Source organism: Vigna angularis, chromosome 4 (genome assembly GCF_016808095.1).
Source record: "Vigna angularis cultivar LongXiaoDou No.4 chromosome 4, ASM1680809v1, whole genome shotgun sequence".
NCBI lineage: Eukaryota > Viridiplantae > Streptophyta > Magnoliopsida > Fabales > Fabaceae > Vigna > Vigna angularis.
Genome location: NC_068973.1, coordinates 3,109,640 through 3,181,728, shown reverse-complemented (window position 1 = coordinate 3,181,728; position 72,089 = coordinate 3,109,640). Strand labels below are relative to the sequence as shown.

At 30.3% G+C, this 72,089-nt stretch overlaps 6 protein-coding genes across 7 annotated transcripts in view; 2 read left to right on the top strand and 4 right to left on the bottom strand.

Moving 5' to 3' along the window:
• The window catches only part of LOC108330145 (putative serine/threonine-protein kinase), a 3,925-nt gene extending 3,841 nt beyond the window's left edge, over positions 1 to 84 (top strand). For both annotated transcript variants that reach the window (XM_052876203.1, XM_017564655.2), the window contains exon 8: positions 1 to 84. This exon is cut by the window's left edge and continues 379 nt beyond it. The gene's annotated coding sequence lies outside the window, so the exon portion shown is untranslated.
• Positions 85 to 10,321: 10,237 nt separating this feature from the next.
• LOC108331180 (homeobox-leucine zipper protein HAT22) lies at positions 10,322 to 11,818 on the bottom strand. Its single transcript, XM_017565823.2, has 3 exons — positions 11,295 to 11,818; positions 11,013 to 11,092; positions 10,322 to 10,825 (listed from the first exon to the last, which is right to left on the bottom strand). The coding sequence occupies exons 1-3, from the start codon at positions 11,631 to 11,633 to the stop codon at positions 10,540 to 10,542; spliced, it is 705 nt and encodes a 234-aa protein (XP_017421312.1). The 5' UTR covers positions 11,634 to 11,818; the 3' UTR covers positions 10,322 to 10,539.
• A 14,918-nt stretch (positions 11,819 to 26,736) lies between these two features.
• Positions 26,737 to 28,827, bottom strand: LOC108330905 (glutaredoxin-C4). Its single transcript, XM_017565499.2, has 4 exons — positions 28,597 to 28,827; positions 27,576 to 27,649; positions 27,101 to 27,199; positions 26,737 to 26,980 (listed from the first exon to the last, which is right to left on the bottom strand). Exons 1-4 carry the CDS (start codon positions 28,755 to 28,757, stop codon positions 26,904 to 26,906), a joined length of 411 nt encoding a protein of 136 aa, XP_017420988.1. The 5' UTR covers positions 28,758 to 28,827; the 3' UTR covers positions 26,737 to 26,903.
• An 8,700-nt stretch (positions 28,828 to 37,527) lies between these two features.
• LOC108331021 (uncharacterized) lies at positions 37,528 to 38,453 on the bottom strand. The gene is made up of 2 exons (XM_017565633.2): positions 38,042 to 38,453; positions 37,528 to 37,843 (listed from the first exon to the last, which is right to left on the bottom strand). Exons 1-2 carry the CDS (start codon positions 38,226 to 38,228, stop codon positions 37,722 to 37,724), a joined length of 309 nt encoding a protein of 102 aa, XP_017421122.1. The 5' UTR covers positions 38,229 to 38,453; the 3' UTR covers positions 37,528 to 37,721.
• Positions 38,454 to 43,795: 5,342 nt separating this feature from the next.
• LOC108330116 (putative disease resistance protein At1g50180) lies at positions 43,796 to 47,555 on the top strand. The gene is made up of 2 exons (XM_017564627.2): positions 43,796 to 45,034; positions 45,676 to 47,555. Exons 1-2 carry the CDS (start codon positions 43,987 to 43,989, stop codon positions 47,385 to 47,387), a joined length of 2,760 nt encoding a protein of 919 aa, XP_017420116.1. The 5' UTR covers positions 43,796 to 43,986; the 3' UTR covers positions 47,388 to 47,555.
• Positions 47,556 to 68,686: 21,131 nt separating this feature from the next.
• Positions 68,687 to 70,247, bottom strand: LOC108330707 (WRKY transcription factor WRKY51). The gene is made up of 3 exons (XM_017565218.2): positions 69,501 to 70,247; positions 69,290 to 69,415; positions 68,687 to 69,060 (listed from the first exon to the last, which is right to left on the bottom strand). The coding sequence occupies exons 1-3, from the start codon at positions 70,082 to 70,084 to the stop codon at positions 68,904 to 68,906; spliced, it is 867 nt and encodes a 288-aa protein (XP_017420707.1). The 5' UTR covers positions 70,085 to 70,247; the 3' UTR covers positions 68,687 to 68,903.
• Between the last annotated feature and the right edge of the window lie 1,842 nt (positions 70,248 to 72,089).

Here is a 72,089-nt window from a genome sequence, read left to right as displayed (position 1 = left end):
TATATGAGCTCTTCATAACTATAAAATATGTAATTTACTTTTACTACTGCAATGAATTCAACAGTAGTTGAGTTTCATTATGTATCCGGCTTAATAACTCTTGTTTATTTAGAAATGGTCTTATAATGAATAATTATTTAGGCTTTTTATTAATATTTTTTATTTTTTAGTATATATATAAATACTTATAAATTATTTTAAAATTATTATAAATATTGATACATATTTAAATATTTTCATATTATAGGCTTATAATATTTTTGAAACATTATCGTATTATTATGAATTTCATTAATAATAATAATATATTTTGATAAATACCTTAATTTAGTGTAATGATTATAAAATACTAAATTTAAACTATAGGAAAGTTTTTTTTATTAATAATGAAAGTTTAGTATATAATTCATTTACATTTCTTAAAAGAAAAATATAATTTTCACTGACACAATCTCATAGTAATTACAAAAAATTTATCAATAATTCAAGTTTACCTATAATAACAATTATAAAAAATTTATTGGTAAAATGGTTATCGATAAATTTTATTAAAAATCATAAATCCATTGATAAAATTGGTAAAGTTTGGTCGTAGATAAACATCATAATTAAATCCACCCCTTTTGAGTTGTGTTGTCATCATTATCATTAGTTTTGATTTCTCCTTCTATTCTTTCTCATCCTCCTCCTCCTCTTCTTTTCTTCCTCTTCTCACTTGTCTTTTCTTAATATTCTTTTTCTCATTTTGCTTACAAACTCATTAATGAAATTTTTTTATCGATAATAAAAATTATAAATTATATAAAAAAATTTACAATAAAATTTATTATCAAATATATTACCAATAGAAATATATATCGATAATAAAAATTTTAATTTATCAATCGATCTTACTGATGAATTCGTTACCAATAAAAAAATTCATCGATAATTGAAACTCTAAATTTGTTAATAAATTTAGTTTTAAAAGAATTTATTTTTGTCTATAACTACAAAAACTTTTGTAGTGTGTTTATCATACATAAATATTTTTTTTTTTAAAATACAATAAGGATTTTACACCAATTATATTTGCAAAAGCAAAAATAACATTAATATTGCATGTCCATAATAAGAATCCAATATTGTGAAATCATTGGCAAATCATTTACTTTGATGATTAAAGAGATTTGTCTTAAAATTTTTCTAGAATATCTTTACAAACAACTTAGGAAAATATTGTGAGTGATAGAAAGAGACTATGGACATTTGAGTTTTTATAATGGCTTATTTCTAACCTATGTCACGTTTAGTTCTTTAATGCATTGTAGAGGATTTCTTTAAACAATTAAATGTGTATAATTATTTTTTATTATCATTTATAACTTATAAAGTACACAAAGTCTTACATAATGTTGTTTCAAACTAATTACACAAAATCTTTCAAAAACTATGCAATAACTAATAAAGTTATTTAAGGCCTCACACTCAACTGAATATGAAATACAATTGGTCTTTGTTTGGAATAATTTGGCACAAATACAAACGACATAGCACACTCTTTTACAAGTTGACCAACATATAAGAAGTTTTTCAAATACTAATTAAAAAGCTTTAAATAATGAAAAAATAAGAGCTTATGAACATAATTTTTCTTCATTATTTTTTCAAGTCTTTATTTATAGGTATCACAAAAGAACCCATGATGATCCAATACTTATGTGTTACATTGAAATTACAGTTTTTTAAAAGATATGTTTGACTTTCAGCTTACATTTCACCACATTACACTAATTTTATTAAGGAAAAAGAAATTTTTATCTCCATAATTATTTTGATTCAATGATCACCATGAAATAAACGTTCATGAGTCAAAGAGTAGGTTGTATATTAAGATCTTTTTTTGGAGTTTGTGTGCTTATTCCTTTAAAACATACACAATATTTTTAAACATCCAATATACCACTAAAGTCATCAATTGAGATTTTAATTGTCTAACACTTCAGGGTTTTTTTTTAAATCTTTTTAATGGTTTGTCAAAAAATATTTCACGATAATTGAACTAAATCATAGAACAGTTACTCGTGAGACTTATTTCCCTATGTTTGCTTGTAAGCATAGATAATTGCTTGTAAGATATATAAAAAAGAAATACATTATAAAATTAATCCCATAAATTTATACTTTGAACTTGTAAGCACTTCTACAAATTCATGATTAAGTAATAGTTTTCAAATTTATTATAATTACAGGGGAAGGGTTAAATGGAAAAGTCTTAGGAAGGAAATGATCTATTTTTTTATAATTAATTAACTTTAACATATAACTCTCAATCAGTAAACCATCCAATATATTTTATATTGTGGGAAATAATTTAAACAATTTAAAAACCCTTTTCCTTAATAATATTCGTTGTTACATAAAGTAATCCTTTTATATAATATAATTTTTTTTTGTGTGTGTTGATTTATTTTAACGCTCCTTTTAATATTTTCTATTTGATTTAAATATAAACTAAAACTATCACTAGAATAGGAAAAATCATCGACCCTAAAAAACCCTAAGACCGTGATAACAAAAATATTCATTAAATATTAAAATTTTTGAAATCAATACAATAATATTTTGATTAATGAGTTTTAACCCGAAGTTTTAAACTTTTTATATTCAAATAAAAAAAAAAATCAATTTCACATCCCTAGCAATTAATCATTTATCTAAAAGCCTAATTACTCAGACACAATAAACAGTTTTAATAGACAAATTCAAGCAAAGGGTTGATAACCTTCCTCTTTCTTCAACTTGTGAAAGGTGGTCCATTAATCAATTAACTTTCTTAATTACATAGTAATCATATATATGTATATATATTTGACCTTGCTCATTTATCAGTTTTATAATAGCACTTGTAATCATAGAGGAAATGTTAAAGAGTGAAGGTTAAACTTTTCAACATAATATTAATTATTTAAAGGAAACTTATTCCACCACCCAATGTGATCACGTGGTTAGAATTTAACAAGTTGTGTTCACATGTAAAGTTAAAGAAAATACCAAAACTATAAATCAGTACTAAAAATGTACTTATCTAAAACTTGATTAGTAACTAATACGACCCATGTGTTTGAAGAATTGGAAATTAGTGACACTAACTCGTGTGATTCAGTCTTGTATCAAATTTACTTGACTTGGTAACATGATTATATGTATGAAGTTTATTGAATGAGTCCGAGTTTAGATCATTTCTTCATTCAACATTAATAAGAGAGAAAATATCAATCAGTTGAACTATTTGTAATTTATTCTAAATGTTTTATACTAGGGTTTGATTCTTATATAGCAAAATGATAAAAATAAATAAAAAAATGTTATTTAAAAAATAAAAGGTTTCAGAGTAATTTTTTTTTAAATTTTAATAAATATCCAACTAGTAATAGATATCCAACTAATAATATTAAAAACCCACTAAGTTAGATATTTTTTGTGTTGCATGAGTGTATTTTGTGTGCAGGTGTAAATTTTAAGGAAAGATATGTCTGCAAGAAGTACAGATCTCTTACTGTGGAGGAGAGTCACAATCAACGTCAATGGAAGGCTTGGGACAAAGTTGTACAACATCAAACCTACCTAAATTAAAGAAAGGAAGAAAACATGAGTGTTAAACAGAGCATTTCCTGAAAAGATGGATATAAAAACACAATATATATGAACAACCTTTGCATTTAGAAATACAATCTTAAAAGAAATTTGAACTAAAACAAGTGCATGTTTGCTGTGTTGGTCAAACTGTCAAACTTGAAGAAAAATTAAATGATAATCTGAATTGATATTTTAATTATATCTGTGTTGGGATAAAAACAAGTTGGGAGGATATGATTGTATCCCTAAACCAATGCTAATGTGTAACGTCCCAAAAATATACGTCATGCATATATAGAAAGGACGTCATCATGCATAATATGTGAAAGCAGTTAAGAGTATTAAGAATTACAGTCATCTTCAAATTAGCTACAGAATTTTAAACTTAAACGTAGCAGAGTATTTTAACGTACTAATGACAAATAGAACTCCTAAAACGACTAAGCGGCAACGTCAAACATCGTCACTGGATCAAACGACATTCCTTCATCTACTCCCGTATAACGAATTATACGATCATCGCACATACACAAACACAAACAAGTAGGGTGAGCTAACATGCAACAAATCATGTATAATTACTTCGTTACAAACATCATATAAATTATGTCAGACACCCTCATACCATCATACCACAATTCCTATTAGACACTCGTCCCATAATACCTAATAAACATCACAATACCTAATAGACACTCATCCCACAATACCCAATAGACACTCATCCCACAATACCCAATAGACACTCATCCCACAATACCCAAATAAACACTCATTCCACAATACCCAATAGGCACTTATCCCCACGATATTCAATAGGCACTTATCCCAACGATATGTTGATGAGCGATACAACGGAAGGTTTTTCACTTGTGATGTCATTCTTAGTCCCCTCACTATGTCCAAAACCGGCACATAGACCAGGACATTCTGCCCTCCATACCATTCATAAGGTTAGTCCCCTCACTATGTCCTAAACCGACACATAGACCAGGACATTCCGCCCTCCATACCATTCACAAGGTTAGTCCCATCACTATGTCCTAAACCGGCACATAGACCAGGACCTCCTGCCCCTCTCACCACATAATTCATCATTCTCTACTTGAGACTGAATGATTATTAGAGTATCAGGATAACCTCCAACTTCATGACCCTCAACATCAACATATACGCACATACCATGTCATTACAGAATCTCTCCACGAAACTCATACAATGCTCACATTCCTTAACTCATATTATACCATTACGAAATCTACCCATAATCCTCATACACATACCATGACATTACAGAATCTCTCCGCGAGACTCATACCATACTCACATTCCTCGACTCATATTATACCCTTACGACATTTCCCCATAATACTCATACATGTTCAGATGCATAAATTCAAATCAAATAAACTTCAATCATTTCAGAAATCATACAAACTGAATATATTCCAACAAGATATATTACATGATAATTTAACAGTACATAATCTGTACACAAGATTTAAGTTAAAAACCTGTCGAGTAGACTTCCAGGAAAGAGAGGTGCGTCACAATGGACAACTTAAGTACCAAGTCTTTCCTTAGCCAAAGTGTTCCTCAACTAGTTTTTAACAAATTTCTTATCAACAGATTCAAAACAACAGTATATAATATTTACACCGAATATCAATATAGATAAACATACAGTAAGCATTAACAATATTCATACATAATTTCAAGACATGAATAGTAATAAAACAGTACTAAATCATAATATAAAAGCTTAGATAAGTTAACTCCCCTACCTCTATTCCAGATTCCTCTTGATCTGAATTTATTTCCCCGAAACCCTTCAGAACCTCTACTCTTCTTGCAACTAAAAATTTCTCCCTAGCTCTTTCTTCTCTATTTCTCAAGCTCTCACTTGATTCCTCTTTTCTTGGTGCAAAATACCCTTCCCTCCCATGGCTATTTATAGGTAAAAAAATTTACTATTCATTAATATTTTAATATTATTTATTATTTTAATATTATTTAAAAAATAATATTTTAACCATTTACTCACCAAATCTGATCCTAGTTTCTACCTACTACTTTCTTCCATGCTAAGAAATCCTCATGCTGAAAATTTATTTTTACTATTCACTTTTTACTATTTACTATTCACTTTTTACTATTCAATTTAAAAAAATTTACTAAATAAGTTACCAAAAATTTGAACCTCTCCTTCTAAAATTTCTATAATTTTATATCCAAAATTTACATTTTTCTATCCATTAAAATTATTATTACTAATAAAATGCTAAAATTTACTATTATAAATATTTTTCATGAGTCTTACAAATTAAGCTACCAAAATTTCTTATTAATCTTTCCACATTTTATAAACTTATTATATTTTCCATTCACAAAGAAATTTATTACTATTAAGGTAAATATTTTTTTATGGATCTTACATAATGCATCTTGTATATATATCTTATTAATATTTATTTATTTTGATGGAAAAAAAATGCCCTAATCAATTTGCTAAGAAAATACTTATGCAGTTGGAGAAAAGACTATATAAAAAACTTCAAAAATAACATAATAATTATTTTTTATGTGTATTTGTGTGTAATTTATGTATTGGTTATAATATTATAAGTGTTTCCTATTATTTTTTTAATAAAAAATATATCATAAAAAGTCATAGTCTTAATCAACAATAGGTAATATTGTGTTTAGACGGATAATTTGAAAGAGTAATTCATTTATTAAAATTCATCGATGATCACTTTACTGATAAATTTTTTACTGTTAGCAATCTATCAATAAATTCGAATTACACACAAATTGTGTTATTATTTATGAATTGTATCGATGCACAATTTAACATTCATATATCAATCTCAACCTGACTTTATATTTTTTTGTAATGCAGGTTTATAAAAGTATTATTTTAATGAACTGTTTAAACATAGCTAATCACTAAAAAATTGGACAACAAAAACTTTTGTTATGGGAGGTGTGGAACATCAAAGATTATTTTCATAAACAAAGAAATAAAACACATGAAAATCATTTTTGAATCATTTTCATAAGTATTTAAGATATTGTAGTTAGTGGTCATTTCGTGTCATCAATGAAAATTTATTAGAAATCTATTGGTAGCTAAAGACATCATTGAAAATAAATACGCACACAACAATGTGAAATATATATGCTTCTTTGGTTAAGAAGACTTTTAGATGGCTTCTTATTTTTAGGGAATTGAGTTATTTAGAGATCTTCAGTCGGAGAAACAGGTTGATGTGCTACCTAAGATGTCTCTACTTCCATGTTGACATTTTCTAACTGATGTGAGACATATCGATGTTGTGACATAGTGATACTTTGATGTTTATGGTCTTCATACGTAATCTACGTATAAGAGAAGGAAAATGTCCAAACGTCATTCCATAAAACACAAAAACAAAATTATGTAAGAAAATTATATTTATTTATTTTAACTTAACAAATACATATCCATTCACAGGCATGAGATCGACATAAGATATAACATTAGATTTGTTTTGATACAATAAATGTCCTCATCCTAAAATTCGTAATAATTTTAAAGTATAATAAAACATACAATTTTATATATTATGCTCTCAATTCCTAATTCAATATGACCCAAGCACATACATAGCCAAAATACTAATAAAGATAATAGAAAATTAATCGTCTTGGAAACACTCATGATCATAACAGCATCAATAAACACACAAAAAAACAAAATACAATGACAAGTTAACTATATATATATATATATATATATATATATATATATATATATATATATATATATATATATATATATATATATATATATATATATATATATATATATATATATATATATATATATATTCAATTAAACATATATTATTAGCATCAATATGTGTATAATCACGTCAACCAAAGCTATTCATCTTATCAAACTTCTAGAAAATTAGTATGAAGTCACATATAGCTTGAACAACAAACTTTTGTTTGAGCAACAAGTTATATTGTTCAAGTATCATCATGTTGCTTATAAAAAAAAATAGTTGTAATGCTTCTCTTTTTTTTTTCTCGCTCCAAACTAATATTTCTCCAAATATTTTAAATTTCTAAATATTTTTTCTTCTAAATTAAGATACTTTGTCTACTAATTTAGTATTAGGTGGTGATTTTTTTCCTTACGTATGATACCAGATCCGAAAAAAAAAGTAGCAAGGGAGATTTAGAGTTTATTCCTTTACAAATCCAACAATTACTTTCTTTATAATTTTTATTTTAGACATTATAATGTTTTATATGAAAATATTCAAAGTGAGTAGTGTAGTATTGAAACTTAACATTTTATCTTCCACCTATTATTATAAATTAAATCCTCGTAATTTTTATATTATAGTGAGTCCGTAGTTTTACAATTTTTAACTTTTTCTGAAGCAAAACAATGGAAAAATCCGAGTATCCAGACAAACTGAAAAATTAGGTTTTCCTTTATTTTATTTTATTTTTCACATGAACAATTATATATGTTATTTCAAAAGTCATTTCAGATGTTTCTTTGAAGATACTAACAAAATATATGGAAGAACAGATATACAATGTTACTTCAAATATTGTTTATAATATTTTTTTTTTTTCAGAATTTGAGATAATTAAAAAAGTACTTTATTTCATATATTTAATTTGGTATTATCTCATTTTGTCTAAATATCTACTTACATAGCTCATATATATATATATTCTAATTTCTTTTCACTTTTTTAATTGAGCAGATTTCCCAGGAAAAAGAACATACCGTCAAAGACCCAATTAAGAACTACAAATTTGGGCGTTCCTAGTCAAATTTTTTAATTACTATTGCATTTAAGAAAAGGTCAAAAAGAAAAGTTATTGCTTCAGTTCCTCAAGCATAACAGTTAAAAAATTAAAAGTAATTTTTTTTATCAATTAATGCTCATTTTTCACAATTTAAACTAATATAATGTTTTCTCTCGATGTTATTTCCATTAAAATGTTCTTGTTATCGGTTATTCACAAACCATTAAAATCCCCTAAAAAAAGACAAAGCTAAAGATAAACGTCTCTTATTAGTGACTTTGTTTTCTGTTACTCATTAATATTTAACAAGTGAATAATAACTTCTTGACTTAATTGGTTTTTAAGTTCAAATAAAGAAATATATAACAATATATAATTATTTATTCTCAAAATTATTGTTATGTATATTTTTTGTGCAATCCCTCCATTCCAATCTTATTTTTTAATCTCTTGCATTAACTAAATAAAAAATAAAAAAATATTTTAGAGAATTTATTTGTTTTTGTAAAATTATAATTGTAATATTTAGTAATGATTAAAATTTGGATAATACTATGTGTTTGAAAGTATTCTCTTAATGATATGCAAAAGATTGACATGGAAAAAGATAAGGTGGGAAGGTTCATTATAAGGAGTTTCTAGGAAGATGGTGAAGTCTGTGTCTTCCTCTTTGCTTGTCAAAGACCTTGCTTTTTCCACCAATGGCCATTGCCATATTGTGATTAAATTGAGACCATTTTGTTTTGTGGATTAGTCCATTGACCATAAAATTAATTAAACCAAACCATGAAAGAGACATAGATAAATCAAAACTGATCTTGCTAGTTCACACACAAAACTTTTCCAAGACAATTGACTAGTTCGAACTAATATTCTATGATATACATTATAATCATTACACATAATAATTAATACTTAATCATAATCTCTCTAACATTCTTTCTTTCTTCTTTTTTTAATTCTCATTTCGGTTACTATAACACGTTTTCTTAACGCCCAATTTGTGTTAGTTTTTTTTCTTTTAATTATAATTACTACAGTGTATGGGAAGTTATACATATTTTATATATATATATATATATATATAAAATATTATGGATTAATATTTAATATATCATATAATGTTCTTTATCAACGTGTTTTCTTGGGAAAGAAGGTTTAAGAAAACAATATTGAATTTGCTAGTGAGTCATTCAACGAAGAATTTGAACGTCAATGCCCATCTTTCACGTCATGGAAAACACAAGCATAATTTTCTTCTTATGAAATCAACTACCCACAATTTTTTTATTTTAAAATTATTATTATCATTAAAATTATCAATCTTCTAAAAGTATTCTAATTAAATTCACCGTCCAAATATAGTTTTTCCTCTCTGGCAATATTTTGCTAGTATTATTTAATGATTACTTTTAAGTTCTTTAAAAAGAAATAGCTTTTTATATATATATATATAGCTTTATATATATATATATATACACTAACATTTCCAACATTTCACATTTATCTAGAGTTTAATTTTACCGATGCTATTTTCTCTATTATTAAAGTATTATATCTAAAATTTATAAAAACAGCGTCTAAACTAAAAACAAACAAGATTATTTAAAAAAGGTAGAACTGAACTTAAAAAAAACGTATTTATTCTTTTTGTATTTCTTTTTTTTTTTTGAAGTTTTAAACACAATGATTTACCAAAGAAATTTTAAAGAAAAATATTTGGACAACCATATAAATTTTTCTCGTTTTTTTATATTAATAACATTTTTACGTATTGTTTTAAAAGATGAAATTCAGGAAAAAAAATAGAAACTTTTCATCAATCAGATAGAAAATAATAACAGTTCATCATTTTAGAATAAAGGAAATTAGATTGTTTGTTAATTTTGATGAATTTGAAGTATTTGAATGAATAGAAAGAGACGGAAAGTTAACTTAACTATGGAGCTAGCTGGCCTATACCACACGCAGTCCTACACGGCTATACATATTATTCGATGTGGGGACTGAGGATGTGTACTTTCCTTCTTTCCTGATTAATCATCAATATTTGATTCTGACATTCCAATTATCTTTCATCAAATTATGAGTTCCTTATACCCTCTAAATGCCCTTTACCCCTACGCTGTTCTGCAATTTTTGGCTGCTGTTTCGGACCACATCGGAAATGCCTCCTTTCTTCCCTTCATTAGGCTTCAATTCTTTCTCGCACGATGAACAAATGCTCAAGGTTGTGGCCTTCGACAGTTGAATGTACAATGGTTTTGGTCCAATCTTTTGTGCACGCAGCTCTTGCAATTCCTTCTTCAGTCTCAGATTCTCATCCGTTAGTTTCTCACAACATTTCTTCAGGAACTCGCAATCCACCTCTGTTTGCTTCAACTTGGTCCTGAAAAGTCAATAAAACACAGTTTAATACACAGTCAAGTCAACAAGAAAAGGTTTAAAAAAATCCCATGGTAAACTTGACAGAGAAGAGAGAAATGTTAAGGCTACAATGAGATAAAACCAAAACTCCAGAGATTGAAACTCATTTTTAAGGTTCATAAAAGCCATATATGATCTATACACCATACCTTGCTCTTCTGTTCTGAAACCAAACTTCAACCTGTCTATGCTTTAAATTCAATTGATCAGCAAGTGCCTGCTTCTGTGCCTGCATGTGAAGCCAAAACCAACCCATAAATAATTCCCCTTTGATTAATCATCTCCTCTGAAAGATTCTAATAAAAACCAACAACACAATCTATTGTGCGATAATTCAACATGCAGTTTAATTAGCTTCCATGAAATAAAAAGAAAAACCAGAAAGAATACTGCTAAAAAAATTGTTTGGTGAAAGGGAGAGAAATGAATACGGGATTAAGAGTGCTATGCAGCTTGAAAATATCCTCAAGGGTGGCTGACTGGTCCTTGGTAAGCTTCAGTTTCTTTCTGCTGCCGTTACTGCTGTTGTTGCTGCTATCAGGGCTGTTATTTTCCGTGGGGTGCTTCAAACATAACAACCCTTTTGCCTTATCATCATGAAGAAGATGTTGTTGTCGTTGTTTATCCACGTGAATGGTCTGCTCCCCCTTTGGACAAATCTGAAACGTTAGGTCCAAAGAAGGGAGTTTCTGCTTCTCCTTCTTGGTGACATGGCTCCCCATTCCTAGTCCAAGGCTAAGACTGGTGATGCATGCCTCATCATCTTCCATGGCAGAGAAAGAAGGGAAAGAGAAAGAGATAGAGAAGGGGTCAAATATTGGGAAAGTTATTAGGGGGTTGTGAAAGAGGTGATATCAACACTTTTATTATTGGGGTTTGGTCTTGGTATTGAATTTTGTTGTATCAGTTATTGTTTGCAACACTTTTGTTTTAAAATAAAGAAAGAAAGAAATGGTGCATGGAGAGTAATATTGGTAGTACTAAGGAGGACTTGGGCATTAAAAGCAACAATAAAATGGGGGCAATAGGAGTAAAAGCATGCGTTAGAATTCTGACTCCTTTGAGGAAACCAAAACTTTCTTAATTACATAAAATGTTTGACTTTTCCATTTTTTTAATTCCAATCCTGTTTGAGTCAGTCACCAGGTCCTATCTTTCTCAACACTTTCCTATGATACTTCTCTGTCTGGTCAGATGCTTTGCTTCCATAACCCAACTCTCAATCTTCTTCCTTTTCCGTTCATATTATTCTAATCACGTCTTTATAAGCTTCTCCTGTAATATTTCATTCCGGGCTATCTTGAAATATTAAAAAAATTGCATTTTTAAATGTTAAAAAACAACTTTCTGTTTTGCATTTTCAGTTCCAGTAGCTACTAAAGACTGAGTAAAAATTATAATAATTAGACATCATTGCTCTTTACACTGCTTCAACAAAACTTGTCACCAAAAGCTAAACTGAAAGTAATAAAGAATAGAAACATACAGCCTTAATAATACTATTTATGGCTAGGGCAGAATATATTAGTTTTTGATATCACAGTTTTCATTTCTAAATAATTAAGAATAAGTTGAAATATATGTAAAGTTAAATAAATCAAGGGTTAATCTTTGATATTTATGGTTTGTACATACAAAAAGAAACAGAAATAGATATGGAAATAACACTGTAGCCTTACTCTTTAATATTTACATTAATTATATTTCCATTTTTAATTTGATTATTTAATTATATACCACAATATTTTTTTCTTATCATTCAGCATTAATAAAATATGATGAGATTATTATTTTTTATTGTTATTATTTTAATAATTGGAAAATATATTTAAAGTCATTTTATTATGTTGAAATTATTATACATAAGTTTTAAATAATACTTTGCATAACTTAAAAGATTGATTGGAATTATATAATACTAAATGTACACTTTTAGTATTTCATTTGTTTATTTATTATTTAGTTTTGCTCTCTTAAATTTTTACTAACTTTTCAACTTTGATATACTGTAAAATGTTTGTTTTTCATTAAACTAATTTATTAGCCTTGTCATTATAATATTGTTAATTTTGTTGACATGAGAAAGGGTGATTTATATGGTATGTTTTGTATGTTGTTTCATCTAACCAAGAATAATCAAGTTAATGTAATAACCTAACAAAAAGCAAACTAAGTATATTTAAAAACTTCAAGAAATTAAAATGAAACTTTTGAACTTAATATAAACTAGATTTTAAAACCAAACAATAAAAAAGAGAAACTAAAAGTGCATTTTAGTCTTTGGGAAAGTATTGGTAACGCACTCTTATCTTTTAACACACTTTGAATTATTAACTAATAATTAAAAATAAATCATTAAATGAATGAAACTCACAAGAGTTTATGATTTTCAGTTGAAACTCACAATAGTGTATGATTTTCAGTCAATAGATGTTAAATAATATGTTAAAAGTAAGTTACGAAATTATAATCATTGTACCTGATATTCTTATCGTTATATTTTTTTCACCTTTATAATTGTCGTTTTTAAATAAAAAAATATTTTTATCTTTACTTTTAAAATTTTAATTACGATGATATATTTTATTTAAATATATATTTCATTTTATATTAAAAAGTATCTGAACTTTAAATAGAGAATAAATTAAAATTATCTTAAAAATAAAATAATTAAAATTTTATCTTAATTTTTAAAAAAATCATAAACAAATATTATATTGAAACGAATGAAATATTAAAATATAGCTAAAATAAATAATCAAATTCTTTACTGAAAACTTGTCAATCAATATATCAAAATTCATATAAAAGTACTCTTTTTTTTTTCTGCTTCAAATATGTGCATCTCAAATCTTATAAAGCCCTCTAAAAAAATCACTACTAAACATCCTAAGACTACCCATTTAAAATCATTTTGTATTTAAAACTCATCACAAACTATTAAACTTTAATATAAAACAATATTTTTTGTGAAGTTTTGAAGAAAAAATTAAAGTAAGAAAACTAAAAAAAGTATTCATTTTTAAAAATAAAAATCTTAATCCACTGAAACAAACCCTAAAATTTAAGATGACAACAGAGTCTAAAAAATAGGAGCCAAAATTCCACAAAGTGGTCCCATTTTCAATGATAAAATTCCCAACATGTGATGGAATAGTTCTGAGTGTAATTTGATGGAAAATGGGGGGCCTTTTAGTTAAATGCAATAAATTGTCATTAACTTTAAGTTATTGGAGTAGCAAACTGATTAGTTGACATAAACCCCATCCATTAATATGATTTTGGTTAAGATAAACACTGTTTCAGTATTAATGTTACTTGACTTTAGGGAGTTAATTATTTATTCCCTCTCATGTCTCACTTATTGCTTCTGAATTTGTTTCAAAAAAATCTCTGATAATTTTTCCTGATTGAAGTTACATTTTCTTAGGATCTTACCTAATATTTAAACAAACTCACAAGTGTATTTTATTTTTATAATATAATACTTTTGATAAAACAATTTCTTTGTCATGATAATTTATGTATCTAATAATTATTTTATATATATAATATTTTATTAAAAGATAAATAATATGATTTTATTTTTGAATCGTAAGTGAGGTTGGACCACACTGTGACTTAGCTTTTGCCTATTGAATTGATGAATAATGAACAAGAAACGGCTAAAGAGTGATGATAGGATTACCCGGGGCAAAGGCAAATGCTGTCATTGGAAGATGTGTACTTGATATTTGTTTCTTTCTATTTATTAACTTTAAAAGAAAAAAAATAAATTATCTTTTACATGTTTAAGTTTAAGATGATAATTAAGGAAATTTCTACTAATTATCATTATGCTATTTTTAAAAGACAATTCATGAACATTCTCTTTGGTTTGTAAAGAAACATTCATGTCTCTTTGCATAGCATTAAATGTTGTAGCTGTAAAATTTGTGTGTTCCTTTTCTTAAAAATAATAAAAACACAATGAAAGAAAACATAAAAAATGAATGAATAAACACTTTATAACAATGAATGGTGCACATTATAGTTGGAAAATTGGAAAAGAAATCATGTGAGTGTATTTCATTGTTAAATTAAGATTTGTTATTTTTATGTGTGTGTTGAGATTTTAGTTATTTCTAATAAAAGAAATGTTTGCAATTTCAGTAATATGTTTTGGATATTAGAGGTTGAGATTTGAAAAAAGTTTATTTAAAAAAAACAATGTTATTTTTATCAATCTCGACTTTTCTAATTTATAATTTTTTTAAATGTCTTTTCTCTTCTTAATCTTAGTTGTTATTTTTATCCAAAATTTATTATTGTGAGATGCAAATGAATAAATTTATCTAAATAAAAGTCAATTTAAGAATAATCCAACTTAATATAAATATTATGGTATAGATAAGAAAAAAATCACCTAAAAGACTCTAGGTCATAACATTTTGATACTATAAAGTAGATAAAATTGTTTCCATATCACTAAAGAATTTTTTGAATTGAGAAACAAAATATTTTTTTGAATTAAGAAACAAGAAAGGATGAAAGTTTAAAAATTACTATATCACATTAAAACGATGATGGATATCTCCTAATTCAAAATATGGTAGTAATAATAGCAACTTTACCTATACACTAACACTAGACTATGATATCTAGTGAATTGATAACATGATTCTCTATTTTATTGAACTGACAAATTTTATTTTATTTGTTGAAGTTTGTATGTGAAGATCATATATATATCAAATAATGATGCTATTTGTTGGAGTTTGTATATCAATTGGTGTTGTTTGTGTTTGTTGATTTAGTTTATAATAATTTTAATTTAGTAAGATGTATTTTTTTTTTATCTTGAGATAGTGTAAGAAGAGAAGACTATTTGAATTATGTGCCATTATATATCAAAAACATTTTAATTAATAAATTCAATTTTTTTATTATATTTTATTCTCACTATATTAATAAAACATGTTTATTTTATTTCATGTCTTAAAACAATCTTATTATTAAATGAAGGTGGGCTAAATGTATAAATAAAGACCATATTTTACACATGGTATCGAATTGGCTATAAAAATATTACATATAGTCATGTTTTTTAAGTAATAGTTTTATTATATATTTACAATTATTTATTACTCACGACAATCTAAATCATGACGAGGAATTCATGGTCTACAGTTAGACATGTTGATAATTAGCGTTATTATGTTTATTTATTTTTATTAGTATTTTATTTATTATCTTCTAGATAATTAAGGTTTTATTTAGATATTTTGAAAAGATAAATGTGTTGTTTTTATTTATGAAATATTGTACATATAAATAGAAATCTGAATAGATTTAGGAGAGTTATTAACATAATTAAAGTATTAATAGAATTGGTAATTTCAATTACAAATTCGAGTAGAAAATTTATGAATGAATTGTCCATTTTAAAAGTTTATAAAAAAGTTTTCACATATTTAAAAATTAACTCACTTTTGAAAAATAAGGGACTAATCCTAAAAGAGAAACCATAGAGACACATTTTTGAGGCATTCATCGTTATTCTTTTTTAGTATATATAATGTACAAGAGTAACTAACTCACATATTCATGAGATTTGATTTAATGTATCTTTAACTTTTTGTGATTTATGTTTTTCAATATTTTCTATTTTTAATTTTAATTATATGATAATTAATTGATTGCATATTTATAGATATCTAATTATTGGACATGATGTTCAAACCTAAACTATGATAGAACAACAAATAGATTTAACTCTAAACATGGAGATAACATCAAGATTTAGTTATTGATCATTCTAAACATCCAAACTTAATGAAATTTTTTAATAAAAAGATCTAAGACATTAAGATTTTTATTAATAACTTTAAACTTGTCACCAGAACATTAAGACTTGTTAACTTGTCGTGTGAATGTTAGAGTAAAAATTATCGACATATTGTTTGATTTTTTTAACGTAAATGAGAACATGAATTTCAACATCAAATGAACTCTTTACCATGGATTTCATTTAATCAATTTAATTGTTTTTATGAATTAGATTTATTTTATGCAAAAAAAAAAAAAACCAATAGTTTCATTATTTCAAAGTTATTTGCTTAAATCAACAGAGAATCATAATTTCACTCGATCATTAGTTTCTTGAAAAAATGATATCTAAATTTTTCATTTTATTACTTTATAATTTGGTACAGTTAACAATATTATAATAATTATGATTTTTCCGTCTTATCTAAAGTCATTCTGGTGTTAAATATTTTTGAATTAATTAGAATGAAAGGAAACAACAAATAATATATACATATGATATGAGATTCATTCTTCTAATTACAAGTGTTTTGTAAAAGTTTATCTTTTAAAACACATGAAGTGAAAATATTTTTTGTAATCATTTCCAAAACTTGTTATTATTAAATAAAGTTTCGCATTGAATGACATAGAAAAGAAAAAAGAAAAAGCATTAAAAAATAAATATTTGAATGGACAGTTTTATTACAATCAATAATTTTTTTGTAATGTATAAAAAACTTATATAGGTGTTTGTAAAGAAAAATGGAGGAGAGAAACTGTAGTTTTGTTTAAAAAAATTATAAAAGTTTTTATATTTTTTTAAAAAAAAATTATGTTGAGTAATAACAATTTTGTTGAATATTAAGTTTGAGGTGTAGAATCACAATAATTTCATTGTATGCATTTATTTATAATTTTATTTGAGAACGTGCTTTCATTAAAAAATATATTTTCTTTTGTGCAATTTCCAAGGAAAACTTAACTCTAGCAAAAAGATTTATTATTACATATCTCTGAAATTGTTTTTTATTTTTTTATTTTAAAGAACTTTTATTTTATAGTCCGGAAAACACTGTATATTAAAACATTATATACTCGATACTTATCTTAAATAAAGATTAGTAGATAGGGTAACATCCCAAAAATATAGCTTAAAACTATATACAGATGTCAACAAATAATAATATGATAGAACAGTTACTCTATTAATAAAGTTAAACTTACAGTTATTACAAAATAACCATAAAATTTTAAAACTTTACAAAAGCTTCCTATACTACTCCAAAAACTACACAAATAATCGAACGATTATATTTTCAGAACGAAACTAGTGACCGAACGGTTCACCCAAAATTATCCACACTATTATGACCGAACAATCATGACCTATTTAGCAGGAGTCTCGCCGCCCAGCTCCTGTTCCAGTGTAAACTCTTCCCCTTCTGCTCACATCCAAAAAGGATGATCATTGCAAGAGAAAACCGAACGATAACATGGACAAAACAGGAAATAAGGGTAAGCTACTACAATTTAATTGGACATGCATACATACAATTCATTCAATTACAAACCATACAAAGCCGAACACTATAGCATACCAAAATCAAAGCAAATAGACATATACAAATTTAACCCTATAATACATGCACAAACCGAACACCTGATTTGACCATCCGGATTGTATGAATATGTAGCTTGAGGTCGTTCATGCACTCGGGTGGTGTAGTAATTGGAAAACCATCAGCTTCCACCCGAGGTTAGTCCGTTATAACTCACCCAAGAACCTATGAGCTAGGACCTCCTGTCATTCTCACACAATGCATTACCCATCTCTACTTGAGAATTAGTAATCATCAGAATATCAGGATGAACTCCGTGAATTTTCATACTTTACTACATCAATACACATTTCAATGAGACATTCCTCCTTGGAATTCTCTTTCACATTACATGAAACAAATACCTTACTTCCATATAATTATCTCAAATAATCAGAGTCACACTTCGAAAATATTATTTAAATATAAAATAATCATTCATAGAAGGAGACCGAACGATAACAATACAACCCCTGAATACGACCAAACGGAAACTCACTAACTATTAAAAAACCGAACACTAGAGCTTATACCGAACACTTATTATTTAACTGAACCCTTGGTGTAAGACCGAACGGTATTTAGCTATTCACAAATCAGGACCGAACGATATTCAACTATCCACAAAACAAGACCGAACGGTATTTCACTAAGTAAGAATGAGAAATATCTGACTACTAGAACCAACTAAGATACTACCACGAAACTAAACGGTATAACCTACGATGAATAATTACAACTTAATCCGAACACTTAGGATTACTTCTACAAACTATTCCTCAAACCTAATACTTTTAAGGAAACCGAACATTAAAACATTACGATTGAATTGTACACAAAAACTTGTATCTGATTATGAACCTACGTATTTTAAGCCTAGTACAAGGACGAGATATAACACTAATATAGGAACTATCACTAACAAGAGTACCCAATCCGGTAAGACTAATCATTAATACATAATCATAAACGCTTAAGATACCAATCACTCACCTAAAAATCGAGCAGTCATGCACTGGTAAGGCTAAAATGCTAACTCTATTGATAAATTATTAACTGACCATGACCGAACGGTCGAGACCGAACACACAGTTTTTCTGCATAACTCTTATAGACTCAAACAGAACCACCAAAACCCAGAAACATACATTTCCTACCGTCATATATAAATCATCAAATCAATTCATTCCATACATACACAGAATCATCACACACACAATTAAATTAAATAGCTTCCCTTACCTCTTAACAGAAGAAATATTCACCGCACAGAAATTTGTCCAACACCAAAACTCTCAAAAGCTAAGATTCATTGTTTTGAAGAAAACAGACCAATCACAAAGCCAGAAACGTGATCAGAATCTTAGAAGAAGAAAATAAACACATGCAAACAGAAACTAAGTTTGCATGTGTTCTAAACTAAACTTTCTTAGAAGTAGAAAGACCTACCAGCTCAAACCACCACTTGACCGATTGAAAAGAGAACCTTTGCCACCAGCCAACTTCAAACAATCTAATTAATGATCGGCTGAAGGAAACGTGAGAATCAATGGAGGAAAAGATGATAGTTTAGAGAGAAGTTAGAGAGAAGGAGAAGAAAATGAGAGTTCAGAAAGTTGGGGAAGAAAATGCATGCAGAAAGTGGCACCGGATTTAAAACTTTTACTTAAATATTACCGTCAAAATCGATCGGTCCACTCTGCTGCTTACACCTGTCTTCCACTTTCTGAATTTCTAAATTCTCACTCTTCCCCTGGCTTCCACTTTCTTTACAGAATTTAAGGGTTCTGACAGATTGTTAGTAAGAACACTTAAAATTATTTATTAATTAATAAAATCCTTTTTAATTAAAAAAGAAAAACTAACTTTTATAGACTCGTTTGAAAGGCCATTAAATAACTTCTCATAAAGTCTAATGAAACTTAATGGTAAAGGTTTTGAAAGCAATTTTTTAATTGTATTCAGAGCTCCTTAGACTTGATATTTTTTTCGTTATAAATATGAAGCAATTATTATTAAAAGAACACCATCATCTGTGTATAATTTTATTAAGAAAATTTAGATTAAGCCTGTAAATCGGTCAAAGTTAAAACGTATAGAGCTATTTTTCCTTATTCTAGCTTAAAGTCATTTAAAATATATATAGAATATACTTAATAATAAAAGAATGTTGAAATGGAAATTATAATTACTATTAGAAATTCATTAAATAATAATTAATTTAGAGACTAAAAATACTTAGTCATTATTGACTTAGACATTATTTTATAAATTAAAAGTTATTAATATCTAAAATAGTTTCTATAATTAATAATAAATTAATTAATCTTCAACATTATTTCCTAACTTTTAATTACTTACTACTATTAGATTTTAAATAACAACTAATTTAGAGACAAAATAATAATTAGTCATTACATTAATTTAGACATTTTTTACAAACTATAAGTTATTAATATCTAAAATAATTTCTGTTATTAATAATAAATAACAATAGTAAATAGATAAGATTTTGATGGCTAATGTTTGATATTAATTTAGAATTTGATTCGCTAACTAATTATAATATATTATTAATAATAGAGATTATTTTATATATGAATAATCTTTAATTTACCAAATAGTGTTTAATTTAGTCAATATAATGACTAGTTATTTTTTATTTATTTTTTGTTTCTAAATTAATTGTTATTTAATAATTTTTTTGTAGTGAATTGATGAAAATTTGAATTGAAATGTCATAACGTGGAAGAAAAATTTTCATTCTTAATGATAAACCTTGTACTGATTATAATAAAGAATGATTTTATCATTAAAAATTGAAAAAAAATGATTTTGCTTAAATGTCCATAAAAGAATAACATATGATTTCCTGCTAAGAAAAAAATTGTTTGTTTTAAATTGAATTAGTTTTAAAAATTATGAATATTTCATTTCTAGTATTTAAAATTTTTATATTTCACTTTATTGATATTTTTTGTACGTAAAATTAAAATATTTTGTACATAATATATAAGTTATTGTTGATAAAAAAATATTCCATTTCTATGTCACGAGATTGAAAAATTGAACTAAATAAAAAATTCAATAAGAAGTTGGATTAATTTAAGAAATAGTATTTATCTTCTTTCATTTTAATCAAAAGATAAATATTAGAGTACGTTTGTAACCTCATAGATTCTTTTGATTTATTGAAATAATGTTCCTCCGTAACACTTGCAGTATTTCAATGTCCTCAAATTTAGATGCTATAAATTTTAAATAATCAAGTTCAAGATGTTATTAAAGGGAGAAGATAGAAGAGTAAATAATCAACACTGAAGATCAATAAAATTCATGCATAAGAATTATTTATACTCGAAATATTAGATTTAATATCTTATAATAAAGTTTGAAACTTGTGAACACAATTAAAATTCCAACTCACAGAAACATTCCAAAAAATCAATTTATTACAATATTTTAACCATTTCAATTTAGGTTTTTACAATTTATTTTCTTTTTTTCAATATTCTATAATCTATTTTCTTTAATAATTTACTTTTAGACACTTCATTTTTTTTCTTTTACCTTTTTATAGTTGATTTGTTTCAATCATTTTATATTTAACATAATTTACTTTAAGTATATTTTGTATTTCTTGTAATACTTCTTGCATTTTCTTTCTATACAATCTCCAACAAATTATTCCAAATAATAAACATATAAAACTCATGATAAAAAGTGAAGATACAATGTACCAACGTTTGCAACTACGTAAGAAACGACACCATGAGAGATGTCATTTCTTTGATGAGAGCAACGTTGGAAAAGAAAATGAAGAAACATTTACGAAATTTAGCAATACAATTAATGATAACACGTTATAGAATTTACATTTAAAAGAGGTTGAGTTTTTGGTTTTGATGTTGATGCATTTCAAGAGAATCTATGTATTTTCATTATTCTTTTCGCACTTGCATGCTCATGCATTCACAATCACAACATTACACGAGTAGAACATTTTTTCAAAACAAATTTTTCATCTGAAAATCATAATCATATTCATACATACGCGTTTTATCTTTCTAGAATTAAAGTCTAAATTATTAAATATCGAGTCAAATCAAATTAACATAAATAGTCAAGGATTTCAAAGAAAAAACACTCACAAGTTTAGGTTTGACTCTCCTACTAAAATCCTGTTTGATGATACTAATTTCTCTTGAGAAATTTCTTAACGTTTTGAAATTATTTAATTGAAAATAATTATGATTAAATATTTTGTTTTGTTGTTATTAATACACTATTCGATGACTTAGTTTGGATGTAACATTTTTAGTAAATTAGATAACTTAGAGAAAAAAATTACTACTCGTTATTTAATGGCGATTAAGTTTTACTAACTGTAACAAATTCATTTTAATTGGGAGGTTAACTAGAGCCCACTACAAAATCTCAATGAGATGATTAATTTTTCTGTTTTATGAAAATTTAAAAATACCATATAGTTTACTTTTTTTTTTCACATATGAAGTTTATATACGTATAATTATAAACTTTTACCTTTCATCTAAAGTAATACTTTAAACTTTAACAATCATATGTCATATCATGGGTGTTTGGAAATTATTTTGAAAGTTAAATATATAAAATATACTAAAATTTTTAAAAAAATTATATGCAAAAAAAAATACGGTGGGTCTCATCCAACACCAAACTCAACCCTAATAACATGAAAATATGCACCAAAGAAAAAGAAATAACAATTATGAAAACATAGAGATCGAACCAAACTTATGCTCAACAACATATAACCAAACTTATACAAAACACAAAAATCTAGGAGTTGATACTTATTATAAAAGAAGTCGTGACTAATAAAAGAAGGAAAAATACTATATTAAGTAAAGTCCAATCTATTACCGATCACAAAGTTAGCAAAATTATCCGCACATCGATTCCTTTTACAAATGAGACACCTCAAAGTTCATATTGTTATAATCATGTATTTTGTCCATCTTTATCTAATAATGCAAGGAATAGACAAAGGACAAGATAAGAGTTGACAAATTTAGAAAAATCACATTCCAACCACAAATGTATATTACTATGAATTATATAGCATTTTCAAAAGTCAAGATAAGAGCAATAAGCTCCACATAAAGAAAACGTGTACATTATACTAGTAAGAAAATTTATGAGTAAATTTCATGTCTTAAACTAATTAAAAATTAAATAAATATAATTTAAAATAATCATTTATAAAAAGATTTAATTAAGTTTTAATTTACTTATAAATTTTGGTATTTTCAGTTGAGTTTCTATTATTTTTTTATTTATTGGGTGTAAAATCCTTTTAAAATTTAAAATAGTTTTCTTTATAAGAACTAAAGCTCAGTTGCTTTAGAAAAACTAGAATGTGTATTTTCTCTTTTCTAACTCTTTCTCATTATAGTTTTATTCTTTTGTCTCAGTTTTCTCATTTAAAATTTTATCTTCTTCGTGATTTGAGATTGTGTTTATTGTGGAAAACTCTTCAAGTTTAAACAAAATCTTCATTTGGGATAAAGTTGAAATTTTCATTCTTCATTGATACTCAATCTGCTTTTTGACTTTGCAAGTGGTCCTTATTGGGTTAGATGTGCTCTTAAAATTTCTATTTTCGCTTTTCGCTGATTGATGGTCATTTTGGTTTCAATCCACTTGTTTTTATGTTGTCTCTAAGTTGAGTTTGAGCTTTCGTGAGTTGAAAGACATGTGGATGTCGTCGATATATTTTGAGGCTAATGTTAGGGAAACTAACTTAACTAATTTTTTTTGAAATTTCATTTTGACGTGTTAAAATGAGTAATGAGTTGTATTATGAATTGTGAAATTGCATGTTTAGTTTAGTTGAAGGGTTGATTTTCACTTAAATTAGGTTGAATGTGAAATCTGTTAAATTAGGTTGAATTATTTAAAATCTATTTTCACTTAAATTATTTGTGAATCTATGCAAAACCATGGTTATTGTGTATTAAGTTTGTGAAAAGCTTAAAATTGATTGATGAGTTCTTGAGAATGTCTTTGTGATATTTGAATTGGGTAATGTGACCCTAATTGATCTAAGGAACACGAAACTTATGATCATTGAAATGTTTAAACACTAAGAATTGACTTAAAGAGTGTCAAATTACTTAAAATGCGAAGTTTGAGTTTTCTGATATCGTTAGGCATTGTTGAATTGTTGTAGGGCTCCACTTAGATAGTGGCCACTGATTTTGGAGACACTGGACGCGACATTAAGAGCTCTTAAATCAGTGGGTTTCAAGGGGTTGTAGTGTCGAGTGCTAATTTTCCAACACCGAGCGCTACCTTGTTTTTCTAGTCTACGTCATCTTGGGAAAAATGGGATTTCCACTTCGTTAACCTTCAGATCAAATTCAAATTTTGAAAACAAGTCCTAGATACATAAAATGTTACTTTGACCGTTAGGATCTTTGATTAAAGATATGTAGATAGAAAAATTAGTCTCTCATTTTTGTCCTATTTTAAGTTTCTGTTTGTGAAAAAACATTTCTTCTTTATGGCTTTTGTTTGATCTTGGAAAAAGGGAAGGTGTATGGTTATTAATAGAATTGTTGATGGATTCATTGATGAATATGCATGTGTATAATGATGTATGAAATTGTGATAATGATGGACTTGTTAATGGATAGGGACATGTATGGAAATATATGATGATTGTAATTGATCATGAACATGATATTACCTAGTATGGATAACTACATATATAGGTGATTGTTTGGTATTTGGAATTTGATTTTGAATCATGTTTGTGGATGAAAGTATAAGTTTGGCGGAATTCCAAGATTCTTGTAGGGAAATTCTATGATGACATTCCTTTAGTGTATGCATTGATGTAAGAAGTCAGTACTAAAGGTTTATCATGATACTCTAATACCCATTCAAGACTCATGTAGAGTAGAATGAGTTATGTAGTGAGAGGGACATGAGGTTCGTCATTAAGAACGACTCCAAGATTCTTATGACGGTTAAAAGGATTAACATTGTGTGTAGTAGGATGAAACTCATTGCCAATGGCTCTATAGAGCAGTAAAGGCTACTGCAAGTGCAAAAATCAACAAGATTCCTACATCAATGTCTAGATTCAAATAATTGAGTTTGAAGAGTCTTGTACATTTAATTTCTATATGACTTTTTCTTTTATAAACTAGTTTACCCTTTCTTATGTTCATGCTTCTTGTGTTTATTGTTCTTTTTTTGTAACGATTTCCTTTACGGTTTTTAGTTCTTTAAGGTAGGTTGATGTAAAACCTGTTATATACTAGTATAGTTATCTAATGTAGTTATGTACATGTCTCTGTTCATGGATTATTAATTATGTGAAGTTTTATTTAGTAGTATTGTATTTTTAATCAGATGTTACATTGGATACTCAAACCTTTTATATTTCTCAATTGAGTCTTTGTAATTTAATTTTTTTTTGGTTAATCAGATCTTGAAATGGTTATTTTGTCTCATCATTTTGTTTTCTCGTCTCCATATATTAGAAAATGTGAGATTTTGAAATTAATATAAAATAACATTATGTTTTAAATTAACTACTAAAAAATTAATTGCAAATACATAAAGTACAAGCTAAAGGTATTTTTTTTCTACATTAAGTGATATTGTACATGCTTTATAGTTTTATTTTTTAGTTAATTATATAATCATATTAAATCTTGTGATGTTATTATAAATAATAATATATTAAACATATAGTAGAAAATGAGCAATTTAGTCGATATCCTTAAGTATGTATTAATTTGTTAATAATTACTTATTTACAAAATATGTAAATTATATTTGAAGTATATTGTCGTATACATGTAGGAACTCAAATATTTCAAGCTTGAAATCTGAACGGAAAGCAGTTTGTGTAAATGGATGATCTATTACAATGGATAGTTTTGAGACGAATAAAAATAGCTTTGAATAGCTTTTGAGTGACTTGAAGTAACTTAACACCACACTAATTATTCCCATCATCCATAATATCATTATTTTCATCACTGTGAAACACGGTTTCATGATTAGATTGAATTCCCTTAATAGTGTTTAATATAGTGAAATTTACAATCCATACCACCTTTTTCAAAAGTTTCAAAAACATATTTTCAAAGTCATCGATGTAACTAAAACTTTTTATTGTTACTCGAATCACACTCCCCTGTTTACTCTTTATTGGCAAAAACATTAAAAATTCAAATATCATGTTGAGTATATATCAACCATAAAAGATAAAATAGACATAGATGACAGCAGAGTTAAAGAGTTGGAAAAGGTGTTGGTCGAATTAAAGAACAAAAACATGTTGAACTCCGACTAAGTGATCATCAACGAGGAATTTCAACAAAGTAGGTTAGATGTCTTGTACTCCAGTTGAAAAAAGAATCCTAAGCTAGGTTTAATTTTGATCACACAAATTGGGAAGAACAGAAAAGAGTAAAGAAAGGAGAGAAGATGAAACATTCCAGTGATAATTGAAAAACTATCCATCACATACAAAAATGAAAACTTTAGTTGTGCCAAAATGTAATATCACTGTGCCTTTATAAGCAAAGATTTTTCAAAGTCAAAGAATTGCTGCTACGAGACAAAGTTTTCCCTAATTATCAACCTGATTCACAGATCATCATGACCCTCTGACTTAATTCCTAGAAGTTTATGCAGATGTCCACTTTCGTAAGATGCAGCGGTATCTGCAAATTCAACAATCAACAATGAGATTTTGGAGAAATATTTGAGATCATTGCTAGGAGAATTATATTTTGTGTGAACATGGAAAAGGCTATTTTTGTTCTTGCTAAGAAAAAACTAACCATCTGAGCCTCCAAGGTGCTGTCCATTAACGAAAACTTGTGGCACAGTACGCCTCCCAACAATATTAATCAAGACATCCTGAATCTTTGAACCATCCTCTGCGAGAAAGAAGTCTCACTATCTCAGTAACAGAAATGAGCCAATGAACCTTTAACATAGACACAGAATTAACATTTTATCAAAACAAGTTTAAGTGTAAACTCTTTCTTCAGCTTTCTCTCCCTTTCTCGCTACACTATGCAATTCCTGAAAGAAAGAAACTGTTTCGGACACAACTTATACTGCTTTAATTTTTAATCCCAGAGCTTTCAGTCCAAGAACCGGGATGCTAACCCATCCCCGATTTTCAAAAATGCCAATTATAAAGTTGTCATTTGATTAATTTCATCAGAACTAGAACCATACCGATTCCAGTAAAATTATATATGCTAAAAAGACAAAATGTAAGCTGATCAATTCCTGGTTCAACAATACCTCTCTCATCAAGCTCAACAACATGTGGAACCTGTTTCAACTCTTTGAATAAAGCTTTCGCTCTCTTGCAGTACCTAAACAATTCCAAATAAATCAATAAAAACAAAAGAGGTCAGCGAATACCCCAAGCTTCATTCATCAAAGGCATTTTCTTTTCTTTTTCAATGGTAGAGTTTGACCTTCATATATTTTAGTGTTTATTTACCGAGAGTTTGTTTGCATATTGAATTTGTGCATGTGGCAATATTTTCATGTCAACGAGGTGAAAAAACTCAGAAGCTATTATTTGTGGCATTTCCCGTAATGCCGATCCCATATAACAAAAATGTAAAACCGAAATTGCACTAAGTGTCTTACAAGACACCGATCAGAGAACAGACAACAATCATTAGGCAATGAGCAAATTCAAACATAAAACACCTAATGGTTTCCTATAATCTTACGCTTGTTTTTGCTTATCACCTGATCATTACCTCATTGTTGCATTTGCATCACAAAAAGGAACCTGGTACAGTAGTGTTTTCACTTTATCTTTTTATTTTCTACTTTAACAAATGTTTATGAAGAAATTCCCAATTATCATGTGTAAAGTACTCTTGAAAACACAAGCAATTCAAATACAATAAGACACAATCCCATTTTTTTAACATATATCCAAACACGGAAGACAGTGAAGCTTGCACGATACCACGAACATTTGCACATATTACGTGCCCAAAACCAACATTGCAGACCACAATTCACAAATTATGTACCAGAAAGCAGCTCAATTTTCAAATCTCACGCGAATATTGTCATGGAAGTTCAGATCTCGAAATTCCTTCGTTGCTATATGTAAAAAATAATTTTTTTAAGAAATCCAAAACACTCAAAGACAATTCCAACAAAATGTGATTCAACACCACCACCCAGAAAGAAAAGATTTGGAATTCGAAACTCCGCTTCATTCCCATTATACGAAACGGAATCAAATCAACGCATCAAACAAGAACAAAGTGAGAGAGAGGGTGTGTATACGCACGGGCAATAGGTCTTGGAGAAAATGACGATCTTGTGGGAATTGATGGTTTCGTCAACGAATTTACCCACAGATGAAGCTGAAACTGAAGATTGCGGAAAGGTTGGTGTCAAAGCTATCAGAACCAACGCTGCTACAGTAAGTCTTGCATACGATGCAGCCATGGCTAGATTGGAGTGAGAAAGTGTTGGAGAAGAAGACTTCAGACTCTAACTTTTCAATGCTTTTTGTTTTTGTTTTTGTTTAATAATACGACGAAGCCTCACCATTGATTGCACGTGTTAGAAGCCACTCTGGACCGTACGATGTTAGCATCTAAAATCCAAACAACCAACTTGAAATCGGGTTTTTCACCCGGGTTGGGTTTCAAAAAATAGTGTTAGAAATATTTCATGTGAAGAAAAAAAAGGAGTGAAAACATAACTTCTATTTAGTTCAGTATGTTAAAAGAAAATTTAAAAATATTAGTTTTGTATATATATGATAATTTGTTTTTGAAATACAAATTTGATTATATAGTGTAGGGTTTACATTCAAAATCAAGTTTCAATATAAAAAGAAAATGTGTTTTATTGTTTAAAAATGTTTTTTAATTTTTAATTTATACAATGGATTAGAAATTCAAGTGGTAATAAGTTAATCTTTCATTGGACCCTCTTTTGACATGTATTTATTTATGTTGATTTTTGTTCATGGTGTAAGGAAATACTGTGGGTTTAGTGTAAAAATGTGTTAATTGTTTTATGAGAAAATTATAAGGAAAACACAATTCACCACTTATTCATTTACCTAATTAATCTTGTTTTATTTTGAATTTTTCAATGTGTCTATTGCATGGTATATGGACAACCTTTGCATGCAAAGATTCGTTCACACAATTCATCGACAATGCTTTGCACATTGATTTGACAACATTTTGCACATTGATTCTGAGGAATTTGAGAATAGATTATGGCTTCTGCACTTTCAGTAAAGGAAAAAAAACCTATGACAAAAGAGGAAATCGATTATGATTTATGGGAATCCATTATGTGTTGGTGAAGAAGTTAGAGAATCAATTTTGTTACGAGAGAAACGATTTCAATAGTTGAGAATCATTCTCACCTATACTGTATTGCATGGAATCGATCTATTGTCCATGAACCGATTTTGCTTTGTCCAAATCAATTATTGCAAACTGTTTGAGGAATAAGTGTCTTTTCAAAGGAAAATGATATATTAACAACAAAATTTGACAACATGAAATTTTTCGTTTTTAAGTAGTCGAACTAGAAAACATAACATTAAAAATGAAAATTATCACGCTTCTTCCTTCCTTCTTTCACTCTTCTTAACCTATCTTCTACTGCTCTTATTGTGTTTCTTATTCTTGTTTCTTCTTGCTTTGCTTACTTCATTAAAATCCACCATTATCTTTTTTCTCCATTGTTTTGGGTGTCTGTAATTGAAAGAAGCAGAGGAAAAAACCTATAAATCATTCGCGAGCAAAAATGACGAAACATGTCGTCCTACTTTTTTTCCACCATCATTAACTCATAATAAAAAATAACTTTCCACAACGTAGGTTACCACAATTCATAAAAAACAACATTAAGTACTTTCATTTGGTCCCTTATTTGAAAAAAAATTAAACTAGACCAAGTCTGATACATATGTGGGGAGCAACACACAACTTTTTGTACATGTTTAACAAATTTTTAAGTAGTCGAACTAGAAAACATAACATTAAAAATGAAAATTATCAATGACGTGAGTTCTTCCTTCCTTCTTTCGCTCTTCTTAACCTATCTTCTACTGCTCTTATTGTGTTTCTTATTCTTGTTTCTTCTTGCTTTGCTTACTTCATTAAAATCCACCATTATCTTTTTTCTCCATTGTTTTGGGTGTCTGTAATTGAAAGAAGCAGAGGAAAAAACCTATAAATCCTTCGCGAGCAAAAGTGACGAAACATGTCGTCCTACTTTTTTTCCACCATCATTAACTCATAATAAAAAATAACTTTCCACAACGTAGGTTACCACAATTCATAAAAAACAACATTAAGTACTTTCATTTGGTCCCTTATTTGAAAAAAAATTAAACTAGACCAAGTCTGATACATATGTGGGGAGCAACACACAACTTTTTGTACATGTTTAACAAATTTTTAAGTAGTCGAACTAGAAAACATAACATTAAAAATGAAAATTATCAATGACGTGAGTTCTTCCTTCCTTCTTTCGCTCTTCTTAACCTATCTTCTACTGCTCTTATTGTGTTTCTTATTCTTGTTTCTTCTTGCTTTGCTTACTTCATTAAAATCCACCATTATCTTTTTTCTCCATTGTTTTGGGTGTCTGTAATTGAAAGAAGCAGAGGAAAAAACCTATAAATCCTTCGCGAGCAAAAGTGACGAAACATGTCGTCCTACTTTTTTTCCACCATCATTAACTCATAATAAAAAATAACTTTCCACAACGTAGGTTACCACAATTCATAAAAAACAACATTAAGTACTTTCATTTGGTCCCTTATTTGAAAAAAAATTAAACTAGACCAAGTCTGATACATATGTGGGGAGCAACACACAACTTTTTGTACATGTTTAACAAATTTTTAAGTAGTCGAACTAGAAAACATAACATTAAAAATGAAAATTATCAATGACGTGAGTTCTTCCTTCCTTCTTTCGCTCTTCTTAACCTATCTTCTACTGCTCTTATTGTGTTTCTTATTCTTGTTTCTTCTTGCTTTGCTTACTTCATTAAAATCCACCATTATCTTTTTTCTCCATTGTTTTGGGTGTCTGTAATTGAAAGAAGCAGAGGAAAAAACCTATAAATCCTTCGCGAGCAAAAGTGACGAAACATGTCGTCCTACTTTTTTTCCACCATCATTAACTCATAATAAAAAATAACTTTCCACAACGTAGGTTACCACAATTCATAAAAAACAACATTAAGTACTTTCATTTGGTCCCTTATTTGAAAAAAAATTAAACTAGACCAAGTCTGATACATATGTGGGGAGCAACACACAACTTTTTGTACATGTTTAACAAATTTTTAAGTAGTCGAACTAGAAAACATAACATTAAAAATGAAAATTATCAATGACGTGAGTTCTTCCTTCCTTCTTTCGCTCTTCTTAACCTATCTTCTACTGCTCTTATTGTGTTTCTTATTCTTGTTTCTTCTTGCTTTGCTTACTTCATTAAAATCCACCATTATCTTTTTTCTCCATTGTTTTGGGTGTCTGTAATTGAAAGAAGCAGAGGAAAAAACCTATAAATCCTTCGCGAGCAAAAATGACGAAACATGTCGTCCAACTTTTTTTCCACCATCATTAACTCATAATAAAAAATAACTTTCCACAACGTAGGTTACCACAATTCATAAAAAACAACATTAAGTACTTTCATTTGGTCCCTTATTTGAAAAAAAATTAAACTAGACCAAGTCTGATACATATGTGGGGAGCAACACACAACTTTTTGTACATGTTTAACAAATTTTTAAGTAGTCGAACTAGAAAACATAACATTAAAAATGAAAATTATCAATGACGTGAGTTCTTCCTTCCTTCTTTCGCTCTTCTTAACCTATCTTCTACTGCTCTTATTGTGTTTCTTATTCTTGTTTCTTCTTGCTTTGCTTACTTCATTAAAATCCACCATTATCTTTTTTCTCCATTGTTTTGGGTGTCTGTAATTGAAAGAAGCAGAGGAAAAAACCTATAAATCCTTCGCGAGCAAAAATGACGAAACATGTTGTCCTACTTTTTTTCCACCATCATTAACTCATAATAAAAAATAACTTTCCACAACGTAGGTTACCACAATTCATAAAAAACAACATTAAGTACTTTCATTTGGTCCCTTATTTGAAAAAAAATTAAACTAGACCAAGTCTGATACATATGTGGGGAGCAACACACAACTTTTTGTACATGTTTAACAAATTTTTATCCAATGAAGCTTTTAAGAACAAACAATGAGATGTAATCCATATCTACTATATGTATAGACATCTCGTGCGTGATAGTAGAAGTTGGGTGGTCCGATAACGGCCCGATAACGGGTGGAATAGAAGAATAGAATGCCCACTTAGAACTCGCTAGGATAGGCTCTAATCATGGCTCTGATACCATATTAGAAAGTGAGTTTATGCCTAACTCATCCCCACAAGACCGGCTTATAGGGTGAGGTTTGCATCCACTTATAAAGTAAGAATTGACCTTATCTTTAGTCGATGTGGGACTTCCAACATCTACCATGAACCACAAAGTGGTTGAATATGGTGACGATTTTCCAAAACAAAATTATAAAACCAAACATGAAACAAAAGTAGAGAGTTGTGAACAAATAAGTAGGTAACAACTAAGGACTTTTTGTACAAGTTTAACAAAATTTCATCGTGTGAAAGTGTTTAGAACAACTAATGGGATGTAATTCATATCCCTTACGAAGTTCATCACATTGGTCATATAAGAACACAAAGTGATTGAATAGGGTAATTGCTTTGCAAAAAAAATTCACAAATAACAACATAAAGTACTTTCATCGATCTTTTTTTTTTTTTGCAAAAAAAGAATAAGGCTTACCGAGCTTGTCTCTACCACTAGCGTTTAGTTGTTTAGCCTTATTGAGCTTCTCTCATGCCAAACTTACCAAGCTTGTCTCTTGTAAGCTTATCGAGTATGTCTCTTGCCAAGCTGGCCGAGCTTCTCTCCTACCGAGCCTATTTCTTGTCGAGCTTACTTAGGGTGTCTCTTGTTGAGCTTGTCGAGCTTCTCTCCTACTGAGTAGAAAATAAAACGACTATACGTTAGTCGTGGAGACAAGCTCGACTAAAAATAGAGTCGTATAGTTGTTTTGTTTGTTTTTCTGCTCGGCAAGAGAGAAGCTCGACAAGTCTAGAAGGAGACGACCTTGGTAAGCTTGACATGAGAGAAGCTTGACTAGCTCGGCAAGAGACAAATTCGATAAGTTTGATAGGAAAGAAGCTTGACCAACTTGGCAGGAGACATGTTCAGTAAGCTCGGTAGAAGAAAATATCGACAAAGTTAATCGGCTAAGTGCTAGGGTTGGAGACAAGCTTGGCAAGCCTATTAATTTTTTACAAAGAACATAACCAACGAAAGTACTTTATTTTATTTGTGATTTTTTTTTCAAAACAGTCATCCTATTGAACCAATTTGTGTTCTTATATGACTATTGTGATGACCTTGGTGGTAGATATGAATTACATTCCATTTGTTCCTTTAAATAGTTTCATTGGATGAAATTTGATTAAACTTGTACAAAAACTCCTTCATTGCTACCCATTTATGTTTTATGTCTAGTTTGACTTTTTGCAAAACAATCATCATATTCAATCACTTTGTGTTCTTATATGCCACTGTGATAACTTTCATGGTAGATATGAATTGCATCCCATTGGTTGTTCTTAAAAGCTTCATTGATGCAATTTTGTTAAATCTGTACAAAATGTTGTATGTTGCTCCCTACTTATGTATCAAACCTGGTGTGCTTTAATTTTTTTTTCTTCAAAAAATGGACCCAATGAAAATACTTAATGTTGATATTTGTGGATGGTGGTAACCTACATCATGAAAAAGAACCACAGACCTTTTATCGTCCAAATTTCCTTTGCAAGAATGAATTTTTAACAATGTTTAACTTATATTTTTATCAGTTAAAAGAGTAAGGATTTAAAAACATATGTAGAACAAATAATCAGAAAAAAATTCATGGTGAAAAAAAAAAGATAAAAAGACCTGCTTTTTCATTTGTGCTCATAGAGGGCTTTTTTCAATTGTAAACACAATAAAAATAATGAAAAACATGATAATGGTAAGTTTCAATGAAGCAAAGTAAAAAGAAACAAAAATAAGAAGCATAAGAAGAAAGACTTAAGCTAAGTTAAGAAAAAGGACAGAAGAAAGGAAGAACTTATGCCATCGACAATTTTTTTTGTTGAGTGTTACGTTTTTATAGCTCAACTAAAAAAATTTAACATCCATGTCAGATGTGTAAAAATATTTAATATATCATTTTCCGTTTCCAAAACACTCATTCCAATATTTTTACATTTTCTTCAAAAATAATGTTTTGAAAAATATTTTCAAATCCGAAAATATCTTCCAAAATATCCATTTTAAAATGCATAAAAAATCATCATTTTGAAAGCTTTTTCTGAATCCTTAAATACCTACCTAAACATTTATTCCCGAAAATAATAATAAAAATGCAGAGACAAATCTTAACTCTTTTTATTGTAATTTTAATGAAAGGTAATTTAATCTTTATGGGGTGCAGAAAGAAAAGAAAGACCTGCAGAAAGATAAGAGGGAGGTGCAGAAAGAAACAACCCACTTAAATATGCTCTCAGTTTCTATAAAGTAGGTATTTTTAATTTTAGTCCCTATAATTTTCGTTTATTTTTCCTACTTTATAACTCGAAGTAATTATTTCTAGTGCTTCTAAAATATACATTTGGTTTTAATTATTATAAAAAAATTATCTTTACCAAAGTTGAAATCTCTAATTTTAGCCTTTAAATATTCATTTTAAAACAAATAAGTAACATATATATTACAAAATTTTAAAAAATAAATTAGTCATTACCAGCTAATCATATCACAATACTAACAAGTCATTCAACACATAAATTGATAAATCAGGGTCACATGATTGTGAGTAATTAAAAATCATTTTGAATTTTATAAAAACTAAAAATAAAGAAAAGAATTACAGGACCACAATGCCAGGACCAAAAGACCGAATAAAGATATCCCACAAATTTAGATTTCAAAATTCTAGGTAAAATATACTAATTTAATATTTTAAAATATATTAAAAACATTGTTATATATCAAAATTAGTGCACTTTAAAAACAGAACAGAACAAATCTTTAAGAACCTATCAGAAAATCTGAATTAGAAAACCGACAAACATTAATGCACTACTACCTACACGAGCAAACATATTAAATCCAAAACCTAAAGTAATACAAATTATAAGAATTATAACTTTCTTTAAACTGAAAAATACAATCTCATGAACCCTTCATTTTAATTTTCTTTCAATTATGAAGGCTCCCCAATAGTCCCTGATCAGAGATTCTGCTATGTGAACAGACTGAACCTGTGCACAAGAATTGAAAGTACTCCACCATGACTGAACAGAACACAACCACAATGACAGGGTTTTCCACTTGTATTCTAAATAGTTTTAGGAAAAATTATTTACCACTGCCATAACAAAAGTTCATTACCACATTCAATTGCTTTCTATAAACTTCAAAGTAACCTACTCTAATGGTCTATCAAACATTCCTATTTCACTTGCACAGCACACAAAATCAAAAGCAGAATCGCATAACTGTTATACATCCATTAAGGCAAGTATCAATTCAGGTACTTTGCTGCCATCATCACCCTTTCTATAGATCAAATAAACAACGATTGTGATGCTAAAATTCTGAGATTCTGTCCAAAGAGCAACAGCTATAATGAAACTGAACAGATTGCCTAAACTCCTTAGGTATTGCAAATCCAGAATTTATACAGAAAGACTAATCATTTCCTTAATACTACCCCCTTTAGCTATGAAAAACTAATATATGGCTACAACTTCAACACAATTATGTATATACAAGCAATTACAAATATTAGACCCTCGTTGTTTTAGTTAGAAAATCAGTTTTCACAGCTCCCAATAAAAAGCATATGTTCCAAGTGTAGTTCAAATGAATTCAAGCACACATCTCATGATTCAGAACCAACTCTACCAAATTCTTGATCAAAGAGGCACTTAACCATTTGTTTGCTAATTATTTCTTTTAGTAGCAAAATCCCCTGGCAAATATGTACATGAGGGAGAGATTGGTGTCACAGTGACTCAAACAAAGGAATGATCCAAGATGGAAAACTCTGAAAAGGAAAAGATTTGAATGTTTTCATCTTATAAAGCCAAACATGCAAATACACCCCATCCCCCACAATATCTGGTTTTTCATGTGGCTCATGATGACCCTGTTTAACAATATTCACAAAGAAAATGAAAACAACAATGAAGTTTAACTCAATTGGCAACTTGAGCTTCATATAAGCATCTAGTTGCCAAGCACAATCTTGTTTGAATTGGAACAGAATCTATATATAAAAGGATATGTCCCAAATGCAGTTCCAACTAATTGAAGCACACATCTTGATCACATCTCATGATTCAGAATCGGTTCTACAAATTCTAGACCACAGAAACACTTAACCATCTGTTTGCTAGTTAGTATTTTTGGTAGCAAATTTCCCAAGGCAAATATGACGTACATGACAAAGAGATTGGTGTCACAATGAAACATAAACAAAGGAATGATTCAAGATGGAAAACTCTGAAAAGGAAAACATTGTGAATTTTTCATCTCTCAATATGAAAACAACAATGAAGTTTTACTCAATTGACAACTTGAGCTTCATATAAACACCTAATATTAATCACTGCTTTCTGCAATATAAGTAATTAAATCCAAGGTCTCAACTAGCTCCCAAGCACAACCTTGTTTGAATTGGAACAGGATCTATCAGTTAGGCAGCAATAAAATATGTACTAATCATAGATTGGTGACTGAAGAAGCATATGCGTTACAGGTTGCCACATCCATTAACTGAATCTCTACCCTAGAATCAAAAGGCGGAAGATGCCTTGAGAACCCATTAAAAAGAATACAAAAGTAGCGGAAAAGAAAAAGAAGCAGGAGATGATATGAAATTCTCATAACTCTGTACACTTCCAGACCAGTTGATGTGGCAGTGACTATCAAGTTAGTGCACAAAACAGCAAACAAACCCTCAACTCGTGCTTCTACTACTAAATATATAATCATACATAAAATCAGTATTTCCTTATTCACCAAGGGAAGGCAAAAAGAGATTTAACAGTAGACAAATCACACTACAGAAAACAATTTCAACCATATAAAGTGGCAGTATATCATATAGAGGAACTACAAATTACAATCTGAACACTCGTCATTTGTCAGCAAAGGAAACAAAAAAACACAAGAAAGAAATATTATAGAGCATAACCAGGGAATATCTGTACATGAGGAAGCTATTTGAACCTATGAGACATATCTAGATAGCAGAGTTACACGGGGGGTATGTTAGAGAAAGAGAACCCTTTGTATCCCTTGTAAGCATAATACGCAATCCTCGTGTAGTAGGAACCCGGTATGAACAAGATTACTCCAAGTATTGCAAAGAAGACCCCTATATACCATTCAAACAAAACAAAATATCATCAAAAAGTAAAAACAAAAACTATTCGCTTTCAAAATACCACATACTGCCAAAAAGTTTAAAAATTTAGCAGAAATCTTTAATTTCCCAGCTACCCAGTTGCAATTAGCGATCCCTAATCCTAAAATTGACACATATTTTCCTTTAAAATCACTCATTTTTTGTTACCGTGAGCAGTGTCGCCGCCCACATGGTTGTAGGCCATGAGGGAACCGATGATGATGCCGAGGAGGCCACAGACGAGGAGGGATACGGCAAGGGCGATCTCCTTGACGGGGGGTTTGTTGTTGACGGTGTACGAGGTTTCCATCATGATATCCTCATCCGAAATCGAGAAGGCGTGATCCACGTACATTGTTACAATCTCTGTTGTTGCTTCTTTGAGGTGGACGAAGATGTTTGGATTGTGAAGAAGAGGGTTGAGACGGTGGAGGAACGATGAAAGATTCAGGTTTTGCTTGCACTTGAATTGAAGAGTTAAAAAGTTAGGTGTTCTTGAAAGGGAGATTATAGATTTGACTATGGATTATTCAGAAAGGTCGTTCATTTGATTGCGTTTTGCCTAATCTAAGCTCAAATCAAGCCAACAGTCCAAGGTTTCTTCTAGATATGATGTTTAGTTGTTTATTAATTTTAATTTTACTTTTGTTTATCTTCCCACCTACATACAATGAACCTTGTCAATAAGCTAATATATTTAATGTTTTCATTTTATTTCATAAAATAAAAATATATTTTTAAAATTATTTTCAATCGTACTTATTGTAAATAAGGTTCAAATTTAAACATAAATATTTTATTTTTAAATTATTATATTAAATATGATAGTGTTGAGTGATTTTTTTCTTATATAAGTCCAGTAAATATTCTTCTTAGATGCGAGTAAAAGAGTATAATAATATTATTTATTTTAAATTTTTAACTAATATATATATATATATATATATAATCCAAGGTGATAACATCATTCAGTTCCAAAAACTATAATTGTTGCTTTCTTATCTTCAAGGCCGTAATTTTCTAAGTCAGAATCCTCAACATTTTCTTAGTAAAGATATTTTAATATTTGTTTCTCGGAGTGTGCACATATGTAAAAAGAGTATTATTTTAAATTATCTTTTCTTTCACATGTTTAACTTATAATTTGTTGCATTTTATTTAAAAGGAGTTTATATAATAATTTATATAATTGAAATTTGGCTTAAATGCTTACTTGCTCCTTATGTTTAGAGGTTTTTTTTTTTTTGTTTAATACCTGCTTTTAAAAGTGTTTTTATTTTGTCCTAAAGTTATATAAATTATATCAATCACGTCATTTCCGTTAAATTGACATAAACGAAGTTAAGTAGATGGTGACGTGGCTATGAAATTTGATCATTTTCTTCTCTCTCCTCTGTTCTTTCTGCAATGCATAGTTTTTTCTCTCTCATTCCTTTGCCCCATTTTGTTTCATTGCGCAACTTTTTCTCTCTCATTCCATGAGGCCACATCTTTATCACTTGGGTCGTTCTGCATAAATACAATAACTCAGGAGTTGTAATCAAGCCAGATTTAGCATACATGTGAATCAGATAACTCTCCATACCCTCAAACGGTATCCTGGCAAATTAGATATGCATGTGTTTGCCTTCAAATATACGAGTCCCCCGTGTTAGAAGTCGTAGAGAGTAATGCCATCACAATGACAGAATCAATGGTAAACCTCTGCTTTTGCATCTCTCACACAAGCATCAGTGCTTCCTCATCCAAGGTCAGTAAGCATAACAATTGCAGAGCTAATAACAAAGACGTGATTGACAAAGTCAGCATAGTGTTTAAGAAGCAGGCCATAAACCATAAGGGCGGTTGTAGGATGAGTGACAATGGGGAAGACATTGACGAAAGTAACGGGGTTGGCGTGAGAGAGGCTTGGACGAGGGTGGCGAAGGCGCGAAGAGCATGGAAGTCTCTGTGGGTCTTGACGAACCAGGAAATCAAGGTGTTCCAAATGACAATGTTTCGTTGTGCATTACAGCAAATAGTTTGAAGACATAGTCGTGTTGGGGTTGGGTCGAGAAAGGGGGCAAGCATGTGGAGTACATGTTCAAGAGGGAGTTGTAAATGACTCGGGAGTTGGATTGGGAGCGAAGGAAATGGGAATGAAGGGCCTTACCGGCCATGAGGTTTTGGGTAAGGGCGTAGGCCTTTAAGGTGGAAGAGAAGGTGTCCCATCGGAAGCCGTGTTCCGCCTCGACTTCATATCTGCGTACAATTGCCAGGCTTCCAATGGCATCTTGTTGCAGATGAAGCCGATGATCATGGTGTTTCACACGGTAGTGGAGGCATGTGGAAGGTTTTCAAGAAGATGGCGAGCCAGTTGAGGCTGCCCTTGTTGGCACAGTTGGCTTAGGCGAATGCGGATGGTGACGCTGCCGCTTGGGTTTCGGGCCACCGCGAGATTGGTAACGGGAACTTGAACGGCGAAAGAAGCCATCACCCTCATTTCCTTCTTGTTTTCGCACTCATATGGTTACTTATTCGACCATTCCCCTTTTCCTACCACCAAAATATCTTTCATCTATCCACAAACAACCTACATGTCGACAAAGCTCCCTCTCTTGATCTCACGGCCAAGCATCAGAGAGGGATTTGAGAGTCTCATTGGTGAACGAAAGAGAAAGAAAATGGTGTAGAGGGAGGTGGTGCAAGTTTCTAAGGTCTTGGGGGAAAGGAAAGAATTGTGGAAAAGGGTGGTGAGTTTTCAATAAAGAGAGAGAGAAAAAGTAGGTGTACAAGAGATAGAAAAAGTTGAAGCAGAGGAGAGAAAAAAAAGTACTGATTACATAGCCACGTCACCACGTACTTAACTCCGTTTATGCCAATTTAACGGAAAGGACGTGATTGATACAATTTATATAACTTTAGGACAAAATAAAAACACTTTTAAAAGCGGGTACTAAATATAAAAAAACTTCTGAACGTAGGGACTAAGTAAGCATTTAAGCCTTGAAATTTTTACGCTCTCTGGATATCATATCACACACTAGAATTAAGCGGTGAAGCAATTCACGTGATAAATATTTATGTGGAGCAATCCAACACATGTATTTACTACAAAATTTCTCTTGTTTCTTGTTCAATAATGTTTCTTTAAGTTCCAATATGTTTTTCTCCGTCACAAATACTTTCAATTCCCTTATTTAACCTACTTAAAGATGTTAAAGGTAAAACAAACATAAATTATCTAAAACACAAGAAGATACAAAAACACACTAAATTTGAGAATAAAACAAAATTAAAAGCTATGGAAGAGTACATTTTATTAATAGAACTAAACACACAAAATAACTAGAAATATATATGATCACACGTAGCAAGTAAAATGAATTTCAAAACACAGGCATACAATTCAAGTAGTCTTGAATCCATACATCAATACATACACTACCAATCTACACAACAATAGGATATTACTCGTGGAATTCCTTTTTTTTCATCAATCCATATATCCACTACAACTATTTGCAATATTAACACTTTAATATCCATGAACATCAACCATTTCAAAACCCAAAATCAGTTAAAATGCAACAAACAGTGTACCATAAAGCAAAACAAAATTGGCACCTATCGACACTTAAGGTGCGCCCAACGCCGATGTGATAGGGGCTCACTACCCTTGGAGCGCCCAACGACCTAGGCTGGTGACCCCTAGAGCCACGATGCAACCATGAAATCGAGAACAAATTGAATTCCACGTGCCCACGCCTTTCAACTTGGCGTTTTACTCCATAGGCTGGTCAAACTTAGGTTAAAACAACCCTCACTCAATTAGGGACTGATTTGCAAATCAGTAAAATTGAAAAGAAGGGTAAAAATGAAGATAAGCAAAGTATAGACCTATCTGTGAAAAAAATTATATTACTATTATTTTTATTTCTAATTTTTCTAAAGGAGACATACACAACTCATTTAAAGACACTTTTATCTATGACAAATAGAAAATTAACAATATTTTTATTTAAAACCTATTTTTACCATTTAACACAAATCTAACCTATTTATAAAGAAATACAAACTAAAAGGAATTAAGAATGGATTTTTAAGAGAGAGAGAGAGAAAAGTAGAGTTTTAACAAAAGCATTTTGAAAATCACATCAACTTTGTACATTTAATTAAAAGTTCTACTTCTGGGCAAACATAATATGGTGCGAATACATTCTCTACAAATAACTGACTCTCGAACTCAGAATCCGATTTTCGTAGACCATGTCTTATTTCATGGTTTTTACGTAATTTTTCAGAATAAACTATGGTGGTGACTTCAAAACCTCTGTTTTAAACCCATCAATTTATGATTTGTCGTCTCGTCATGATTCGAGTTGTGACAACCGCAAAAAGGATGATAAAGAAGCAAGTCGTGGCGTCACCAAACCTGGTCACCATCGTGACACTATCGCAAATCACCACATGTCCTCAACACCGTTGCGAGCAAACAAGAACCTACCATGAGAATCAACACAAATAAAAAAAAGTGGAATCCTAAAAGAAAGAGGAAGGAGATGAGGAAGAAAACGAACCAAATTCCGATATTTACCAACAAATATTTCTTTCGATAATTATCGATAATTTTTTTTCGGTAATTACCGATGAATTTTTCTTTCAATAATTACCAATAGATATAAATTTCTATTGGTAAATATTACAGACTGTATTTTTATTGACAAATTTTGGCCCATCGAAATCCGTTGAAAAAATTTTTTATCGACAACTTTTTGATGTTTTTGACAAAATTTATTTGTCAAAAAATGTTTGTTTTTGTTAATGCAAGCACATATTTTAACTAAAGAAAATTAACTTCTCTCGCCCAAAATGATGATAAAAAATAGTTCTAAGAATCTTACTTAGCCTTCCAACTCACAAATGATCCATCTCAACCTAGAGACAACATAAAAACAATCAAACTGAAGCAAAAGAACCATTGATTAGTAGAAAATTATAACAACAATTTTAGGAACACATGTATCCCAAGAAAGATCACATGTAAGACAAGAACAAACTAGGTATCGAAGGAGATCTAAATTTTGATTTACCCGAATGAAAAAATTGATTGAATAGACTTAAAGAGTTCTTCACAGTAAACGCAATATTAGTCTCTAGTCATGAAGAAAAAGATGAGATTTGGGTGAAACGAACGAAAAATAAATTGAGATTGTAGAAAAAAATGTTTTTTTTGAAGAAGAATGTTATGCATTTCAAACTTTAAAGTGACTAATTTGGGTCCTCTAAGAAAAAAAAAGTTTTGTATTTTAAAAGAAAAAAAGGTTTTACAGTTAACAATCCATTTTTCTGTAGATATAACGAACATTTCATTAAATAATAAAGTCTAACACCAAGCTATTAATATCATTTTTAGTGATATCTTATCTTTTAGTTATGATATTTTTTTATTTACAAGATTCAAATATAAGATTTTATTAATTGTATTGAGTTTAGCTCAACTAATCAATGATTTGTTAAGACAAACAATGTTCACATACACAAATAACCCCTGAAGTTGATTTGTCCCAAACAGTTTAGATTGAGCTTTTCTTGCATTTTGATTGGACTCAATCCAACCCTTCATGTTGGAAATTTAATTTTATTATAATTATTATTATATAGATATACTCTCTCTCTCTCTCTCTCTCTCTCTCTCTCTATATATATATATATATATATATATATATATATATATATATATATATATATATATATATATATATATATATATGCAAATTTAATTTTATTATAATTAGTTTGAAAAAACAAACTAAATTTCAGTCTAAATTTCACAACTTCATGGCTTCAGCTTAATACTTTAAAGTGCTCATGGATAGAATTGGGAAGGGAGAAGTTATTGCATGAGTTGGACGCCAATTGGCATAGCCGTAATAATGCATAGTTTCTGGGCAAGTGTTTTGGACAAATACTGCAACAAGTCATTTTCAAAGTCAACCTTTTAGTCGTTGTTTGATTGTTCTCTTCCCTTTGTTAAATAGACAGCACTAGTAGTGTACAAGTTTGAAAATTAGCAAAAGGGTTGTGATTAATCAGGAAAAGGATTTTGCTTTCGCAAAGAAGAAGGACCTCGAATGATGGCTCAGGCTGTAGTGAGCTTCATAGTGCAAAGTCTTGGTGATTTGCTGATTCAAGAAGCAGTGTTCCTATATGGGGTGGAAGACCAAGTGTTGCAGCTGCAAACTGAATTGAGGATGATGCGCTCTTACTTGCAAGATGCAGACAGAAGGCAAGATGAAAACGAAAGCCTAAGGAGTTGGATTTCAGAAATCAGAGAAGCAGCTTATGATTCTGATGATGTCATTGAGTCATATGCCCTCAGAGAGGCCTCAAGAAGAAATTTGCCAGGTGTGTCGAACCTCATCAGAAGGTATGCTTCAATCATCAACCGGTTTATAGAAATCCACATGGTGGGATCTCATGTTGGTAATGTCAAAGCCAGGATTTCTAGCCTCACAAGGAGTCTTAAAACCTATGGCATAAAACCTGAGAAAGAAGAGCCCTCAAATTCTATGCACGGGAGACAGAATTTGAGGAGGTCTTATTCACATGTCATTGAAGAGGACATAATTGGTGTTGACGATGATGTCAAGAAGTTGGAGTCATATTTGGTGGATCCCAGCAAAAGAGTGGTGGCCATTTGTGGGATGGGAGGATTGGGGAAGACAACATTGGCAAAGAAGGTGTATCATAGTGTTGATGTGAGGAACAGTTTTAAGAGCCGGGCTTGGGCTTACATATCACAGCACTGCCAAGCAAGGGATGTGTGGATAGGAATTTTATTTAGGCTGATCTCTCCTTCACAGGAGCAAAGACAGGAAATTGACAATATGAGAGATGAAGAGCTTGCAAAGATGCTTTACCAAGTTCAAATGGAGAAGAGTTGCTTAGTGGTCCTTGATGATATTTGGAATGCAGAAACATGGAGCAAACTGAAGCCTGCCTTCCCTCATGGAACATCAGTATCAGCAGTTGGTAGCAAAATATTGCTAACTTCTCGAAACATTGATGTTGCCTTCCAGATGGATCCTAGTTGTTATCTTCACACACTAAAATGTTTGAATGAAGTTGACAGCTGGGAGTTGTTCCAAAAGAAGTCATTTCTAAAAATTGATGATCCAGGTGTGTAGATTTTTCTTGCCCTCTTCCTATAATGCACTCCCAATTCTTAGCATTATTCACAATGCAGTTGTTTAACACATTGATTCACTTGCTAGTCTAAATCTTTTAGGGCTTAGAACTTGAAATTCTCTGGTAGTTGATTAAAGATGCAGAGTGAAAATTTCATTTTATTAACAAGGAAAAAACAGTAATACAACCCTGTTTATGACCTCTAGAAATTTTCTCTCCATGTTGCAGAAAGGGGGAAATCATAAGCTGAAATTCATAAAACAAAAATTGACTAGTCATCATTGAGGTTTACAATATGGTTAACTTTCTGTCATATAAATTTCAGATTTCAATTTTTTTCTAATGGTTTGTGCCTTGATTACTATGTGTTCTTCACTTGCTCTAAATAAATAGATTGCTTCAGTTTCTGTGTCTTGTTAAAAGTTCAACAAAGTTTTATGCTCTCTTTTTTCTCACCGAAAGTTTAGCCTTGTCATATATACTTTACATGTTTGATACCCAACATACATGAGATGACCATTGCTATTATTTCTGTGACCTTGGATTGATTATCTACCAAAGAACAAAATATAGGATTTGCACATGGAAATGAAATCACAACCTAGTACAATTCTGGTTTTTTTTTTCCACAGACTACGGAGAGAAGGAGAAGTTGGGAAGGGAAATGGTTGGAAGATGTGGAGGTTTACCATTGGCCATCATTGTTCTTGGAGGACTGTTAGCATCAAAGCCTACATTCTTTGAATGGGACACTGTGTGCCAGAACATCAACTCATATTTGAGGAGAGCAAACGGCAAAGAACAACGCTTAGAAGAGGTGTTGGCTTTGAGCTATTACGAATTACCATACCAGTTGAAGCCATGCTTCCTACACTTGGCTCATTTCCCTGAAAATTTAGAGATACCAACAAAGAAACTAATTAGAATATGGGTGGCAGAGGGTATTATATCTTTGGCTCACAGTGAAGGAGAAGGTGAAGAAGCTCTTGAGGATGTGGCACAACGTTACCTGACTGAGCTAGTGGAGAGGTGCATGATTCAAGTAGTTGAAAAGAGTTCATCAGGAAGAATTAGAAGTTGCCAAATGCACAACCTCATGAGGGAACTTTGTGTTGAGAGGGCACATTTGGAAAACTTTCTTCAGGAGATCAATTCCCGGAATGTAGATGAATCTAGAGGGACATCAAGAGCAAGGTCAGTGGGAAAAGTTCGCAGGATTGCCTTGTTTTTGGATCAAGATGTTGATAGGTTCTTCCCTTCAGAACTGAAAAGCCACCACCATTTAAGGTCTCTTCTTTGCTTCCATGAAAAGACAGCTAGGCTCAGTGAATGGGGTTTGATGAAGTCATTTTTCAAAAAATGTAGGTTACTCAGAGTCCTGAACTTGGAAGGAATGCAGGGTCTGGGAGGGAAGTTGCCAAAAGAAATTGGCTATTTGATCCACCTAAGGTTTCTCAGTCTCAGAAATACCAAAATTGATGAGTTGCCCACATCAATAGGTAATTTAAAATGCTTGATGACCCTGGATCTTCTAACGGGGAATTCAACTGTGCAAATACCAAATGTCATAGGTAACATGCAAAAAATGAGACATTTATATCTACCAGAGTCTTGTGGTAATGGCATTGAAAGGTGGCAACTGGACAACCTGAAAAACTTGCAGACACTGATTAACTTCCCTGCAGAAAAGTGTCATGTAACAGATCTCATGAAATTAACCAATTTGAGAAAGCTAGTGATTGATGATCCTAACTTCGGAGGTATCTTTAGGTATCCTAATGTGCAATTTAGGCACCTAGAGTCATTGTTTTTTGTTAGTTATGAAGATATATCAGTTGTCCATGTTGCATTAGGATGTCCCAATCTTTACAAACTGCACATAGAAGGACCTATAAAGAATTTTCCTGAACCCCACCAACTTTCTTCCAAGCTTCTGAAGCTAAAGTTGACGGGTTCTGGACTTCTTGTAGATCCGATGCCAACATTAGAGAAGCTTCCAAATTTAAGGTTGCTTGAGCTACAACTTGATTCATTCGTAGGCAAGCAACTGCATTGTTCCAGCAAAGGCTTTGCTCAACTCAAGTCTCTGGTTATCCATGATTTGTTCAATCTTGAGGAGTGGAGGTTGGATAAAGGAGCCATGCCTTGTCTTAGAGAACTTAAGATTGAAAATTGCACCAAGCTTGAGAAGGTTCCAGATGGGCTCAGATTTCTTACCACTCTTCAGCATCTGGAGATCAGATCAATGTTTGCAGCATTCAGAACCAAACTTGAAAAAGGAGGAGAGGATCACTACAAAATCCAACATGTGTCAGCTGTGGTTTTTTGTTACTGTGACTATTAGGTTGGCATTTCTATTCTGTAACTCCGTGATGGTGTCTGGATTAATTAGTTCATTCACATAGCATTGATTATGTTAATCATTCCTTTATAATCTTCATCTTAACATACATATATGTAAGAACAAATAAAGGGTGCATAATGGTCAGAGTATCAGATTGATTTTAGACTTTTAGGGAAACAGAGGTATAATTTATTGATCAATAATAGTACGAGGTATATCTACGAAGCTCAAATTCTTCAGAACCATTTCATTCGTCCATAGCATTTTCTTTTTTCAGCCATGTTTTCTACCTGCCTCCTAATATATAATCGAACGACAAAATACACTTCACTTCTATCTACAGGTTAGCAATTATAATTATGGAAAAATTTAGAAATTTTTATTTTATTTATTCAATTTATTTTATATAATCGAACGACAAAATACACTTTACTTATTCAGAGGTTTCGATAGATAGCAGTTATTATTATGGAGAAATTTAGAATATTTTATTTTATTTTCGATGTTAAGGTGTTATTTTATAACATATAATATATATATATATATATATATATATATATATATATATATATGAAAGTATAACACAATTGAAAAATAGATATACTAAATATAATATGTGTGGATGTATTATGTCAAAAATATATTAGATTGATTCTAGAACAACTTATATAATATATTTTTAAGTGAAAAAGAAAAAAAAAACATTTTCAAAAGTAGTTTTTGTTGCATCATTGGCGGATCTGTTGCAATGGTTCACGATGTAACGATGATGCTTTCATCTGTTCTGACAAAGGCTAACAATGGCACAACATTCGTTTGTTGTGTTCTAGCTCCAAGTTCACCACTAGCAAGGTGGCATTCAAAGGGCATTGTAGTGACTCATTACATATCTGGTTTGTGAGTTGTGTTTTTCTATATTGTTAGTAATGATGCGTGAAGCTCTGATAACGTTTACAATGGTAAGACACATTAGTTGACAGCGTTGAGGAAGAAGCTAGCGTTTTCATGATGGTGAAAATCTGGCGAACCAATATTGGTGTTGAAAATCTAAGTAAATCTAAGTCTCAAGTCTCACATTGACATTGAATAAAAATTAAGTAAAGTACAATATAAGATGAAGCACCATATAACTATGAGTCTAAGCACCACATTCAGTCATTTTTAAATATTTACAAATTGTTTAAATTTTAAAAGTATTAATTAAAATGGTAAAATTGAAAGAAGAAAAGGATTATATAGTTATAGATCTAACTATAGATAAAATAAATTTTATTTATGAAGATAAAAAATATTGTAAATAATATTATGTTAATAAATTTTTTATTATGAATAATTATTTAAATTTGAAAAATTTTTTGATAAAAAAATAAATAATTCTTTTATAATGAATAATTATTTAAATTCAGAAAAGTAGGTATAAAATGATAAAACTGAAATATTTTTTTATTATGAATCATTATTTAAATTTTAAAAAATAATAATTAAGAGGGTAAAATTGAAAAAATAAAAATGACATCAAAGAGGTGTATCTCTTTATATATAAGTATAGATATTGAAATAAAAAATATTATAATTAATATTGTGTAAATAATTTTTTAGAATAATTATTTAAATTTGAAAAAGTATTGATAAAAGTGTAAATAATTATTTTATATTAAATAATTATTTGAATTCAAAAAAATAATTATTAAAATGATAAAACTGAAAAATAATTTTTTGTTATGAATTATTATTTAAATTTAAAAAATAGTAATTAGTGGGTAAAATTAAAACAAATAAAAAAATGTATCTTATATATATATATATATATATATATAATTATAGATATATGGTATTCAATATATTTTAGAATGATATCATATTTTTATAATTAAATTTTTTAACAAGTAATATTTGTCTATTAAAAAGAAAAATATTATATAACAATAGATAATAACTCTTTTAAGTAAGTAGATTCCTCTAGACAAGTATATCGCTTTATTTTTTCATTTTAAAATTATTCAATAACTTTATTCATATCATTTTAATTATGCTTCCTACACTTCTATTTATAAGACTTAATTATCTAATTTATTATACTTTTAAAATATTAATTTAATTAATAAGAATATATGTCATTTTTCCCTAAAATAATTATTAGTAATATTTTTATTTTTGAGCAATTATATTTTAATACAATTATAAACAGCGTCTTATAAAAATGGCCTATCATTTTCAATTTAGGTATTGAATATAAAAATGAATAGTATTAATTTCTTGCCTGATGATATCCCAGAAGTGAGGATTGCAACGTGGGAAGCTTCTGACATTTGTGAGTCTGCAAATACGATGAATGTATGCATTTATACTGCAAAAGTGCAAACTGACAGAACAAATGAAATTTGATTCATTCAAAACAAATTAATTTTATTTATGTGAGTTGTTTAATTATTTTTCTAGCAGATGATATAGGTATAAGTGGTAATTCTCTGAGAAAAACCCTTTTTAATTTTTTTTTTGTCCCTCTTCGATTAATAAAGAAATTTCTTTTTCACTTGATTTTAATATAGTTATATATATGTAAACCGTTATTATGATTTCAATTCACTTCAACTCAAATAATTTATATAATGTACACATAAAAGTATTGTAAGGGGGAAAACTTGAATAGTTCATGAGTTCGTTGTTTTTTGTAATACCTTAATTTTAAAAACTTTTCCAAAGAGAATTTTGAAAACTTTACAAGGGAAGAACTGATTAAAAAATGTAATATTTAAACGAGATAACACAATCACAAGCGTCTAAAAATAACTTTATGTAAGTTTTTTTGGTTGTGTAACAACATTCTTGGTTTTCCGAACCAGTCAAACGACAAAAACAGCATATTCCTTCGTGTTTATGCCATGTTCCTTCCAAGAAACGAAGGGCAGAGTTAGGTTGAAAAACGCGTAACTCTCCACACAGTTGTTTTGGAAAATCTAAGAGTGTTGAACATCTTTCACTGCACATTTCGCAAAAATTAATATTAGAATCTAAATTTTATAATTAAAATGTAATTTATCTGCATTTTTTTCTTTCAAAATGAAAACACCAAAAGCCTAGAAACTCCTCAAGCATTTGGAGTTACCATTTGTGGGGGCTGTTTCCTTCACCATAAAAGAGTTTCTTAAATGTACCAAAACCAACAACGGAACCATTGCCCAACACAGGAGCATGGACGATGCCAAAAATAGCAAAATCTATTCAAATTTAGCAAAGTGATACTGAATATAATTAATAACCCCAGATCCATTCCTCTTATCGAGCAAGAGATAGATCTGTCACAAACAATGATGTGTTTCATTAATTACTGCTAATAAATACAAGTTAGATACGTGAAAAAGAAACATTAAACTCAGATTACATCAAATGGAGTGTTCTAGGAAGAACTAGAAAATGAAAGAGGAAGAAACAATTGATATATGTACGTGAGCATGTAATTGAATTGAGACATATGTATATATATTTGGGAAGGTGGCTAGAAAAGAGGTTGGTTGGTTGAGGTTGTTGTTGGGAGGTTGGGTGTGCGTAGGACGAAGATAGAAGCCAGATCGTGGGACACTGAGAAGAAGCCTTGTGATGGTGGGTCTGAATTGTGTCTTCTTGGAGGCAATCGTGGTTTCTTTGGAGCTGGAGGGCACACCAATGGGGTCCTTAGTTTTTGGGACGGTGATGTGGGTGTGTGGCACTCTTCTACGACATCCTCGTTCAGCATCTCCTTCGTTGTTCCTAGGTCGTGTTTGAAGGTCCTGGTAGTTGGAACCACGGTTCGTATGGGCGTAATTGGTCGAAATCCTTCCAAGATTTCGAGACCCATTTGCTTCTGCTATGCAAATACAAAGGAAATGTATTCACTTTGGCTACAAATAGTGGAAACTGACGAACAAGAGAAGAAAAATTTTGATACAGGGAGACAGATAGAGAGAGAAGAAGGTCTACACGAAAGAGTGATGATGACGATGATGATGATGAGAGGTGGTGAAAGAGAAATAGATATATGAGAGAGAGAGAGAGAGGAGTATGGAGATGCTGTGTGGGGTTACACATGCAATCATAAAGACGAAAAATGATAACTGGAAAAGAGTGAAAATTGCAAAAGGGAACAAAAGTGACAAAACTGAAAAAAGGAAAAAGGGAAAAAGGAAAAAAAAAGTATGTTATACCAAACAACAAGGCGTGTTGCCATTCTAACTTTGTATGCTTGTCCATGTCAAGTTATTCATCAAATCAAAACACTTCAAAGTGGAGATCAAAATTATAGGTTCAAAGAAATTTTCAAAAATTTCATAATTTTTTTTTCAATTTTGGTTCTTTAATTTCTAAAATTCATAATTTTGGAATCTACATTTTTTATTTCATTTTTGTTTCTTTAAATTGTTTGTAATTTTATTCAGTTATCAGCTTAATTATATGTACTTTTATTTATTTTGGATGTTCAAGACTTCTTTGCGGAATTGAAAAGGTAACGAAATTTAAAATATTATAAATAATTAGAATTAAGAAATCAAAAGTTAAAAATTAAAAGGCTAAAATTGCGAGACAAAAAAAATATTCATATGTTTAATCATTTTCATTGCCAATCTCTACATATTTTCTCATCTCAAGTAATATTTTAACATGTAACTATATGAAACATTTCAAACAAACTGTTATTATGATTGTAGTCCATGAAAAACAACATTTTTTTTTAAAACTACTAATAGTATTGTTAGAGACTAATTCTTTGCCATGATGAATTTAAAGATTCACTCTCACACAACAAGTATTTTTATATAAACTTAAAAATTAAACTGTTAACTATATATTTTAAAAAAAAACATAATTATCCCTTAATTAGAGTCATGATAAGTATTGTTGTGATTAGAGCAAAACAGGTGAAGCTGAATTTGCATATACAATTCTTGAGCTGGCTCTGTCGGGTCCATCATATCAGCCATAATTGGTTCAATTCTTTTTAGGCCTCATGTTTTGAAATCAAGTTTGACAGATCCAGTGCAAGACAGTGATAATTATTTTTAAAATGTGATTATTATGTTCCTAATGTGATGGTTTTTGAGGTGAAATGTTTATAATTAGTATTATATGAAAAAGTTAAAAGGGTATCCATAAGGAGCACACAACCTTGGTTTGATGACTTCATCTGACACAGAGTCACATGATTGCTTAGCTGCTGTTCATGTGGTGGCTTTGTCTTTCTTCATCACTCTAACTCTTCTTTTCTTCTCATGCTTCGCTGTTCATGTTTCAATCAACCACCTTCTTTTTTTCTCACTTATTTCAAGTCAACTTACTATTGCTTTTCACGTTCTTCTCTCTTCACTTTTTTTTTCTTATTTCCTTTTCACTTCTCCATCACACCCACATATGCATGGATAGGTACTATAAAATACAGTTACTAAAGCTAATTATCATTTTTTAATTTATATTTTTATTGCTTGATTATAGTTTTATTATGAAAAGACATCTTATTGGATTAAGAGAAAAAAAAAAGATGGTACGTTGATTTAAAGCAGTTTTATTTCACTTTATATTTCATTAATAAAATATTCATTTGTACATTAAAAGATAATTTTTTGTCATGTCTTTTTTAATTGATAAGTTCTTCACAGATTGTGTAATTTTTTTTTCATTAAAACAATTACATCTTCCCTTTAAAAATAGTATAAAAATTGTTTTTTTAGTCTATGTATTACTTTATTTTACTGGTGAAACACAGCAAAGTAATTAAGTTTTATTTTCCTTTAAAATTAGTATAATTTTTGTTTTAAAAGTATACGTTTTTAATTTATATATTATTTTTTGTATGGTGGAACACAATGTGAAACACTGAAGTAACTTTAACTTTTTGAGTGTGTAAATATAATAAATAAATGGGATAATTTGTTTTGTATTGGTCCATTTAACATTATAACGTAGTATGTGTATCTATCCGGGATCAGCTGCATCACTTAAACTATTAAATATTAATATTTTGTGTTCAACCAGTCTTTATTATATAAGATTGGTTGATTAGTAAATTTTTAACTCTCAATTAGCAAGGTGTATGAACATAGTTTCAAGGTGTTGAAAGTGGGGTGTATGAAAGGGTTTTTTTTTCTGATGAATATGTTGTTTGATTCAAAAGCGTCAACCCATGCAACTTGGAATAAGTTTTGTTTTCACATGAAAAGATGAATAAATAATAAATAAAACAAAGAAAAAATATAAAAAATAATTATGGATATGTGAATAAAAACATCGTCCTTGTTTAAAATAACCCTGTGCAAGTCAACCAAACAGCATAGCAAATCCCAAAGATAATCATATACCAGTTTTTTAAGCACATATTTAAGGTAATAGTATAGTAGGATAATAGTGCATCGAATCAATCAGATATGATTAACTACCCAGGTTTACTACTGCAGTGTTAATTGATTATAATTTGGTAAAATTGTAGCACTGATCAACCTTGGTAACAACGTTTCTAGTTGTTCCTTTCCTTTTTTTTTCTAACATATTTTTTTCTGTTTATCCCTTCCACTCCTGGAATATATGAACTACAATTTATGCCGACAAAAAAAAAATAAGAACTATAATTTTTTTCTTTTAATTTTTTTCTCTAAAAACACAAATCCCATCAAACTAAGGTCATGCATAACAATAATAATAATTTAAAATAAATAAATAAATATTCATATATAAATATATGTTATTTTGTTAAAAGTTTAACATTTATTAAAGATAAAGCCAATTTATAATATATAAATAGATTAAATTTTATCTTACAAATCAATTTTATAAAATTGATTTAAACTTAAAACTTATCTTTTTAACATAATATAAAAATTATAAATTAAAACTTATTTTAATGAAATTTATTATTATTATTGTTATATATATATATATATATATAAATAAGTGAATACAATTTCCATGTTATAAATTAGTTTTATAAAATTGAATTTAACTTAAAATTTACTTTTTAACATTTTTATAATAAACACATAAATTATGCATATTTTTTAAAATATGTAAAGGTTATATTTCTTTTCTGAATTATTAACTCCTTATAAATTACTGCAAAAAAATTGGTACATATATATGTGCACATACTCACCATAAAGCGTGGAGAACACTCCTAGTTGAGCTCTCTTCAATTTCTGAGTAGGCATTGGAAGCATTACATCACGTAACATAATATATATATTTCAATGGAAGTAAAAGGTATCTAGCTAGGTATCTTTGCATTATATTCCTTGCAGCCAAAGATTAATGTTGACTATGCAATATATATAATTCAAACTATAGGAGCTTTACTTTAGATCCAAACCAAGTAATCATATGCTGTATTAATAAACAAAAACTGCTTAACTCACATGAACATGTTTCTTAAAGCGTAGTTTGTATAGTGACAGAAACTGTGATCATATTGTAATACATACATATATATATATATATATATATATATATATATATATATATATATATATATATATATATATATATATATATATATATATATATATATATATATATATATATATTTGTCTTTAGATGTCAAGACATATGAAAGGCTATACTTCCTCTGCTGAAGGCATATAGTAGTACTGCTTCTTCAAGAACATATAGGTTTCTCATTGAAAGAGACTTAAAGAAGAAAGTTATCGATTTATATATCGCAAAAGAAAATTGTTATGTGTTAAATTTTTATAAAGGAAATCAAATTAAAGAATTAAAATGATACTTTATGAGTAAAGAGATATTGATCTTTTTGGTTTATTTTGTAATGAATATTTAAAATTAAATTAAGCTAAATATATGATTAAATTGAATGTTCGTTTTGTATGTTTATGAAATTACTATTTTTTTTATCCTGCCATGTATACTTATAGGCGTGTCGTGTATAGAAATGAAGTCGTGGCTTCCATATTTTTCAATAGATATAAATGAGATAAAAGTCTAAAAGAAGAAATTCATGTGTAATTGAGAAGAAAATTTGTAGTAAAAATAAAACTCTAACTAGGACATTAACTACTTAGATCAATCTAACGGTCTTAACATTTTTGTCTTCTTGTAACAAAATAATAAACTAAAGTCTTTTATAAACTTAGATATTTTACTATTTAACTTATCATGAAATACAAAATTAAATTTTGGAGCTGACTAATTTTGCTGTATCCTTGTTCATCTGCTTCCTAATTATTGTATTCATTCTAATTGTTAGGCACTTATAATTGATCACTCACTTATAATTAATTTTTTTTCCTTATATAATGTAATATCAGCCTTTACTTTTTATTGGATGTTTATGTTAACTTTGAGTCATTTTTCTTACACTGTCATACTTTCTGAATTACTAATGCATTGCTGGTCGTAAATTATGTTCACAATCTAAACTCTAATTAACTGTATGATAATAGTCTATTCTCTATTATATATATATATATATATATTATTTTGTTAATGAGAAATTACACTCGTTTATCTTTTTCTCTGTGTTATACTCTCTACTACATTCTCTCATCACTGTTGTATTTTCTCTGGCACCTACCAGTGCTAACAGTCGTATCAAGAGCGACAAGTTCTGAAACCTGGTGAAGTTTTGTGACGTTCAAGAAGACGCTTCAAGAAGAAAGAAGAGTGGAAGTGATGGCCGAAATGATTCACAGTAACCTACCGGTATTTGATGGCAAGGGTTACGATGATTGGTGCATGAAAATGGAAGCGATTCTTGGGTTTCAAGAAGTTGATGAAATAGTGAAGAAAGGTTTTCAAGAACCTTTGAAAGGCGATTCAGAAGAGGTGAAGAAGTTGTGCAAAGAAAACATAAAGCTTGACTGCAAAGCAAGGATGCTACTGCATCAATGCATTTCTGCCTCAATCTTTCAGAAGGTATCGAAAGCTGCCACGGCCAAAGAAGTCTGGGACATTCTTTAGGATGGTTATGCTAATTCCGGCAAGGTGAAGAAGGTCCGTTTGTAGTCCCTACAGAGGCAATATGAGCTCCTATGCATGGGGGAGCAGGAAACGGTGGTGGAGTACATCGACAGAATTCAGATCGTGATGAATGCTATGAGAGCATGCGATAAGGTTGTGAAGGACAAAAAGATATTCGAGAAGATACTTCGAACCTTAACACCACAATACGATCACATCGTGGTCGCTATAGAGGAATGCAAGGATCTTGAAACGATGAGAGTGGAAGAACTACATATCTCCCTTGAAGTGCATGAACAGAGGTTGATTGAGAGAAAGAATGCAAAAAATGGTGTGATGTAGGACACAAATCAAGCGTTGCAAGCCAAAAATGATGGAAGCTTCAAGAGTCGAGGAGCTGAAAGAGGCAGAGGACGGACACGCGATGGCCGAATGGGTGGTAGAAGCACGAATTCCTCTGATCAAACCAGTGAAGACAATGGAGGTGAGCAGAAGGAGAGAAACAACAGAGGAGGCAGACAATTTAGAGGCAGAGGAAGAAGAGGGCATGACAAAAGAAACATTCAATGTTACACTTGTAACAAATACGGGCACTACTATGCAGAGTGCTGACACAATGAAGCAACAAAGAAGACCAAGAATAACGAGGCGACGAATCTTTCTCAGGAGGATTGTGATTCGAAGTCCAATCTTGTTGTCCTGATGAGTACTCTAGAACGAGTAGAAGAGGAGTTGTGCAGAGAGATAGTGCGAGACAGGTGTCAATGTATATATGAACATGTGTTGCAGCCGAGAGCAACAAGTCATGCAGATGAGTGTCACTATGGTACAAACCACGTGTTGTACTCGGAGAAGATGAACAATGCAGTGAAGGTTGAAGAAGTTAAGGTGTTGCTGTCAAGTGAAGATAGGCATGTTATTGATGAAGAAACCGAACGATCGTCTGAAGCCGAACGAGATCGTCGTCTTCAAATATAGCAGAAGAAGAGACTGAACGGCTATCACCTTCAAGTGCAGTTGGTGAAGAAACCGAGCGGATACCGTCTTCTAGTGCTGATGAAGAAACCGAACGACTGTTGCTGGGAGTTAATGAAGAAACCGAACGATCGTTGTTGTCGAAAGAATCGAGCATTGACAAAAACCGAGCGGGTGTTGAAGAAGAAATGTTGCCTTCAGGCCGAACGAGCATTGATAAAGACCGAACGGGCGTTGATGAGGAAACTGGACGGCTGTTTTTGTTCAACCGAACGGGAGCTAATGGAGAAACTGGACGGTTGTTGAACCGAACGGATGTTGTTGAAGAAACTGGATGAGCGTTGCACAGGTGTGAACGAGCGTTGCACAGGTGTGGACGAGCATTGCACAGGTGTCAAGAACTGGAACATGTGTTGATGTCTGTAGATGCGAGCCACGCAGAAGACGATAACTACTGGTATTTAGATACAGGATGCTCCAACCATATGATAGGCAAGACGAAATGGCTGATAGACCTGGATACAAGTGTCAAAAGTAGGGTGAGACTTGCCGACAACAGTGTGATCATGGCTGAAGGGCCTGGAAAAATACTATCACACGCAAAGATGGTCGATCAGCTTATATGAACAATGTGTTGTATGTTCCAAATATGAAGAACAATTTACTAAGTCTGGGTCAGCTACTTGAAAAAGGCTACATAGTGTCGATGCAACAAAGACACATAGAAGTGTCTGATGGAAGACAACGTCTAGTGATCAAGGCTCCTTTTGCCAGAAACCGAACGTTCAAGGTGAATCTAAGTACTGCTAACGTTCAGGGTTTTGCTGTTGTTAACACTAAGAATGAAGGATGATTATGGCACTATAGAGTCGGTGATGATAGGTGGAAGAAGAAAAGGAGATCTAGGAAAGATAAGCATAGACATGGTAAAAGAAGAGACAAACGTCGAAAGAAGAGACGAAGGAAACCAGATAAAAATCAAGTCGAAGTTCAGAAAGGGAATTGATCAGTCATACTAATTCAGACAGTGAAAGTAAGAGTGGCAATAGCAATGGTCAATCCCAGAGGTTTGCAGAAGATGAAGAGCAATATGGCAATGACACTAGAGCCAACTATAGTTTTGACAGAGTTTAGTTTTAGAGGAGTGTGTTGAGAGTAAAAGCTAAACCCTAACTGTTTTAACAGTCTGATAATAGTCTATTCTATGTTATACATATATACATTGTTTTATTAATGAGAAATTACACTTGTTTCTCTCTTTCTCTGCTACATTCTCTTATCACTACTGTATTATCTCTAACAGCTACTAGCGCTAACACATTACACTAATCTATTGCTTGATCACCTTGACTTTTAAATGCTTGCTTTGATATTGAAATTTTAAACAATACAAATTGATAACCAGACATTGCATTTAAATGATATTTTCATTTGGAATCCAATTAAGAGGTGTTATATACATTGGATTTCAAATTACAAAATGAAATTGGATTTGGAATTAAATTTCATTTATAGAAATTAAATTTCTATTTGAAATTATACCGTTTCACTCAAAATTAAATTTGATTTGAATCGATCGTGTTATATTCAAGTTCAATTGGATTTTTAATTTAAAATTTTGTTGATTTTAATTTAGCACAAGTGTAAATAGAATTGCATATGCAAATGTAGGTGCGATGAATGTCGGGATTACAATTTCTTTTTATTAACCTTAGAGAGTGTTGGATAGACTAATGCTAAGGTTTTTATTTTTTTTATTAACTTTAAAAAGCATTGGCGAACATTATAATTAACTTTTTTTTTCAATATCTATAAGTGAAAGCAGTACGAGAAAAAACATATATGAAGTCGATCCAAAGATGTAATACTAACAACAAAAACTCACATTAAATAGTTATTATAACATTTATCATGCATGACATGACATGTATATGTAAAGCTAAAATTATGGATGCTAATTCATTTGCATCAATTTTTGAAGGTTGACTTTAACTAATGTTAACTAAGCCGCCACTTAATTATTACTAATTTTTAAATTAATTTTTTAGTTAAAGCAATTTGACATCATAACTGATGTTAAGAAGACATTTTAATTTTAAAGTTTTTCATCAACTTGGCCGACGTTAATAACATTAACTTAAAAAAAATCGTACAGTATATTTATGTTTAAATAATATAAATGAGAAAAATAAATAAATAATTATAATAGATCAAAGAGATGGGTGTAAATAGAGATGGATGTGTATGAAATGAAACGAGGAGAAGAATCTTCATGTTACCTACGGTGACTTTATATTTAATTCATTTATTGTTCGTTCATTTACCATCAGCTTAATCAATATTTTGTTATTATAAATAATTAAATTTTATAAATTTTTGAGTCAGTTTTGACTCAACATTTTTATAATAAATCAACATTAAATTTATAGCATTTGCCGTAGTGTAGGTTTAGTCGACTCGTGTTTATATTATAAAAATATGTATTATATTAGTATTATTGTTATTTTAAAATGTAACCTAAACAAGGGTATAACAGATTATCAAAACTTTTATTTAACGTAAAGGTGAAAAAAAGGTTATCATAAAACAATAATTTTTTATTTTATTTTAGAAGTCATAGTTGAAGTCAACAACGGGAGAAACCGAAGGCGGTTCCCAAAGGATCAGTCAATTTCTGGGAAAATCTAGAAACTGCAGGCTTACTTTAGTTTCTCTCATTTTATAACACTTTTAATTATTTTCCTAAACACTTAAAAAATAGTAATAAAAACAAAATATTTAAAAAGAAAAACCAATAAAACCATCGTAATAAACATCACAAAGTTTCAATAATATTTAATTGATTATTTTTTGTAGTTATAAATTCCACATAGAAGAGTTGTAGTGAAGCCTAAAGAGGGATTATGTTCATCTTCTTCGGGAAAAAAATAAGTATCCAATGTATGAAAGCGAATATATAGAATTCTTATATGGTAGGCCTCACATATATAGGATTCTAGCAAGATAATCATTTCTCAGTTTGAAACTTTTTCATAATTAAAAATATTGAGATTAAATTCTAATAACGTTTAAGAGAAGGAATAACATAAATATAATTTATTATTTTTTGTAATTTAATTTGAAATTAAATGATTTATTATTTATTTTTTTTGAAAAATTAAATATTATTATAGAAAATATTTATGATGAATAATAATAACAACAATGTTGTAAAATTTTACACTTATCTTTTATTTTTCATTGTAAAAATTTTATTCCAAATTGTATTACAAAATTAATATCTTCAAATTTTTTTTCTTGAATAATATCTTATAAAAAAATCTTCAAATAATCCATTCGACATTATTTTTCCAAATGAACAAGAGTCGAATACTCGATTTACTTTCTTATGTCCAATATTAGAAATTCTTTGGAAATTTGACTATTTGAAACCCAATTTTGAAACATTTTTTTGACTTTTTTTTGTTTTCTTAAAGAGGAAACAATTGAAAAAATAAATATTAAAATTTCAAACAAGGGAAAATTAATTTAAAATATTAAAATTAAGTTTTAATAAAAACTAAAAAATAATTTAATGGTGAATAATTTTTTTGTGATATGAATTTTTTATATAATTTAAAATAAAATTTGTTGTTATTGTAGAAATGAATGAGAAATAAAAAGATAAGTTTAAAATTTTAGAAAATTATTATTATCATTGTTATTATTATTCATCATAAATATTTTTCTATTATAATATTTTTATTTGTTAAAAAAATAATAAAAATTTTAGTTTAAAAAATTATATTACAAAAAGATCATAAATTAATTTTCATCTTATTCCTTCTCTTAAAATAATTAAAATTTAAACTCAATACTATAGAAAAACTGCATAAAAATATAAATTGAAGGGATGGGTTTTATATCGTTGTGAAACAAAAATAAAGGTAGTGTATTTTATAGTTTTAAAAAGCGTGTAATTTAAAATAAAAATATATTATGGCACAATTTAAGCATATCCATAAGACCATAATTAAGAAAGCATAACGACAAAGGGATAATCATGTTGATCTGTATGTGCTATAAATAATGTTAACTTAATCAAAAGTCTTTCAGTAATTGATATCTTATAAGTATAAAACAAAAAATCGCCGGGATTTTAAATCCAGTTATGACGGGCTTGATGGAATAAAGGCACTGGTTCGATGGGCCTAGCTCGTTCCGTACGGTAACCATTTATAAGAAAAATCATATTCAACAAAAGTGTTTTCAATGCTTTTTAGAAAAACTCATCGATCACTAAAATTGAAATTGTATCATAATATAAAATATTATCATAACTATAAAATATAATTTAATATAAACATATTCATTATTACAAACGTTAATTGCAGCGTAGTTTAAATAAAAAGTGTTTAGTTACTATAAAATTTAATTATGTAAAGATAATACTCATTGCATATATTAAAGATTCAATTAAGTTTAACTCTCAAATAAATTTGAGTATTTTTAGTTGAATCTCCGTTAAATATTGTTGTTTAGTGAGTACTACGAATTTTTTTGTATCTTTTAAAATTATAGGTAGCATTTTAATTTTTCCTTGCTAAAATTTATAATTAACATAAAATTATACAATTTAAAATAAAACTTTATTTCTATCTTGAAAAAAAAATTTAAGACTAAAACAATATCTTAAATGTGTACTAATATTGACTACTCTATTTAGTGTTGTGTATTTTCCTGAAAAAAAATTCTTCAAAAAATGAAACATTTTCTATAATAATTTTCTTTAATAAATCAATAAAACAAATATAAAATAAATAAATAATAATTTCTCTTTTTGGTCAAAAGTGAAACAATTGTCCAACGTACAATTTTCATGATCAATCTTTATCCTTTATTGGTCGAATTTTGTTGACGAGGTTATTGTTTACAGGTCGAGTTTCATGGCCAAGGTTATCCTTTGGTGACATGGTCAATCTTTATCTTCTAGTGGCCAAACTTCGCGATCGAGCATTATTTCCTGATGGTCGAGTTTTATTCTCTAGTGGTCGAGCTTCGTGGTTGAGATTATTCTCTAGTGGTTGAGTTTCAGGATTGAGCTTTACCTTTTATTGGTTGAGGTTATCCTCTATTGAAAAGTCAATAGAATTCGAGGCTGAGATGTCTTTGTGACAATGCGAGAGGTTGAGGCTGAGCTATGAAGATAGTTCAAAGGTGGTTCCTCGAAGGTGGTAGAAAACAATGCAATATACCCTCTTGTATTGGGTGTGGATAATGCATGGATCAGATAGGCCTTCAGATGAGTCATCAGATTAGTTGTTTTGCATATCTTCAGATTTTGATGAGAATTCCTTTTAAAATGTTGGCTCGAGCTACTTCCAATTGTGAAAGGATGAAAGTTGTTAAGCGGGCATGAATAGCTGACCCTATCTTGGAAATTTAGATTTTAGGTGTGTGTCTGGGCAGTCTAATGTCCTTCATGGTTTATTTGTATGTCGAGATGGCCAATATAGTTCTAAGACTTTGTCAACTCTCCATCTCTTCTGGAGTGGCATGATTGTCGACGAGCCTCTTCAGTCATGTGCCAGATTGATTTGCTTTGAGCTCTTCGAGATTTATGCCAAGTAGATTGTCTACCACTCACTCGATTTTTGCTAGTTTATTCATTTTTCTGGGGTGTTTTATGGAATCCTAGGACCCACTAATTTTATGTCTTGATATGGGCTGTGATATTTGTGTTGACCAAACTTTCGTTGGGAGTGGCAAGATCATCTATAACGTTCTCTCGTTTTGTGTTAGGTTGACCTGTTTCGTTCTCTCTAAGTCCAACGTTAAGAAGATCGATCTCAATTGGAGTGGCAATAGAGTATACAACTTTATCTTATTTTTTTGTCAGGTTGACCTGCTTCGTTCTCTCCGAGTCTAATGTTAAGGAGATCGATCTAGGTTGAAGGGGCAAGAACATCCACAAGTCTCTCTGTTTTGTGTCGAGTTGACCTGCTCTGGTGTCGAGGACACCGGTCTCAGCTTCTACTGGAATCTCATTGAGCTAGCGGGTTGTGCTGCATCTGGGAGTTGCGGGGGTTTTCTTCCCAAGAGTGTGGCTGAGATCGAGGAGATGGTTTTTCATTCTTTAGGTCGGCTAACTTCTATCGAAGTTCCTAGAGTTCATGGAGGTCTTCCTGTTGTTGGTTGTGAAGGGTTTTGACCTCGACATCTCATTGTTTGTGTTGTTGGTTATTCTATTAGATTAGCATCTGCACCAATGTTGCATGGTCGCCATTGGGTTGAACTCCATCTTATGGAAAAGCTGTGCTTGACTTTAAGTGGTGACCATGGGAATGTGAGATCAGGGAAAAGTTTTATTGAGGTCCCACGATGGGAGCCAAATGATCTTACTGAGATCTTGAACATGGTTTTACGGACATGTAGCAAGATCCTAGTGGTGACTTTAAAGCTTTTACTGGTCAAAACGAAGTTCCTTGTTACTTACAAGAGGACACCCACCTACAAAAAGACTCTCTAATATTTAAGTTAGCGTGTGTTCGTTTCTATGGATTTTACTATTGCTAGTGATTACCGAAGACGGATTTGTACATATACTCGTGTTCGCTTCTGCCGATTTGCAAGGATGGATTACAGTGGATTTGCGAGATACGTTTGTATATGGTCACTCGCATATATGCGACGATTTGCGCTGATTGTGAATAAAATTTCTCTTTTGCCCTTAATACATTTGATAATACCAGCAGAGAGAAAAGGAAAAAATAACCTACGATTCTGAGATGAGTTAATCGATTCCAGATGTGGTTGCAGACGCTGTGGTTGCAGACGCTGTATCCGGTTATAGTTATCAGAAAAAAAATTTGAATCAGTGTATTCGGTTACGGGGACTGCGTAATCAGTTACGCTGCAAATGTATATGAATGGTGGGTGGTGTATTCGGTTACTGAATGCTGTAATCGGTTACGCATTTTCTGGTTAAGCATGGTGAAGAGGCGGATTCGGTTACGGGCTGTGTTATTGTGCTCCACCAAGCTTGATCGTTCTTCCATGCTTCGTCCGGTGGGTGATTTGATATATAACATGGTTGATGTTGAGTGCTGTGGTCAGAAGGTTGATGCACATCCAGAGGTCCATGAAGCACTGCATGGAGGAGGCGGAGAAGTGATCCGGACATGGCAGTGGAAGGAGTTCGTTGTATATCATCACCCTTAACATTTTCATTTTGTTGCAGGTTTTACGAAGCAAAACTAGGGGCTTGGTTAGCTGGTGAAGTTGTTGAAGAGGACCTTCTCCTTCAAATACCTCTTACCCTCCCTTCAATTTCTGGAATCTCCTCGTCACTCTCTGGTTTTCTTTCCTCTTTGTCCTCGACTTTATCCTCAGGTGTTTCTGGGTTCGTGATCCCAGATCCTCGATCACCGGAGGCGCCGGCGTTGAACTCTGGCCCCGCAAAATTGCTACTGCTTCTTTCTCCCTTCAAGACATGAAGACCGTCAAGACTGCCGTTAATGCGGTAAATTTTCCTTTCCCTGTCTCTCTCTCTTTTCTTCTTTTATTTTTATTACTATGTACCAAATCAAATTATTCTTCCTCACCCTCCTCATTTTAGGCATTCAAAATTTACAACTCCTACTTTCCATAATTTGAATTTATAAACAATATTAAAAAATCATGCAATTTAGTTCACTTTTCTCCATACTTCTTTTTTATTTTTGCTTTATATTACTGGCATCGTCTATTTTTTTTTAACAGTTTCGTCGTTACCAGTTCCCCTCTCCGATGAATAAATTCATCAATTTATTTCAAACTGATCAATATTGTATGGTTATATATTATGTTGTGATTATGCTAGGTTTATAATGTTTGGTTAATTATTTTGATTAGTTGAATATATTAATGTATATATGAATTATGTTTATTCAATATATCAATGCATGATTTTAATTATACTATGTATATATGTTTAAGTAAATCTAGATGGAAGAATATATAGATTTATCATATTTGGAGAGTGAAGATATAGATGAGGATGTGGTTCGTGTAGCAAATAAATTGATACCACGTAGCAAATTATATTGCAAGCAAATACTACATTTTAAAATTAATTTATTTTATAACATTATAATTTTTTTAATTTTTAAACATTAATTTTATAAATTATTTATAATTTTTGTCTCTTTATAAACAATTTTACAATTAAATATAACATTAATAAATAACATTTTATATTACTTTTATAACTAGGGGCCTTTTGGTAATCTTTAATTTCTACCAATTAAACTAATTTTTAAAATCTATCACATCAATCAAATCCTACACTAATTCTCACAAACTTTACTTTCAAATCCACTTTCAATTACCCACAAATCCACTCAAAAACACAACTAAAAAATTACTCTCAAATCCACTTAAATCCATTCAAATCATCTCCTCCAAATCATCTCCCCCAAATACACCCAAAAGAACAAAGCCTTAGTAAAAAAGTTTGAGATCTTTATAAATATAGTGAAATTAAGTAATTATAAAGTTAGGGTTATGTGAAGGGTACTAGTTATATTTATATGATCAACATAAATTATGAGCCTTTGTTCCCATTGAAATAATACATATCTCAAACATATAATAACATTGTAGTTATTAATAACATAATGATACTTGATTATAAATAATAGGTTTAAACCCTTTAGTTGTCCCTGTTTATGTGGGCTTTTTCCAGTTTGATCCTCTTCTCATTAGAATCCCCAATTGAGTCCTTATAAGTGCTAATTTGAATCAATTGAGGCCCTGCCGTTAAATTTAGTTAACGGAGTTAAGTTTTTGCACACGTGGAAGATTGATGTGTCAATTTTTAGAACGAGGCATACTGAGAGTTGAACGTGGAATTTAGCAACTTTTTAAATTTTAATAATATGAATTTCTGAAATGGGATTTAGGGTTCATAGAAGAGGAAGAAGAAGTTACAGGTGGCAAAGAAGATGAAAGTAAATTTGTCATTAAATGGACAGAGGATGACCAAAAGAACCTCATGGATCTGGGAAATTTAGAGCTGGAAAGGAACACGCGGTTGGAGAATCTTATTGCCAGAAGAAGAAAGGAGATTGATATCTGAGAAGAATCTAATAGACTTAGACTTTGCTGATATTCCCAGTAAAAACCCAACCCAGAAAAACCCAAACAGCATCTAGAGCACCACCGTGAATCTCCTCGCGCGATCTCCTTCTTTCACCTGTAATTCCCAAAATCTAGAAAACGCAAAAAAAAAAAAAAACAAACCGCCACTCTCCCTGAAATTGCGAGTCTTCTCCTCCATCACTAGCAAAGTGATATAACCAAAACCATTGTCAAGTACAAAACCCCTCACCTTGAAGCTGACACCATTTAAGATTTTCTTTCCCCCAAAAGATTTGTACACATCTCTACACTCAATAAGAACATTAGAATCATCATCCTGATCCCGCGTCGCGCTCAACTGTTCTGATTTGTGCAAACCCTGGCAACAACCTTGATGTCAGCTAGATATCCATTGGAAGAAAAAAAAACTTTGTGTGTACCCAAAACCTCAGACTCACTTAACACCAACCCCAACAACAAAATATGATTACTGAACCAAAAAGCGAAATCAAAGTATAGACATTTACATTGAAATTAACAGGGGAAGAGTCCTGGCTCTTGAAGTTCTGTGGAGATGTGATGTAGGCGCACACAACCTTCCGGTGATCCTATGACGGTGGTTGGTGTAACGGAAGGTGTTGGGAGGAGGGATTCTGGTGGAAGCGTTTTGTGCAGTGAAGGGTAGAAAGGGGTGGTGGTTGACAGGGAAACCATGTAATGAGGAATAAAGAAAGGAAAAGAGAAGAGAAGAATTTGCTGAAATCGCCACTCTCCCTGAAACTGCAATCCTTCGTTAGTTAGCCAAACCCACGTCGCGGTAGTACACCATCTCCCCTTCGCGGCGTAGAAGCACGAACAATTTTCCCCAATTTGCTGAAATGCAATTGGGGTGGATTTGATCAACAACCACTTCTCAGATCTACAACCACTTAATCTTCATCCCTTCGTCTGATCTACAACCACTTCTCAGATTTTTAATCCCATTCAATTTGATTGAACCCTAAATCCCATTTCAGAAATCCTAATATTATATTATTACATTTTACCAAAATTCCATGCAGGCCTAAACCATGCCACGTTTCAACTCTCACCATGCCACGTCTTAAAATTTTGACACATCAATCTTCCACCTGTGCAAAAACTTAATCCCGTTAACTAAATTTAACGGCAGGGACTCAATTAATTCAAATTAGCACTTATAAGGACTGAATTGGTGATTCTAATAAAAAGGGATCAAACTGGAAAAAACCTACATAAATAAGAACAACTAAAGGGTTTAAACCTAAATAATATGTTATTATCGAACTATCGAAATTATTTATGATATGTAGATATTACCCATAGATTTCTTTATAGACATATATTTGGACAATTTCACATTGAAAAGATTTAATAAATTTTATTAGATTATGTTTTTTAATATATCTATTAACGGATAAAAACAAAAATAAAAATATATCTTTTAATAAAAAATTTCACATGTGAGTATGGAAAGTTCTGCTATATCTCAAAACAAAACATATGCCTAATCAAGCAAGGCCAAAATATTAAACGTAAATGTGAAAACCTAAAACATAAGGTCTATATGATAGGAGAATATGAATCAAAGAACAAAAGGATAACATTGACATCGTACCTAAAATGCTCGTAGAAGGACAATATTAAAGAAATATAGAGATAGCTAGAAAAGGATGAACACGTTTAAAGCCAATCCTGATCGGCAAAGTTAGTTGAAGGCAAAGATTTTTTTTTTCTTTTTTCATAACATTCACTTAAATAACATCTAAGAGAAACAAGATACTTTTGAGAAAAGAAGTGATTCATGACAAAAGGATGTTTGAATTTTCCCTAAACATAATTTTGTTTAATAACATTTCATGCTTAGTATTCCTAAAATGGATGAACTAAAATATTATTATTTAAATTAAACGAATAATTGAATTGATGATTATTTTATGGCGTGAAACGGTGAAGGAAGGTTAGGTTGCGTAAGTTAATGGGAGAGGAGAAGATGAGTCAAAGAGATTTAAAGTAACGGTGGATGGGACCCACTCGCCATAACAACCATTGACCTGTTCCTTTATCATTATTCCAACTCCACATGCACCTCTCACTGGGACCCTCCCCTTGACTTTTTTTCATCACTTTTTTCAACAAAAGGAATCTAATCTTTCAACTTAGATCTCCCAATATTATTATTACCATTATTCATACATAGATCGTATATATTCTTCCCACCAAATAATTCAACTCCCATATCAAATCAAATCAATAAATAAATAAATGCCTCGTTTGCATAAATAAAAAACGCTTCACTATATTTTCATTTCATTTCGGGTCAAATTTACACAAAAGTCCTCGTCAAATTTAGACGACTCCGTCAAAGTCCACACCGCAAAAGTTGACTTCCAACCCAACTTTTCCGCCCTTCCTCGCATCCGCCGTTACCGTCACGGCCGGACGGGCACTTCCCTCAAGTTTCCGACACCACGCCGTTGGCTAACTAGCTCAAAGCCCGAAACCACCGCCAGTAGCGGCAGGCAACGGAAGCGCGTGACGGTGCTCGCCCTCGTACGTCACTATCAGCATCTTCGGGTCATCTTGCGCGCGCTCCACGTGCTTCCTCGCCGGACACCCTTTGACGGTGCTGCACTTGTAGTACCCACTGCCAAAAACACAGCAATTTTCTATAAGAATTTTCAATTCCAGATTCCAATTAATCGAACAGCATGAAAACTACGTAAATGATTGAAGCCAAGTTTCAGTTATGATTGAAGAACTATTATATGTATGTTTTTCCCTTAAATTAAAAATCGAATTTTTTACAGACATTGAGATCTGCATTTGACTTCAACCCATTTAACAAGGCGATGGAAGAAAGAATAGAATAATACCGAGGAAAAGGTGAACCCTTGATCGGTTTTTGCCCGTACTTCCTCCACGAGTACTCGTCCGGCGGGATGTCGGCGATCTTGGAACTTATCGCCGGGACTCTGATGGATTGTTTCACGCGTGATTTCCTGAATAAAAAAAGAATCAACATCAGTTTCTCTGTTTGTTTGTGATTAAAATTATTAATTTTTTTGAAGGGTGCAGGGGAAAAACCTTTTCTTGGAGCAGTGGCAGGAGGGTTTGGTGGAGAGCGCGGCGTCGCGGCACTTTTTCCGGTGGGATGAGGAGAGAGGAGGTTTGGCGGCGGAGGGAGGGAGGAAAGGACCGAGCTTTCCGTCGGAGACGCTGGCGTCGTTGGTGACGGAGGATAAAAAGGAAGAGGAGGTGGTGGTGGTTGTGGAGAGAGTGAGAGTTTCGTCTTTGTTGCAGGGCTTAGAGTTGAGAATGGTGGGTTTAACGAAATCCAAAGTGAAACCTTGTTGGGCTTGAAGTTGTGGTTGTGGGTTTGGTTGCGGTGGGGCCTGGGGTTGGGGTTGGGACGGTGCACGGCGGAAGCGGGCGTGGCCGGTGCGGTTGAGAAGGTTAATGACCTGTTTGAACTTGGAGACGGTGAAGTCGGTGATTTGGGAGCAGTCGAGGTTGTTGTTGTTAGAAGAAAAAGAAGAATTGCAGGGAGAGGGAGAAAGGAGGCGAATGAGATGCTCCATGCTTTTCAAACCAGCGGAAGCAGCTTCTTGTATTGCTAATTGTTCCTCCATCCTGGTTCTGGGAACAGGATCCACCATATCCACTGCCATGAAACAGGAACAAGAATTGTGAGAAGAAACAAAGGAAATAGGTTTTTGCTTTTGTTTTTGTTTTTGTTTTTGTTTTCGGTTTTGGTGTGGGAAGAGGAGAAGTTATAAAACAGAGAGAGGTTGGAAAGTCAAACAAGTTTCGTGGATCCAAGGGCGAACATTGGTTGCAACAGAGGAAAGTACGCCACGACAAAGCAATAGTTACTGTGAAGGTCCAAAAGAGGTGTTGGTGGTGGATCCCACTTTCCTTCTATTAGTGGGTAACAGATAAGAGACCAGAAAATAAATAAATGTAAAAGCCACATATTACAAAATATCATTATGGTTAATACCATCATTCCTTTTTTCTCTGTTTTTCCTTTTCTTCAACTCACTGTACTTCACAACCAACCACTGTCTTAACATTAACTTCTTTTTTCCTCTCTCTTTCTCATACTTCTCTCCTTCTACAACAATATTTAATTTTCTCATTTAATTCCTAATAAATATAAACAAATATATTTAGAATGTAAACTCTAGTTCTTTCAGCAGATAAATTATTAACCATATAGGATCTTAGTAAAGAATTATTAAACATGCAAGTCTTAATTCTACTTTTCCTTTTGTCGATAAAGTTCTTTACACTGTTCAATGCTGCTAGGACGAAGGAAGTGTTTATAAAGACAAACTCTTAATTTCATCTTTTGCAAATAAGACAGTCAACACTTCTTTTTTTTCTCTCTAAATATATCTATTGTTTAGAAAAATTACATTAATAAACACTTTTAATTTTAATTTATACATTAAATAGAGTCAAATTCTGATTTACAAATAATATTTTTTTTTTGTAGATGGTGATTAATATAAAATTTTCAATATAAATAATCACTATTTACATGTTAGAATTATGTTCTCATTACAATAACCTGATTTACTTATGAAAATAAAATTTGAGATTGCTTATTTAGGTAATTCTTTTAAGAATAAATCTATTTAAGAAAAACAATTCGTATTACTTTTCTTATCATTACAGACTCAATTTTTAAAATTTCCACACTGGTTCTTCATATATTTTAAAAATTCTCTTAAATTACCCTTTAGACGTATATATTTAGTATTTATCTTTTAAACAGAAATTAAATATAATTTTATAAATATCAATGTTGGATGCTTTAAAGAGTAGGAGTTCAAAGTTTAAAAAACACTAAATATCTTTCTCATATCACCGTAGAAATGTAATTGTTTCATATAGGAAGTTCATTTCACCAGTAACGATAATTCTAAGTAATATTTTAACATGACTAGTTAACCTGGTGATTTGCTATATTTACATATTATAAAAAATAGCTTTAAGATAATTATTAAATTTTTTTTATTGAGAAGGCAAGGATGATAGGGTGCGTGCCGGCCTATCTATACATGTTATGCATATGTGTATGTATGGAAAAATTTACTCTATTAACCTAAAACCCAAAGACAAAAATACTAGTTGATATATACAGATAAAAATTATGATAAATAATTGGTGTATGTAAATATTTATCTTTTTAATAAGTATTTTAATATTAGTTTATAAATAGACTGATGTAGATATTATATTATTTATGTTTATGTATATTTATTATTTATAAAAATTAAAATTAAAATTTAATTTATATTTTATTAGATTAAATTTAATTAAAAATAAAATTAATTAGTATTTTATTATATTAAATTTTAATTTAATTTATATTATATTATATATATATATATATTATTTAGATTTTATTTTAAAATTGATAAAATATGTTTTTTTAAAATATTTATAAATATTCACATATACTCACTGATTTTAAAATACCTTTAATTATCTTTTAAACTGATATTCAACTAGGAATATAACACTGTTACGAATAGTAGTGGATAAACACTATATATGCCTTATCCGTCTCATTACCATCTCTAAATATATCTATAGATATTTCTGTAAATATTTTAATTTTTTTTTATTTTAATAAAAAATATAAGTTCAAAATAAATTAAATAC

Excerpts from the sequence above, each read along its gene's own strand:
- LOC108331180 (XM_017565823.2), bottom strand. The coding sequence starts at position 11,633 with ATGGAAGATGATGAGGCATGCATCACCAGTCTTAGCCTTGGACTAGGA. Across the intron at positions 11,093-11,294 it reads TGCATAGCACTCTTAATCCC|GCACAGAAGCAGGCACTTGC; the intron begins GTATTCATTTCT and ends CTTCACATGCAG. Across the intron at positions 10,826-11,012 it reads TTTCAGAACAGAAGAGCAAG|GACCAAGTTGAAGCAAACAG; the intron begins GTATGGTGTATA and ends TTGACTTTTCAG.
- LOC108330905 (XM_017565499.2), bottom strand. The coding sequence starts at position 28,757 with ATGGCTGCATCGTATGCAAGACTTACTGTAGCAGCGTTGGTTCTGATA. Across the intron at positions 27,650-28,596 it reads TTCTCCAAGACCTATTGCCC|GTACTGCAAGAGAGCGAAAG; the intron begins GTGCGTATACAC and ends GGAATTGTTTAG. Across the intron at positions 26,981-27,100 it reads GCACCTTGGAGGCTCAGATG|ATACCGCTGCATCTTACGAA; the intron begins GTTAGTTTTTTC and ends TTGAATTTGCAG.
- LOC108331021 (XM_017565633.2), bottom strand. The coding sequence starts at position 38,228 with ATGTACGTGGATCACGCCTTCTCGATTTCGGATGAGGATATCATGATG. Across the intron at positions 37,844-38,041 it reads GGGCGGCGACACTGCTCACG|GGGTCTTCTTTGCAATACTT; the intron begins GTAACAAAAAAT and ends AATGGTATATAG.
- LOC108330116 (XM_017564627.2), top strand. The coding sequence starts at position 43,987 with ATGATGGCTCAGGCTGTAGTGAGCTTCATAGTGCAAAGTCTTGGTGAT. Across the intron at positions 45,035-45,675 it reads TCTAAAAATTGATGATCCAG|ACTACGGAGAGAAGGAGAAG; the intron begins GTGTGTAGATTT and ends TTTTTTCCACAG.
- LOC108330707 (XM_017565218.2), bottom strand. The coding sequence starts at position 70,084 with ATGGCAGTGGATATGGTGGATCCTGTTCCCAGAACCAGGATGGAGGAA. Across the intron at positions 69,416-69,500 it reads TGCCACTGCTCCAAGAAAAG|GAAATCACGCGTGAAACAAT; the intron begins GTTTTTCCCCTG and ends TTTTTTATTCAG. Across the intron at positions 69,061-69,289 it reads AAGGGTTCACCTTTTCCTCG|TGGGTACTACAAGTGCAGCA; the intron begins GTATTATTCTAT and ends TGTTTTTGGCAG.